This window comes from Mauremys mutica, chromosome 18 (assembly GCF_020497125.1).
Source record: "Mauremys mutica isolate MM-2020 ecotype Southern chromosome 18, ASM2049712v1, whole genome shotgun sequence".
Taxonomy (NCBI): Eukaryota; Metazoa; Chordata; order Testudines; family Geoemydidae; genus Mauremys; species Mauremys mutica.
The window spans coordinates 12,646,971-12,719,059 of NC_059089.1; the positions used below are offsets into that span (position 1 = coordinate 12,646,971).

Sequence of the window (72,089 nt, forward strand, 5' to 3'; positions counted from 1 at the left end):
GCCCATGCTCCCCCCAAATTCCAAACCTTCTCCCAGGTCTCCGTGTTCTTGACTGACCTGTAGGCTTTGGTCACCTGCCCCCTTCGAACCTATTTAAAGCCCTAGTTTAAACGATCAGAGAGAACACTATCTGCATGCTGAACTCCTTCATCCATACTCCCAGAGCCCTGTTGTCACTTCTGATCTGCTGAGGGTCAGACCTTGCCCACATGGGTATCATTAGTTCCCACGTGGATGAGTAGCAGGGGGTAGGTGTCAGAGGCCTGGATGATCCTCGACAATCCCACCGTAACGTCTCAGATACGGGCCCCTGGCAGGCAACATACCTCCCAGGATGCCATGTCAGGGCAACAGATGGGTGCCTCCATCTCCCTCAGAAGAGAGTCAGCAACCACCACTACCCTACGTTTCCTCCTGGGAGTCATCATGAGACTGCCTTCATCCAGGCCCCAGCTCCTGCTACCTGTGAGACATTTATGCAAATTGCAGTTCCTTCCTGTTGCCCAATCCCTCTTCTCCTTGCTGCCATCCCACCAATCCAGAACCCAGCTGAGGAGCCATTTAACTGTGCTGGGCTCTTTGGAGAGTTGGGCTACAGAGGCAATGCAGCCTAGTGGCTCGGTCAAGATAGGCAGTTGGGAGGCCTGGTTTTTATTCCTGGCCCTACCACTGACCCACTTGTGATCTGTACAGCACCCAGCACAAGTGGGCAATGATTTATGGCTGCTGCTTCTTGGCACAGCTAGAATACCAATAATGAATCATAAATGTCAGGCTGGGACTCTCTGACTATAAACAATAAAACTTATTATAAATCTTAGTATAAATCTCAACCACAAAATGAAGAACAGGACAGTCTTCCTCAGCTCTTGCGTAAGTAATAACGAGGATGAGCTGTTAGAATTTTGTACACTGAAAATCTGGATTGTAATAATTTATTGCTAAACCACTAAACAGACACACAATCCTATTGCACTTGCTTTTTCGGGTCCTCGGTTGGTTTCAATTGCTGGCACCTGTCGGAGCACAATTTTCCAAATTCCAGACTGTTGCAAGAATAAAAAACAGCAGGGAAAAAAACTTAATGGCTTTGAAAAAATGTACTGCAAATAGCAGTATTGGCAACCCAGGGTGCTCAAAAAATGATGATTTTGACTTAAAAAATAATAGAAACGTGGGTGCTTTTTAGTAACCTTTCAGTCACTGAGCCTTTAAGGTGCATTCAGATACCATATTCCGTTTTGCCCCACAGCCAGGAGAGTGTCATGAAGTCCACTGACAGCACCTCCTGCTTGCCATCCTGAGAATTAGCTCTGCCAGCTTGCGCTCTACCTCCGGTGGCATCTCCCGCCCCGATCCAGCCTCGGTCTGCAGCCCTGCTCATTTCCAGATCTGCAGCCTTCTCTTCATGGCTTGGCCTGCCACCCAGGTAACTAAAGTCGTCCCCTTCCAGGGAATTCACAGTCTTTCCAGACCTGCCGGCTGGTTCCTCCAGCACCCTTGCCACTCCCAAGTGGTTGGTAGGGGAACCCAGGCTTGCTCTCTACAGTGGTTTCCAGCCCAGGAACTCTATAGCAAGCAGCCACCGTCCCTGCACAGGCCTACCTCTTGCTGCTGTTTCCTTGGGCTTCTCCTCCTCTGGATTTGCCAGCCTCCAACTTCCTCCACTCAAGGAGTGGCTGCAGTCCTCATGCCTGTATCCTTTCTCAGCATCCCCCCCTTTGCTCTCAGCTCCTGGGCTTTATAGGCCTTGCCTATTCCTGCTCATCTGAGCCTCATTTAAAGCCACTTACTGTTTGTCCCGCAAAAGGCTTTTCTACCTGTCTTTCTCCCTAGGTCTCCTGCCACACCTGCACTCATTGATGATATGAGTATGGACAGGCAGACCGCTAGGGTCAGAGACTGGGTCTACTACCACTCACTGTCAAACCATAAAAACAGACATGCATCCCTCTTGCTCTTATTTTTTGGGTCCACCTTTACTTATTGTGAGTAGTATGTTATGCCTTGAGTCATTCATTTCAATACATGGGTGCATACTTAAAAGAAGCACTGAGACAGGACTTGCAAGAACTACGCCATTGCTCACATTCAATCAGCTAAATAGAGGACTGGGGACCTGTTTTCCCTCAGATCTACAGGACTGGCCCTGGGAAGAAAGAGGCTATCACATTCTAGGGAAGATGCCCCTTATAGATTTATTTCAAACTCTCTATGCTATCTTGTCCCCAGCACATTGTAGAGCTCAAAGCCTAAGAGTCTGGTACTGAACATATAATGGGAGGAGGTAGAAGATATAGCCAGAATGTGGTAGGGTCCACATTAAGCTTAAAGCCAAATTAGAATACATTGAAAAATGACCATTTCTGAGAACACCATAGGTGTTCAACTCCTCTCTAGAAATTCCAGTTCCCTGACTTAGAGGCAAAACTCAGTGGAAGTTTCATCAGTTCACCCCAGAACTCAGCTTGGTCCTTAGTGAAATTTTCTACTGCATATACTTTTAGCATGCAATTTCCAGACTTTGTTTTTCCCGTCCTCCTTTGGTTCCAACTGTTGTCAACTCTCGTGATTTTATTTGTTTTTCTGAAAGCTCCAGCTCTTGGAGTCATGTGATTTTGAGAGAAGCTCTGCTTTCTTGCTTTCTTTCACTAAACTTCTATATTCCATGGTTGCAGGGGAAAGATTGAAAATGTGACCCTCCCCCCCCGAAGGCTCAAAAACCAGATGGCAAATAACCTTCCACCCAAAAAAAATATTGTTTAAAAAATATCATGATTTGTAAGCCAACCTCATTATTTTTTAATGCTTTGTGCAGGCAATACTGACCCAGCATAGCCACGTCCCACATATACAAGCACCTCAGCAAGGGCTTTTGCCATGCCAAGATTTATGTTGACACGTTGCAGCTGTTTATGAGTTATATGCATAGCGGAAAGTGTGTGGCAATCGTCTTTTTGTTTTTTTCACTTATAACTCAAAAATGGCTTAAGGGATTTTTCCACCAACTTCCCCCCAAAACAAAACATAAAATGACAAAGGAAAAAAACAAAACAAAAAAAGACAGAAACGGAGATATGAAAATTTCAGACTGAATAAAAGTTGTAAATGAAAACAGTGTTTATGACGAAAACCTTTCTGCATCTTGACCTATGGTGTTTGCTACCAAGTAAACAGTATAATTCTTTGTAAAACTGGCTGCGTATAAATTTCAAAGCTGTGTATTCACAGTTCAGCAGCATTGTGGATGGAGGATCTTGCTTAGTTTGGGTTGCACACCAACCAAACACCAAAACTCTAGGAAAAGCTCCACTGAAATGAACATGTTTTGCGTTGTTTGCACCCAAACTAATAAATCCTTGAGATTCTTCCAAAATTCAGCTCAGGTTCTTCTGAAACTCAGACTAAGGTCAGTGATAAGTTAGCTCGGTTTTGCCTCCGCCTCTCCGTTCGCTTGAAGCATTTTGTTTACAGCAGCTGAGGATCTGCCCTTAATGCTCCACTGAATGCCCGGTTTAGACTTGCCAAGGTCTAAGAGCTGATATGCAGATATTAGGCACTTAATTTTTCATGATTCAGTTTGCAATGCTGGCTTCTCCATTTAGCATGTTCAGCAATATGAGAAAGGTTGGGGAGGGTATGGTGTGAAATACAGATTTAATGTTGAATACCCTTTCCAATTTTCTGAAAAAGATTAGAGAGGATTTATCCACTTCAGAAAGAACTACAACAAAAGTGGCTACTGTCTACAAGTCCCCTGTCAGCAGGGAGAATCATCTGGTAATACTATGCCCCACAGATCCCTCTTTGCAGAGACTGCGGTGTGTTCATCATTTGAGTGTATCTGGTGTGTTTTTTTTCTTAAAGGGTGAGTCCCATCAGAGGTTTGGAATTATCCAGCACTTAAATAAAGCAGCTTAGCTTTGGAGACTAACAGGCAGAAAGCCCACAAAGTGTTTATAGGAAAAGGTTTTGGCCATGTGTTTATCCGAAGGGTCCCACTTCAGATCTAATCAATCATATTCTGTATAAATCATAACTTGGGCTGTATTTAAAGACTGGAGATTGCTCTTAAGTAGCACTGGCCAAAAAATAAAAATTCCATTTTGCAAAAAACTTTTGAGGTTTTGAACCTCACATCGGAACAAAATGAAGACAATTTCAAATTTTTCATGAAAAAAATACATATCTATGAGAGCAGACACTAGCTCCCTGCCCTGAATAGAACCTAGTGGTTAGGGCACTCACTTAGGATACGGGAAAAACAGGTTCACATCCTCGCTGTGCCTGATTTGGAGCAGTAGGGTCTTGCAGCCTTAGTCTTGTCAGTCTCTTGATCACTATATATTGTGAAATACTATGGTCACCTCAGTATTCAATTGGGCACCCACTCCTTTGTCTCCTCTACATCTAGCATGGCCAGGGCTCTTCTTCTGATGACCCAGTGTCTGAAGGAATTAAAGACCTGGATAAGAAGCATCTGGTTCCAACACAATTCTGGAATAATGGGAAATGAACCTGATAGGCAGAGAGAGGCAAGCAGTCTGAGGAGGTGGCAGGGGGAATGCCCTCACTCTCAGTAGAAAGAATCTGCCTTCTGATGGTCAAAGATGTGCACAGTCTTGGGGTTCTTCTAGACTCACTGCAGCTCATGGATGCCAAGACAGCAGCAGTAGCTAGAAAGGCTGCTTTATCTCCAGCCAGCCAAGTAATTGTGCCCTGACCTCCCAATATGCAGACCTTGACAGAGTGATGATCACTTCAAGGCTCAGTGGCTGCTCTGCTTTGGACTCTTCCTACAAATGTGAGTTGATCCCTCAAAGTGAAACTGGCTATTGAGATCACATCACATCAAAATTCCCAGATTCTGCACTTGGTGCATATCCAGTACCAGGTACATTTTACATCCCTGGTCCTTATTTTTAAAGCCTTAAATGGGAGCAGACCTTGCTAGCTGTACAACCTCCTCTTTTGCTTAACCCCTCCATCACATCTTCATTTGATCCTTTGGAAACTCAACCCAACCCTTCTCTGTGGTGCTAATCAAATCACTACTGGCAAACAGAATCTTGCCTAAGTTACAGCATTTGGGCTAGCAAGCAAGACTCATTTCTTTTGTCTGGGAGCCGAGGATGACAGAATGGTCCTCTCTGAGAGATTGAAGATGGTTCTGAGTTCTAGAGCTCTGCAAATCTGCGGATATCCACTTTATATCCATGGACCATGTTTGCGGATCACGGATCAGATGTGGATATAAATTTTGTATCTGCACAGGGTTCTATGGATTTCTCCTAGACATGTGGTTTAACCTGTAAATTCTCTTTTCACACAATTAACTTGCCATGGAAAGACCTGTCTCATCATTTGAGTTTACACAGTACCCAGCACAATGGAGGCCCAATCCCGATCCTTTGTGTGTTATCATAATATAAATGGCTGATGATAATAGTCAGAGGGAAGGGGAGAGAGTCTTGATTCTCTCTCTACAGAATTATTGTTACCGTCAATTTTATACAACTAGCCCCCAGATTCTGAGGTGATGATTGCACCAGTATTACACCTGAATACCATACTAGTAGCAAAGCTTACATACTACACTAAGCTCATACTTCCTCCAGTAATGTGTTTAGATATGCCTAGGATTTCATTCATAAATCTATACTCCGGACAAACAGTATTATGATACTTCTCTCTAATTAGAAGAATGAAATTAGTGTGTTATATGTATGAGCCTCAGCACAGAAGTAAAACGCTTGAGGTTTCATTCTGCATTGCTTTGAACTCAGTCATTTACTTATATGCAAAAGGGAGTGCAAAGTCTGGAACACGAATTGTGACAAAGATCCTCCTCTACCTTGGTGGATCCTGCGCTTATTGGCGGATTTGCTCGCCTCACAGATTCACCCCATGGGTCAGGAAACAGCCCAAAGACCTTCCCCTCTGGTAGAAGCCACAGTGCAGGTCAATTCCTCCTGTGTTTGATCAGGAGTTGGGAGGTTTGGGGGGAACCCGGGCCCGCCCTCTACTCTGGGTTCCAGCCCAGGGCCCTGTGGACAGCAGCTGTCTAGAGTGCCTCCTGGTACAGTTGCACGACAGCTACAACTCCCTGGGCTACTTCCCCATGGCCTCCTCCTAACACCTTCTTTGTCCTCACCACCGGACCTTCCTCCTGATGTCTGATAACGCTTGTACTTCTCAGTCCTCCAGCAGTATGCCTACTCACTCTCAGCTTCTTGCACGCCTCTTCCTCCCAGTTCCTCTCACGCACTTCCTCTCCTCTGGCTCCTTGGCTGTCTTTGGCCTGACTGGAGTGAGCCCTTTTATAGCATCAGAGGGGCCTTAATTAGAGTCAGGTGCTTAACTGGCTCACTTGACTCTTAGCAGGTTAATTGGAGTCAGGTGTTCTCATTAGCCTGGAGCAGCCCCTGTTCTGGTCACTCAGGGAACAGAAAACTGCTTATCCAGTGGCCAGTATAACTCCCTTCTACTACTCTGCTGTTCCCAACTGGCCTGGGTCTATCACAGAACACATCAAAACAGACAGTTTTAAATGTCGGGTGTCAGGCTCTAAGACTTTGTAGGACCTAATGAGATAACTCAACTACCAGGGAAACAAATTTCCCTGTGAAAAAATGGTTATAAGTGGTTGATGCAAATATAAAATAAAAGTCACTGTCACCATCCCCAGTGTTTGGAAAAGGTGATATACTAAGCCATGGCCTGCCAGGCTCAGGCACACAACAGAGCTAGTGAAACACATCTCCTGCCGTATTTGCCAGCTTGCTCAGAGAGCTCAACTGAAATGCAGCCCCTTTCTCTGAGTAACCAGAGAAGATGAAAACAAAATGGCTGTTGCTAAGCTGGGCTGACCCTCTTAATCACAAGCTTAGTCAAACAAAGGCTCAGGCAGAAAAAAAAGTGATATCTATCATGTGACTTGTCCCAAACTTGAAATGCAACATGACCGGCAACCTAGCAAAGTTGTCAGCAATGCATGCAGAGGAGAGAGACTTGCAGAAACCTTCTATGAACAGGTTGCATCTAAATGCACCTGCATCCTGGCCGGCGGTGGAGCATCCGTCGAAATGCCGCTGAATTTCAGCGGCGTTTTGGCGTCGACGCCTCTCGATGACGCCACTTGCCACCAACATGTGACGTCATCAAGAGGTGTCACTGGCGAAACGCTGCAGAAATTCGGCAGCGACGCCTCTTGACTCCACTTGCCGCCGACAAGCGACGTCATCGAGAGGCGTCGCTGCCGAAATGCCGCAGAAATTCGGCGGCATTTCGGCGGGTGCTCCACCGCCGCCACGGTCCTTCGTCTGGCACCCACCGGACAAAAAGGTTGGGGACCACTGATCTAGTGTGACCCTCCTGCATAACACAGGCCATAGAACTTCTCCAAAATAAATCCTAGAGCAGATCTTTTAGCAAAACATCTTGATTTAAAAAATGCTGGCTGGAGATGGAGTGATGGAGAATCTACCACAACCTTTGGTAAATTGTTTTGAAGACAATAGGCTGGATTCATTCAGTGGTTTGAGTTCTTTTTTGATTCAAAGCAAAACAGTGCTAGTAAATATGTCAATAATTAGGAAACTGCAAATGGAAGAGGAGAGAAACAAAGAGCAAAAGAAGAGCACAGAGTTCAGACAGACAAATGCAGACTGACAGAGATGGATGTGTACAGACAGACTGTCTAGTTATTAATGTGCGTGATTCCATTTCACCTAGGGTGACCAGACAGCAAGTGTGAAAAATCAGGATAAGGGGTGGGAGGTAATAGGAGCCTATATAAGAAAAAGACCCCAAAATCGGGACTGTCCCTATAAAATCAGGACATCTGGTCACCCTAACTTCACCTGAACTTTTCTAGTAAACAGATCCCAGCAACCCTCTGCTGCAGATAACATTCTTCCACCACTGCACTGAGCAGTTGGAGCTGTTCATAACATAAACAATGAGAATCCTCAGGCCTAGCTAAGCTGTGATTAATGTCTCAGGGAATGGCTTTAGCAGAAGGATGATGTCAAATGCATTTTCTTCCCCCATCCCCCGCCCCATTTCTTGGTGCAACCTCACTATGATTGATGTAGCACTTAAACACGCTGTAGCTGAAGAACAATAAGATCAAGGTAACGGACTTTAGCCTCCAGCATAACTGTGGCCATGTGATGAGGTCATCCTACCTGACGTAACTTTCTCCCATTTTAGGGTGGGAGTTTCTGATGTGAACTGATGTTTTCAATTTCCTGGCCACCTAATGGAGGATTATCAGATCACAAGGAAGTTTATTGTGGGAAGGGGAGTGGCTAGGACCTAACAAGGGAAAATTCATTCTGCTATTGAGTTGAGATCCTCCCTGAGCACTTCATTCTGTTTCTGACTCCTGACAACAAGTCCTGGATGAATATAGTGTTTTGGGCCCTTGTAGATTCATATATAATTTTCCCATGCGAACAAAGTGCTTCCCTAATCTTTGTTCCATGTTCATTTCACCTTGGATCTCCATTTTTCCCATTGCACACTCAATCTGGATTGGGCCATCTGTCCTGTGTTATGTCACATCCTGTCATCAAATCCCCTCTTGGTTTTATATATGTATATGTCCCCTGTGTCATAGAAATAAAAATCTGTTTTGTGCCTGTGTGCACTGCTCTTTTTTTCTGGCTGAAAACTCCCAAGAAAGAACAGTCATACCTGGAAGAGGTGAACTGGTGAGATTAAAGTAAAGTGAAGTAAAATAAATAAAGAAAAATAATCTCCCAAAACTCAAATGAAAATCTTCGAGATTGATTCAGCAAGATGCTGAGCTGCCTTATCTACTATTGACTTTGAAGTTTGCCTTCAGTTAAGTCATTGGGGTGCTTAGAAACTCACAGGATTGCGTTCCTACATTAAAGAAACTTTGGATCAGCACTATAGATGTGCACACATGTTCAGGTCAGATAAGCCCCCTTAACTTGCACTCCTTTTCCCCAACCTTTAGAGGTTATTAGTGACAGAACAAGTACTCCCAGCAACCTCCATTCCTTTATTATAAACCAGCTATGGAGGATGTGGGGATATTTCATCTAGTTGCTGCCTTTCTGCAGATCTTATGAGTAGCACTACTACTCAGCATTTTATAGGGAAGAGAAAATCATAAGAACATAAGAACGGACATACCGGGTCAGACCAAAGGTCCATCTAGCCCAGTATCTGTCTACCGACAGTGGCCAATGCCAGGTGCCCCAGGGGGAGTGAACCTAACAGGCAATGATAAAGTGATCTCTCTCCTGCCATCCATCTCCATCCTCTGACAAACAGAGGCTAGGGACACCATTCCTTACCCAACCTGGATAATAGCCATTTATGGACTTAACCACCATGAATTTATCCAGTTCTCTTTTAAATGCTGTTATAGTCCTAGCCTTCACAACCTCCTCAGGTAAGGAGTTCCACAAGTTGACTGTTCACTGCGTGAAGAAGAACTTCCTTTTATTTGTTTTAAACCTGCTGCCTATTAATTTCATCTGGTGACCCCTAGTTCTTGTATTATGGGAATAAGTAAATAACTTTTCCTTATCGACTTTCTCCACATCACTCATGATTTTATAAAATCCAACCCCTTTCACCCTAATGAATGTTGTGGGGAACCTATGCATGCAAACTTCCTCTCCAGAAGCCTCTCCTATGATGTTTTAAACAGAAGAGGATGATCTGAGGACTTCTTATCATAAAAATACCCCCAAACTAATAAAAAAGCTTGCAGAAATTGTGACATATTCCAATTTCTGCAAAGACATAAAACCGTCCTATTGGTTTGCTTAAAATTCTGGAGGAAAACTAAAGGCATTTTTTTTGTGTGCCTTAAGTAGAAAACAGCTTTTAATCCCTAGAGGAAACGTGAGTTTTTTCTTTCTAGTTCTCTTCAATCCTAGAGTAGAATCAGAAGCCAAATAGATCTGTACTTTTTCACATTGGTGAGTAAAATGTCAGTGTTTTGCTGCAGAGACAAAAATTAGGGGACGATCCTGCCAGGTGCTGAACACATTGATCCATCAAATAATTTACATAACTTTGACTCACATGAACAGTCTAATTGGCTGAGGCTTTGATCCTTCAAACACTAATACACACGTATAACTTAACGCATGAGTTGTCCCTCTGAATTCAGTGGTAGGATGCAAAGGCAAAATAGGGTGAGTTTTAATGAGGAATTTGAAGGAGATAAATGAAGATGGTGGGTGTGAAGAAGGGTCAGTTTGTTTGAGCCATAGGCCACCATTAAGGACAGAATGTAAGCATGTCCTTAAAATTATGCACATGCTCACAGTTAATCCTGTGTTTAAGTGCTGTCCGGAATGAGGATGTTTTCCTAAGTGTGCACCATAGGAAGACCCTGAAAAGAGATATGGAAGGAGAGGACAAAAGGGAAAAGGTGCGAAATAGCTCAGGAGTAAGGTGGGGAGGGACAGGAGAGGAGAGATGAGACGCAGGTAGGAGCAGAGCTGGGCAGAGCATTAAAATGAAGGGGAAGAAGTCTGAACTTCCTGCAGATAGATAATGCTCCAAGCAGCACATGAGCTGGGCCTGGTGGTTGGCTCAGATATGAAATTAACAATCTCCCTGTATTCTCTTTGTTATTCCAAAGAGGGCAATACTACCTAATCACTGTCTTCCTGATAGTATTTTGGGGTACAATTCACCCCTATGTTCACACAACATTTATGGCCACGAAAGGGGGACTTAAGTAGTGCATCGGCCTGGCACTTGTCCTCTGCACAGGGGTGAATTTCAGTTTCACGCTGGGAGAATAAAATTTATGGGCAGCTGAACTGGATGCTTTTACATATTCTCTCCTCTTTAGCCACCATTTCTCTTTGAAAACACAGACACAGCTTGCTATATTGTATATTCCCTGAATCTTGCCCAGCTTTCTGGGACCCAACTACTGTCTCAGCCACAATGTGACTAAAGAGACATTCACTCAGACAGTAAAGCCGTCATGATACCTTGACTACAAAGCACCACCAGGAGCTGAAATCTGGTGCACGTCATGAACTCTTTGACGGGAGTGGATTGATACCACAACAAACCAACCAAATATTTACAGTCTATCCAAATAAGAGACAAGGAAAGAGGTCAGCTGGTCCCTGTTGAGTCTTGTAGAAGATCCACAATGGTGAGAGAGCTTCAGAAACAATGTAGCCCTTAGGCAGATAGAGCTTTAGGTACACAGGGGTTTAATGCTGTTGTCACTTTTGGTTTTCAGTAGAAAATACCCACACTCCATTCTGGGGATACCATAATCGGAAACTGGGTTTGAATTTTGCAAATGGTCCCTGTTTCTGTAACAGGCTGAAGCAAAACCTTGATCTAAACCACCCTGAACTTTGTGGGAGCAGAGGGATGAGGATGTAGTTTAACATCTGAAGACCATCTTCACTGTTCAGTGAAAATGTTGGGGAGTGCCAAATATACCACCTGTCCCGTTTCCTCAGTTCCTGCTCCAACCCCCTGCCAGAACAAACCCTTCCAGCACGTTTGTAGCCTTTTCTGGGTGCATCTTTTGGAGTCCTCTGGACCAAGCCGCACCCTTCCACAGAAACAGATTGTGCTGCTCTGTAAAGGTTACTCCAAGTGGAAACAATGCTAAAGGGAACACATTCCTTTGGAAAAAAACAAGTAGATTTTTCCAAGCTGCATATAGCATTAACTGGAATATTCTTTTTATTTTTGGCACCAAAGCCAGAATTTTGTGACTCTCTCAGCCAACTCTTCAGCGTGCTTGGGAAATTCAAGGTTTTCAGTGCCATGGATTCACTTCTAGAGCTCCTTTGATCTCATCCACATCATGATGGGAAAGGCTGTTTCCCTAAGCCCCAGTAAAGCAGCCCCCATCATTCTTGAGTTCAACTCTTCTTTATGATCCCCAGAAATCCCTGTGAGCCCTGTCTCTCTGATTAGCTCTTTGGAAGGGCATCTGCACCTCCTTGGGCATCTTTCCAGAGCAGTCCCTCCCATGTTGGAGAAGATACTATGCCACATTTCAAGACACAAGCACAATGATTTAGTTTTCCCAGTTGGTTATTATTAATAAGGAGATGCTGGGAGTAAATGTAAATGATCCAACATATCAGAGAGACCACGCTGTTAGTTTTCCATCCCCCTCTGTAGAAGAAGAAGAAAACAGGCTCTTTGTTTCTCATGTGCTCTACAAATATCTTCCCATTTTCAGAGAGGGAGAGGGAGCAAAAGCAGCACTGAAAAGAAAACTGAAGGCAAAATATAGTCCTTGTTGGGTCATTTGTATCTTCAAATCTATGAAGTCTTCAGCTGTATATGGCATTTGAAGGATGCCACGTGAAAGGTGCCCAGCAATGGCTTTCATCATGGTCATGTCAAATCCCAAAGAGATGTTGCCTCCTTGCAGATCATGCATCACAATGACTTTGTCAAAGGGTAAATAAAGACACACGTTGATTTAACCAGAATCATGCAGCCCATTTAATCAGAATACAGAAATATCATGTCTTTGGAACCAGACACTTGAGCATTCTGTTTTATTAGCATTGTCTTTGTTAAATTGGTGCATCACAGGCCTTGGGGTGCATTTAACCATCTGTTGTAGGGTTGTCAACTCTCTAGGACTGTCCTGTAGTCTCCAGGAATTAAAGATGATTTCATGTGATGAAACCTCCAGGAATACATCCAACCAAACTTGGTAACCCTAATCTGTTGATAGTTATTATGGGTGTCAGACAATTCATCCCTCAGCTCAGTATTATCTTGTTACCATCATTCCCATGTTATATTTATCTATATTCTTATTTTGACACCTATCACTAGCATCAGTAGGACATTCCCATGCCCCAGAATTGTGTAGGCTGGTATTCAAAATATCCATTATATCCGCAGGCTACAAATCACGTTTGGATGCATCTCAGCTGTTGCCTGAATGTGGTCCACTCATTGCTGATCTCAGCTGTGAGAATAGAGAGCAAATTATATGTTGTGTTCTTCCTCTTCCGTTTCTGCACTGGGCTGTACTGTGCAAATATTAACATTGGCTTTCCCATCTTCCAGCCTGCCAAGCTTGAAGAGGCGGATGCTCATCTGGGAAGAGAATGCAGGTATGAATAATGCAGCAGCATTTCAGTGGGCATGGATGGAAACACAACTTTTCTAGAGTTATTTCCAGCACTGGCAGCAGTTCCTGCTGCCATTCGACTTCTGGACTCAGCTTAAGCAGCACCAACTCTTTATCACTACCAGGCATTCAGGGACTGACACTGAGTCAATGGAAAGACTTCTGTTGACCACAGTGGACTTTGAATCAGGCACTTGCTTCTGCTAAGTCTGGAGGTCAGAGCAAAAGCATGGAAAATCAGAATATCACAGTTCTATTCTGCCACTGGCTTGCTGTATGACCTTGGGCAGGTCGTGTAACCCCTGTGATTCTCCAGAATTGGTATAGTAAAACTTACCTACATCATTGGGGTGTTGTAAGGCTTATTTATAGTGTGTTAAGCATTTGGAGATCCAAGGGAAAGGTCTTTTTTTCTGATGGCTACAAAATTTGGCAAGGAATCTTGAAGGAAACCTTCTCTCAAGAATATTACAATTTCTAGTCATGCTAATGTAGACAACAATTCCAGCCAGCAATGACACAAACCAACACATATGACCAGGGGCTGGATGGATTACCTTGCTCATGAACTCCCTTCCTCTTCCAACCTGGCTGCATGACTCACTCCAGTAATCCAAAACCTTTGGCTCATCAGGTTCCTGAGTAATGACTTCATCCTTCAATGTTGTAGAAAGCAGGGAGAAGAAGTTCATACAGCTCTGAGGAACTTCCATTCTGTTTCCATCCATTGGCAAATGCCTCTGTTTGTTAGGGGACATGTCATGAAGAGTGGTTACTCCTTGGTTCCATCATCACCTCTTACTCCAGTGGAGCCCTGACACCGTGGAGTAGAGAGATGTCTGTGGTCTCCCTTAGGGCAGGGGTGAATCCTTCATCATTACTGGTTCCTTGTTTCCCATTTTACTTTGCTCTCCTCTAGGTTGCTGAGTAGAGCAACACACCCGGCCTAATTTTTGGACTGTTCAACAAAATATTTTAGCTCTTGTCTACATCTGAAAGTTAATTCAGATTCATAGGTTAAGGTAAGGGGTTATTTTAAAGTGCAATAGCTATTCATGAATAAATCCATGTGTAGATACTCTTAGATCTGGTCTACACTGTGGGGGGGATCGATCTAAGGTAATTTGCATCCTCACAGCATAGGATCGATGGCTGCTGCTCCTCTGTCGCCTTTGCTTCTGCCTCTTGCCATTGTGGAGTTCTGGAGTCAATGGCAGAGCGATCAGGGATCGATTTATCGTGTCTACACTAGGCGCGATAAATCAATCCCCAATAGATCGATCACTACCCGCCAATCCACTTGCTACTCCAATAGCTATTTTGTAAAAATTCTCTGTGTAGGCAAGCCCTTATTTCAGACTAAAGCTTTGTAAACAGGATCTCAGCAAGGTGTGGGTGACCAAGGTCAGCAAAAACAAAAATTGTCCAGAGTAGAGCTGCTTAAATAATGGAGAGTGTGCATCAGTTATTATTCAATGGAAAAAAACATCAAAATTGGCTACAAAAATTAGTCTCAGTGGAATATTCAACCAGGTCTGGTCTTGAAACTTCATCCCAACCCAAGCCTAACTATTAACCTTTATTTAAAAAAAAATGATTAAATTAAAATGTATAAACTTATCAAGCATCTCTGATTGTGGCCAAACAGGAGATAGAAATATAAAAATAGCACAAAAAGACATCTTTCTTGTAATAATTCTGATCACATGAAAACCAGGCAGTACTGAAAATCTTTCAAGGAAGCCTGGCTATATGACATTTCCAGTGTCATTTCCTGATCAAACAGATTTGGCTTAGCGTCCAAACTTCTGCATTCTCATCTGCACTAAACAAATGTTCTGAAATTGCTGTTAGTCTGGGATCAAATCTGATCCACCTCTCAAATGATGAAATAAAATCCATTGTGAAGGATATTAAATAGAGCTGTGAAATCTGTTTTTGATGTTACCTGAGTCTCACTGAGAAAAGACTGGGCCCACCTTTCAGTACCAAGCCAAAATGCTGCCCTGCAGTTCTCACAAACATTTGGGCAAACTTGGATTAGGGATGAACCTAGGTGGTTTTGTGGTTTTTACTGCAGCTTTGGTGGTGAATTTAGAAATGAAGGGTAGTCCAGACATTAGGGCACTTGCCTGGGACTTAGAAGACCCTGGTTTAATTCCCTGCTCTGACAGAGATTGTGTGTGACCTTGGGCAAGTTACTTAAGCATCTTTGAGGGTCTGCACTAGGTGCCTAACTCTCATGGGAATTAAGTGCCTAAATACCTTGGAAGATCTGGGCCTTAGTCTCTCTGTGCCTTGGTTCCCTAACTGCAAAATCATTACAATAGCTCTTCCCTATCTCACAGGGGTGCTGTGAGGCTAAATATATTAAAAATGATGAGGTGCTCAGATACTACATTAATAGAAACCATATAAGTATTTAAAGTAGATTTTTGGCTCAGAATCAGACCAAAAAAAATCAGTTTCATGCCAGTTTGGCTTAGAAATTTGGACTTGCTAGAATCTCAAATCTCAGTGAAACATGGATGTGAGAAGCATGATGTGAAACCAAGATGTCTTTTCCTTTCTGTCCACTGCACCTTAACATTTCTGAGCACGCTCTTTTGGCCAAATCCACTGACTCCACTGAAGCCAGTCGAATTATATATAGGATTCATTTGCCCCTCTGTTTGCATGGAAGCCACTTTTGCTCTTTCTGTGTTATTGATCTTTTTCTCATTGCTGTTTTTTTTTTCTCCACATTCACGTCCGCCCAGATTGACAGTCCACGTTTTGCTTGTTGGGTACAGAAATACATGTAATAAAAGCAAGCCCATGGAAATCTACAGTAATGAAACCTTGCAAGCCAAAACTGCCGAGCCTCACAAAGACCTCATTGTATCACTAATCCCATCAATCTGAAAATAATAATAAAATTTACCAGATTAATATGTTTTTTTGGCTCCTGCCTAGCTTTAAAAACAAAACACAGTTTATAAAAAGGAGATTTGGCAAACATGTTGCCCGTAACAAAATTGAATCACTTTGGGTAATTTTGAGAAGTATATTGAGAAGTATATTAAGAGCCATGTTGTTTCCTTTTTAATCTTCATGCTCCTAATGGTAATGAGGATGTTTATAGCCCTGGAAATTAATGTCTCTTAACTTGTTCCTTTGCAGGCAGCTCCTTCTTCTTCCTCTGTCCTGCCCTGAACAGCAATTGCACAATTGTCACTATTAAAGAAAAAGCCACATGTGATTTGAGTTTTGTTTAAACTCTGCCAGTTCTGATTTCCTAAGTTTCATTAGGTGTTGCCATTCTCTTATTCAAACCCTGCAGGGGAATGAATTTGGTAATTTGAAACAGATTCTTCTCTCAGGCTTCTTCATGCTTTTTAACTTTGTTCTTGCTTTCAAATTCAACTAGTACAAACCCTCCAAGGAGATGGCTTCCAGTGTTATTTATCTGGAATAATTACACATTTCTAAACAGCTCCAGGCTGGCATTAAGTGCAAAGCAAGATGTTTTCTTCTCAACATATGTTTGTCTATAAACGGTGTGAACTGCTTCCCACAGATCTGTTTGCAGACTTAAAATTTCTAATGGATCACAGAGTCAAAATACTTGGCTTATGGATCTCAACAACCTAGAATGCTATCAATAAGATAGTGATGGACCTCTAGAATACTGGATATGCAGGATTATCAGCCTCAAGAAAACAGATATGATTTTTTTTAAAGCTTCCTGATGAGCAAGAAATCTAGATACTCACCTTAGGAATTGGAAATGTAGCACGAATTGATGAACACACGGAAATAAAGAATTCAAACAATGGAAAGGGCTAAGCATTCAAGCTCTGCAGAAGTCTAAACAAACCCTTTTAAAATTTTATTTAGTTTGTATTTGGGGATGATTTTCATGGGCTCCCCCCCCCCCCCGATTGAGCCATTTTTGTAGCAGAATAACATGAAATCTGGTCCTTCTCCCTTATCTCCACCATTCAAGAACTGAAATACAATGTAAAGACCAGATCTCGGGCAATTTTGTCTCAGTCAACAGCTCCTTGAAGCATTAGAAAGCCTTGTGCAGGAAGGGGTGGAGAAGAATAAATATGATTGAATACAAAGAGTTGAAACACACTGTGATGTTTCACTCCATATTATTTATGAAAATACACTTATGATATGAATATGACAACTGAGATATACCTTATGCAAAATGGGTCTTGTAAGGTATCATTGGAAAAGTTATGATTGACTGAATGTGATTATCCAATTTGTATGCATGCATCATTTCTGTATCTAAAGTTAGAAATCTGGACTATGTAACAATTACAAGTGGGTGTGTATTGGGAAGACACCCACCAGAGGATAGGTCATCAAATTTGATGAGCCATCAGAAAGGAACGAAACCATGAAGATACTAATCTCTCTCCCTCCTGGGAGGCATCCAGGGATGTAACTCTGACACTTCTAGGTCTGGTGGTCTTGTCATCCGATACTAAACATCACCTGGGACGTCGTGCGTCTCACGAAGTGGGTATTCACCCACGAAAGCTTATGCTCCATTACATTTGTTAGTCTATAAAGTGCCACAGGACTCTTTGTTCCTGGGAATTCTTTCAACTTTCCACTGGAAGGGAAGTGGGGCCAAGTTTGGGAAACAAAGGATTCCTACCTTATGTATATCCTACTTAAGGGTGGCGAGGAAGGCAAACGGGACTCCTCCTCTCCATGGCCTGTCTGCCCAAGAAAAAAGACTGCTAAAGCCACCTGAAGGGAAGGCGAGGGGAAGGGGGAGTCCAGACTGAGACGGGGTCCAGTCTGAAAAGAAATATAACTGGAACTCTGAACCACAGAAACTTTTCAACCTGCCTAAAATAATATTTAGGGTAAGAAATTATATTTTGTAACCTGTTTCTTAAGTATATTGAGTTTAGCTTGTGTACTTTGTTTTCTTTGCTCGATAATCTGCTTTGTTCTGTCTATTATCTCTTATAGTCACTTAAAATTCTCCTTTCATAGTTAATAACATCTGTTTTGCTTATTATTAAACCCAGTTTCTGTAATTTCTAATGTGTGTGGAGGAGAAGTTGTGCACATCTCCCTCCACATTGAGGGAGGGGGCAAATTTTATAAAACCTTTGGGTTTGTACCACTAAAGGGACTGGACACCAGGATGTTGGGGTAAGCCCCTAAGGATAAATTTTTCCAGAGCAGATCTCTCTCTCACTGTGCAGCTGGCTATGGCCCTGCCTGTGTGCTTGTCTGGAAAAGGCTTGTGAACGTGACCTAGCCCAGAAAGGCCAGGTAAAGGGGACTCAAGCTGGAAGAATAGGTGGACTCAGTGGCTCTCCAGTACATCAGATGACACCCCAAAGAGCCCAAGCCTGTCACACACATGCCAATAGGAACAATGGAGCCCATTCACATTCCTAGGAGGGGAAAATCCCCAAAGGCTCAGAGATTTGCCATTCATGAGCCTTTCACTATTTCAGTGTTTATCTTCTTTTGCCCTTCCTCCAATAGCATCCTTCTCCCAGCACAACCAGGACTTCTTTTCCTTCCTCCATTCCTCATCCTTCTCTTCTTCATTCTTACATCTTATTCTGCTGGACCCCAGAGAGCTCCCAGGAACCTCCCCACTGCACCATCCAATTCCTCTGCTGTGATGTCAACAGGTGCTCTGGTCCTATAAAATGGCACCTACCTTTAGTGATACTCATTCGTGGTGCAAGTAATGGAAGATACTAAGCCTTTGCAGTCTCTCCCATGTTTCCAGGCACTATCTTGCATGAAAAGAAGCTAACAATGCATTTATGCTTTCCGAATGTTACCATATGAACAATTGCCACGGTTGCCAGGGGGTTGTTACATGATAGCGAAAGGGGGAGGGGGTTGGGACCCTTGTGCATAGGCTCTTTCCAAGGACGCAGTTAGCCTTGGAAGTCCAAGTGAAGTGGCACCTCATCCTGGGATATGCATCCCATTCCACAACCAGATCCTGACTTCTTTTTATTGACAGCACATGACTCCTTCATGCTGCTTGTGGCTGTTCCTTCACAATGACGGATAATGATGATGATGATCATGTCTAACACATAGCAATCATCTTCAGCCTCTAAGTAGAGCTGGGTTTGATTTTCTAAATATAGGGCAGGCAGCTGATAGATCCTAGAACTTAATCAAATGAGTTACAGCTCTTAGTGCAGTGCCATCACTGTGGTTACTTTGCCATCACAACCCATGAAAACTGAACCAGCCAGAAGATGGAGAGCCACCGCTAACATTGGAGTCCAGTTCTCGGTGATGGGGAAAGCATTTTCTCCGTGCCCCAACTCTTTTCCTGTAGCAGAGCATTCACAGGGATGCCTTCTGGCAGCAGTATCAGTAACTGAGATTCAATGAAAAGAAGTGTTCTCCTGCAATTCTGTCCCAATCAATGCCCTATTTGTCTCGTGCTTTCACGCGTCTCCATGGATCACCATTGACAGAGCAGGTAAAGGTTCTACCAGCTGAGGTGTGCAGAGCAACATGGCCACTGCTCTGGGAGCATGGACCAGCAGATGTAATTTCAGGCACACTAATGAACAGAAAAAGAGAGAATTACCAAGTGAATAGTTAATACTGTAAGAAGTGGAGCCACCACCAAAATTAGGAAGAATGGCTGTAAGCCAACCTGCAAATGAAAAGTGTTATATAAACTTAATAATTTATAGTCTCTGTTGACCGGAAGCGGGGGATGAGGGAGTGAGCTCAGCACTCAGCTCAATTCCCTGCCTCTAGAAACAGGAATGATGCGCCTACACCTCCCCGAACAAAGGGCAAAGGACCATGCCAAGACTTGAACCTTGATTCCTTACCTCCATTAGGCGGAAGGATAATCTCCTTCCCTTTCTGAACCCAGGAAAAAAGAACAATGATGGGACTAGATCTTAATTCTCTAGCTACAGAAAAAGGTAGGAGGATATTCCCCCACGTGCTGACAAGGGAGTTTGGTACTAAGTCTGGGATTCCCTATGTGGCAGCTGATAATTTTATACCTAGACCATATTCTTCTTCTTAACGCTTGATTGACATCACAACATCCTCCTCCTCCGAGGTCACAGTCCTGTTGAGGGGGCAAAAACGTTGAAACGGCAGATGTTCTATGGATTTGCTAAGACGCAAGTTTGAGCCATCTCATGATTTCTTAGAAGAACAGGCAGCTTTCCACACACAGCCCGAATGCAACATTTCACTCCGGACAAGGTCCAGATGCTTTCCACGAGCTTATCAGCTGATTCAGGATCTTGATATTTTCAAAACATTGTAAAGGAGGCCAGAAAGTCTCTCCCGCCTCCTCCTCATATACACACAAGCATCAGTATTTCTTGTTTAAAATAAGAGAGTATGGTTTCCATGTGAAGTAGTGGAAATCCTGACATCATGTATGAAACTGCTTTCTAAAAAATCCTTTCCTGTTCTAATTGCATTTAGATTTCCAAAGTTTAGGAGTAAAATATCCTTTCTGGAGAGCAAGGGCGATCTCCAGGGGCTACTGTTTGTCTGGGCTGATGATGACTCACTGTGTTCCCTTTCCAGTTCATTGACAGATTACAAGAACCAGGAGCTGGGAACTTAGAAGGCAAATGGGGAAAGCGGGGAAAGTAAGTCAATTGGCGGCTGAGGGAGAGGGAGAGAGGCTATTTATGGAAAGTTCAAGGAATGGTTCCTTATTTTTATATTGTATATTTTCCTTAATATTTTAAAGGAAATGGTTTCTATAGCACAAATGACTCATCCTTTGGACATTGCCAATTGTGTGTTTGCCAGTTCCATATTATGTTAACCTCCTTTTATCTCAGTTCAGCGCAATCGGGGGTTTTCCAGATTAGTCCAAGGGGTCTGCAGGACAACGGAGGGGAATAATGGAGTGGAGGAAAATACAAGACCCAGGGGATCAACCTCAACCTCACATGCTCTTGTAGATGCAAGTTGTTCCTTGGAAGTTACTCAAATTATCCTGAGCTGAATGTCTAATGGCTTGATGCTGAAAGATGCTAAGCACCCTCTGTGACACGGGCAGAGCAGGTGCCAGCTCATGCCAAGGCCCTTAGGCCTTAAATGAGTACCGAGAAACACATAGCTGAATTAGTCTGGCTCACGTGTGGTAGCATTGTTAAAATAGATGTTAAGTTTATAAAAAGGTGTTTAGACTTTATGAAATGCTTGTAGGATGTTGCACGTATTTATCTGTACTTACAACCTGGTATAAGGTGATATTAAATGTTTTTACTGTAATCTTCTGTAATTGTGTAAGTCATGAAACAGGAAAGAAGAATTAATGAATGTATAATGCTGGCTTCCTACAGAAGGTTTTTATTTCCTGCCCCCCAAGACGACCTTGTGAACGAGCCCTTGTGAAACATCAGATAACAAAGACTTGGTTTAATGCATTCATCCCCCACCCCCAGAAGAGGAGACGTATACGTGAAGTCATCCCCATCAGCTTGAACTCAGGAGGGAAAGGAATAACAGTTTCTCCTTGACTTTATTTCTGATGCTGCTTGAATTCTGAGGGGCAAGGATTACAGACTCATAGACTTTAAGGTCAGAAGGGACCATTATGATCATCTAGTCTGACCTCCTGCACACTGCAGGCCACAGAATCTCACCCACCCACTCCTGTAACAAACCCCTAACCTATGTCTGAGTTATTGAAGTCCTCAAATTGTGGTTTGAAGACCTCAAGCTGCAGAGAATCCTCCAGCAAGTGACCCATGCCCCATGCTGCAGGGGAAGGCAAAAAACCTCCAGGGCCTCTGTCAATTTGCCCTGGAGGAAAATTCCTTCCTGACCCCAAATATGGCGATCAGTAAAACCCTGAGCATGTGGGCAAGACTCACCAGCCAGCATCCAGGAAAGAATTCTCTGTAGTAACTCAGATCCCACCCCAGCTAACATCCCATCACAGACCACTAGGCATACTTACCTATGAGGCATAAACAAAAGATCTGCAGTGCTTGGCCTGAGTTAGCCCTAAAGGGACATACAAACTTTGCTTATTATAGAAGCATCTATTATTCTTTGAAATTTAAGATTGAAACTCATTTGTGTGCATATATGCTTACCTGCTTTAACCTTGTCAATAATTCTCTTATTTCCTTTACCTACTTAATAAATCTTCAGATAGTTTATTATAGGATTGGCTACAAGCGTTGTCTTCGGTGTGAGATCTAAGGTGCAACTGACCTGGGATAAGTGACTGGTCCTTTGGGACTGTCTGTAACCTGAATATTTCTGTGATCTTTGGTGTAAGGGACCATCGAACACACGTCAGCTTACTTGGTTGGCAGGAAAGATTAGAATAACCAAGGGAGTTCTCTCTCATCTCATGTTAAGGCTGTTATAGCAATTGAAGACATCACACTTGATTGGTAAAACTGAAGCATAGAACTCTCAACCCATTTTGGGCTTGTGCCTTGCTTCTGAACAGGTCACCCTGAGGTCAGTACTCATGCTCTTGAGCCGTTGCAGGACAGCTTAATACCCTCAACCCCTGCTGACTTCAGTGGGGGTTGAGCATGTTCAACACCATACGAGATCAAGATCTCATGCAACTAGCTGCAGTAGCGTGTCATGTATACAGGGCGTGGCAGCTGTCTCTGTGCCCAAACTTCTTTAATCCTGTGCCACTCAATCCAGCCTTGAGGGCACATGCTGCCCAGCTGCATGGAGCTCTCAAAGGAAGCCCAAGCATCCCAGAGCAGAATTGAGCCCTCTGCTTACTGGGGGAATGGGGAGAGGAGTCACTAGCAGAGGGGGAGAGAGTGAGGAAGGAAAAAAAACCTAGAGAACAAAGACAGCAAAGGACATGAAGAATAAAATGGACAGGAAAGAGGAGGGGAGGTGACAAAAACAGCAGGGCTTGATGTGAGGAGCTACAACAGAGAAGAGAGGCACCACACCATCTTGAAGAAGGGCAAGGGGGGGTTGAGATCCAGCAAAGAAAAGAATTGAGAACCCCTTCTCTGGTGAACACGTCACACCAGGCTGGTTTTCGGTCTGATGCGCTGGAGAGAGCTCCATTCTGAAAGGTTTACCCACTCCACTTCCCAAACTCAGCAACAGCAGTGGTGCTGGATAATTCAAGGTTGTGAGCTATGGAGCTTTTCACTGCTAGGTTACTAGATCAAATCCAGCCTATGTTACCACTGACCCGAAGCTGCCTGTTTGGTAAAATGAGCTTGTGTTCCAAGTCACTTTTGAAAATGCAACTCAGGCTCCTAAGGGCTAGATCCACAAAGGGACTTAGGAACCTAACTGCCACTTTAGGCACCACTGAGATCCTCAACATTCCTGCTCAGCTGCGATCTAACCCTGGATGTACTTACATTTTCTAGGTGCCTAAGTTTCCAGTAGTAACGTCACCTAGGTTTGTAAATTTATCCCAGTGTGCATGTGCACAGACATCCAAGTCCTGACGGCACCTCATTTACATCTAAGACCTAGCAGGGTTCACAGAGCTGGTATTCCCCAACCTCTCCCCTTCAGGACCAAGCATGCCAAATCCACACCAAGGACAGCCAAGAAGAAGTACCATCCATTACCCTATAGGCCAGTGGTTAGAGCATTCAACTGGGATGTGAAAACTCAGGTTCCTATCCCCCCTCTGCTGTATTTGGTCAAAGGACTGGAACCCAGTTCTCCATCCTCCCAAGTGTGTGCCCTAACAACTGGCCTACAGGGTATTCTATAGTGACTCTCTCCTGTTGAAGCTGTTCCACTTTGTATAGTGCACTTAAATATTCATTGGAGCATGAAGAACTTGGGGTCTCACACATCCCAGCTGAGTGCTCTAGCCCTCAGGCTATAGGGTTATAGGAGGGGAGAGTGGGATACCAACTCTTCTCTTTTGTTCTTGAAAAAGGAGCAAGCAGGCATAGGCAACTAATTCTAAGGCCTGGTCTACACTGGGGGTGGGGGTTCGAACTAAGGTACGCAAGTTCAGCTACACGAATAGCGTAGCTGAACTCGAAGTACCTTAGTTCGAAGTACTTACCCGTCCTGATGGCGCGGGATCGAAGTGCATGGCTCCCCTGTCGACTCCGCCACCGCCGTTCGCGGTGATGGAGTTCCGGAGTCGACGGGAGCGCGTTCGGAGTTCGATATATCGCGTCTAGATGAGACGCGATATATCGAACTCCGAGAAGTCGATCGCTACCCGCCGACCCGGGCGGGTAGTATGGACATACCCTAAGAGAAGGTTCACAACTGTGAATCCCCATTTGAGACAGGCACTTATCTTTGAAGAGTAGGGCCTAAGCTCTAACCCCCTATTCAGCATTCCCTATTGGCTAGCTTGCTGGCTTCTGAGAATCCCATACTTTGGTGCCTAACTCTCTCCATTGCATAGGGAGTCTGGGCGCTGAACACAGGGCTGAGGATTCCAGCGGATGGCACAGCTGCTAAAAGTTAGGCAGTGCAACGGTGAGTGTTGCAACACTTGTTACGGCTCTAATCCTAATTCATTTCAGCTCTTTAGAAAGGTTTACCCTGAATTAACTTTAATAGATGCAATTCTCCATTGCTCTGCACCTTGTGTAGTCAGTCACACCAGTACAAAGCGGGTGTAAAACCCTACCCATCCTGCTTTGCCCCCACCTGTACTGCTGTAAAATCACTACATATAGGGCACTGGCGAATCAGCCCCAAGCTCTTTTTAAAATACCCTCTGAAATATGAGACTGGATAAAATCCATTGATTAGGTTATAGTCCCAGGGGCTCCACTATTACTGTGCTAAGACATCACCCATCTAGGATCGCGTACAAATAAACACTGAATTGTTTTATCTAAACCATAAAAAGAACTAAATGGAAGCAGTGCGTGGCTGTAATTCAGTTATATTCCTGGAGCCAATGCATCGGGGTTTTTGTTGTTTTTATTCGATGGAATGGAAAGTCAACTGCTCCTTTAACAATGGCTAGGGAAAGACTAAAATGAGGGATTATAAATAACATTCGAGCTGACAGTTCAGCTCGGAGGTTACAGGAGATAATGAAGGGAAGCTGCCAGAATGAATGCTCACTGGAATCTTAAGGGAAACAATTAAAAGACTTTTTTAAAAAACTGATATTGTTATTTTAAAAGCCACATCTGAAGACCATTTGTTTTTATAGTTGATCTACAAATTCAAAACATTTTAAATTTTATTTTAAAAAGAGATTTCCCAACATCCTTTCCCCCTTCCCCCGAGGGGCTTTGGAACAATTTGTATAGTGGGGATGCTGAGAGCCATTGAACCCAACTGTAACCCCTGTATATGATGGAACCCGCTTCAAACCAGGAGGTGCAGCAGCACCCCTACTTCCAGCACCTATGCCCCCACCTCTTCGTTCCATCTCCTCCTCCTTCCTTCTTCAAATTCTCTACAGCAGGGGTAGGCAACCTATGGCATGTGTGCTGAAGGCGGCACGCAAGCTGATTTTCAGTGGCACTCACAATGCCCGGCTCCTGGCCACCGGTCCGGGGGGCTCTGCATTTTAATTTAATTTTAAATGAAGCTTCTTAAACATTTTAAAAACCTTATTTACTTTACATACAACAGTAGTTTAGTTATATATTATAGACTTATAGAAAGAGGCCTTCTAAAAACATTAAAATGTATTACTGGCACGTGAAACCTTAAATTAGAGGGAATAAATGAAGACTCGGCACACCACTTCTGAAAGGTTGCCGACCCTTGCTCTACAGTGATCCCTGAATGCAGGTTGCAAGTGAGACTGTTTACTGCAGATTCCATCCTGGCCTTGGCAGATGAAAAGATTTCTAATGAATCCCGATGTGCCAAATTCAGCCACTGTAGTTGGGAGCGCTCCCGTCCGTTGGTTCTGCGTGCCAGTCCTGGAGTTTCTTTAATTAAAGAAGCTGGAATAGAAGCGCTGTTGTCATGTGATATACCGCCTCACTTGTCCAGGGGCAATATTGGCACTTGCTCTACTTCTTGAGGGCAATCTCCCTAACAGCCTGTCGGAGGAGATTTATAACAGTTTACAGGGTTGGGAGCACTGAGGCAGAATCAGGCATGGGAAACATGCCAACTTCTCTGGAACAGTAGGACAGTCACCTACAGATTTCTCTCAATCTGGCCCCCATCCCTGTAGTATCTAAGCATCAGAAAACTAGATGTGGCTGGGAATTGTTCCACAAAACATTTGTCAGAAAAATACTGAATTCCTTGACAGACTTTTCACAGGAAAGGGTTGGGTTTGACAACACATTCATCAGGGAATGGTTTCCCAGGTCCAGGATGGAAGTTCTTGTCAAAAATCCACTTCTTACACATAGGGCCCTAGATTATCCACATGTCTATAGAGGGTCCTTTTTTGTTCTGGGAGAAGAGCTGCCTATGGCAAGGCATGGTGAGTTGGTGCGTGGCAAGCCAGGGTGTGAATCTACAGTGCAACAGATTGCTGTGCACTACCTCACCTTGTGGAACCTGCCACCGTGCACTGAACGTCCCGTAGTGCTCTTTGATGTACTCTCGTATCAAGCCAGTGTTCTATAGATTCACACCCTGGCTTGCTGCACACTAACTCACCCTGTAGAGAAGTTTTAAATTACTTCCACTGTTCTGCCATCCAAAAACTAGCCAGTGTGCTGCACATTCCAGTCCCAGTGTGACATGACTAGCCCAACCCTCAGCATATCCCTTCAAAGAGCAGACTACAGGATTCTCCTATTGTGGGGGGGAATCCTAACCTGCCCTCTTAAGGCAGCTTTCCAGCCACTTTGTGTTCCTGAGCAAAGGATATGGCCCTTTAAATTGTGACTATAAATTGTGAAATCCTGACTCCCCAGAATGCAGTGAGGGAGGGATATCTTAGTGGTTTGAGCATTGGCCTGCTAAACCCAGGCTTGTGAATTCAATCCTTGAGGGGGCCATTTAGGGATCTGGGGCAAAAATCTGTCTGTGGATTGGCCCTGCTTTGAGCAGGGGGTTAGACTACAATAACCTCCTGAGGTCCCTTCCAACCCTATGATTCTATGAACTCTTGTTGACTTCAAAGGGGCAAGAATTTTGAATACGTTCTCTGACTTATATTCAGTTAGAGGCAGGGAGAGTGTTTCAGACATGTTCCATTGAAGCCCATGGAGTTGTACTGATTTACAGCAGCTGAGGATCTGACCCACAAACTTTCAGTTGGGTAAAGCCTATTATAAAACAAATGCATAGTTAGCTTGACAGAAAGTCTGGATGGGTCTGTCTCCTCTTCATGGGCTCCAGGCAATTTTTCACCCAGCTCTTCATCATTCAATTTACAAGTTCCAAGCGGATTTTCATTCCTGAGACACATATGTTTCTCCATTTACTAGGAACGCTCAGCTTTCATATGCATTAGACCAGTGGCTCTCAAACTTTTTTATTGGTGACCCCTTTCATATAGCAAGACTCTGAGTGCACCCCCCCACCCTTATAAATTAAAAACACTTTTTTATATATTTAACACCATTATCAATTCGGGAGGCAAAGCAGAGGTTGGGGTGGAGGTTGACAGCTCACAACCCACCATGTAATAACCTCACAACCCCCTGAGAGGTCCCAACCCCCAGTTTGAGAACCCCTGCATTAGACTAAGGCCTGGTCTACACTAGGACTTTAAATCGAATTTAGCAGCGTTAATTCGAACTAACCGCTCAACCGTCCACACCAGGAAGCCATTTAATTCGAACTAGAGGGCTCTTTAGTTCGAATTTGGTACTCCACCCCGACAGGTGGAGTAACGCTAAATTCGACATGGCTAGCTCGAATTAGGCTAGGTGTGGATGCAAATCGAACTTAGTAGCTCCGGGAGCTATCCCACAGTGCACCACTCTGTTGACGCTCTGGACAGCAGTCCGAGCTTCGATGCTCTGAGCAGCCACACAGGAAACGACCCGGGAAAATTTGAATTCCTTTTCCTGTCTGGACAGTTAGAATCTCATTTCGTGGTTGGACATCGGGGCGAGCTCAGCAGCACCGGCAGCAATGCAGAGCTCTCCAGCAGAGGAGTTCATGTAATCTCTGAATAGAAAGAGGGACCCGGCATAGACTGACCGGGAACTCTTGGATCTGATCGGTGTGTGGGGCGAGGAGTCTGTGCTTTCGGAGCTGCGCTCCAACAAACGGAATGCAAAGACCTACGAGAAGGTCTCCAAAGCCATGATCCAGACAGAGGATACAGCCGTCATGCAACGCAGTGCCACGTGAAAATCAAGGACCCCAGACAAGGCTACCAAAAAATCAAAGCGGCAAACGGACGCTACGGAGCCTGCCACCATTGCCGCACCAGTGACCATGGACTCTGATGATGGGACAGTGTCGATGGACAGTTCCTCGACGATGTTCACGGACGGGGAAGATGAGGAAGTGTTTGCGGAGGACGAGGCAGGCGAGAGCGCTTACAACGCTGGTTTCCCCGACAGCCAGGATCTATTCATCACCGTCATGGAGATCCCCTACCAACCCTCCCCGGCCATGAACCCGGATCCTGAATCAGGGGAAGGAGCAGTCGGTAAGTACTTTAACCATGTTAACTTTTATTCTTAATATAACAGGAATCTGAAGTGTGTGAGAAGGAGGTCTCTCTATATATGGTGATAGAAGAGAAATCCTCCTGGGAGATCTCCACGAAGCTCTCCTTCCGTTAATCAATAAGCATCAGCAGGAGGTTCCTGGGGAGAGCTGCCTTATTGGGTGCTCCGTGATAGCACCCTTTTCCGCGCGAGGCTTTCATGCGGTATTCAGGGAGCATTGCCTCCCCGAGCACGGCTGCATCGGTCCGTGGTTCGTGATAGAGAGCGCATGCTGCGTGAAATCTATCTCCTTCAGTGCCCGTCCTCACGGTGATCTCGCTAGGAGACTCATGCATCTAAGTAGTGGAATTACTGTTATGGTGCGCCTGGTCCAAAGTATTTTTAATAAATCCACGGACAGACAGCATAGCACAGACTCAGCACGCAGCTGAGTGACGAGCGTAACGGAAAGCCAAAGAATATAATGGACGCTCATGGAGGGAGGGGGGAATGAGGATGCAAGGTATCCCACAGTTCCTGCTGTCTCCGAAAAGTATTTGCATTCTTGGATGAGCTCCAAATGCTTCTAGGGTCAAATACAGTGTCTGCGGTGGGTCAGGGCATAGTTCGGCAATTTGCGCACACAACCCACCCACCACCAGAAGTGAAAGGGAAAACAATCCTCTCTTGACTCTTTTACATGTCACCCTATCTTTACTGAATGCTGCAGATAGACGCGATGGTGCAGCACTCAACACCAACATCCTTGCTCCCCCCATGCTATGGATGGCTGATGGTGCAATATGGCTGGTATCCGTCCTCATCATCAGCCTATTGGCACATGGGGCAGTGCAAAAGGACTGGTAACCATGCGTACTGGCATCTGTGAGGTCGATCAAGGGCGCCTGGCCCTAATTTTTCATGGTAGATGGTGCAGTATGGCTGGTAACCGTCCTCATCATTGCAACAGGGGGCTGAGCTCCATCAGCCCCCACCCTTCCTGTGTAAAGAAAAGATTGAATTGCCCCTGGACTAGCAGAGGGATGATGGGCTCCTTCATCCACAGTAATTAATGTCCTGCCTGGACTATCATTGCAGCTGGAGGCTTCCTTCCACTCATTTCTCACAAACAAGTCACTGTGTCTTATTCCTGCATTCTTTATTACTTCATCAAACAAGTGGTGGGACAATGGTATGGTAGCCCAGGAAGGCTGTGGGAAGGCCGGAATGAACAGGTGGTGTTGTTGCAGGAGCACCCCCTGTGAATAGCATACAGCTCCAAATTTATGCAGGATCGGATTTATGTGCTATCTGGTTCTATGATACAGTGGTTCTCTAGTACACTTGCCCATAATCTAGGCAGGACTGATTCTATTTTTAGATACCAAAAAGGAGGGATTGACTCAGGGAGTCATTCCCAATTTTTGCTTTTGCGCCCCTGGCTGCTCGGCCAGGGGCACTTATGACAGCACCAAATGGTGCAGTGCAAAAGGACAGGTAACCATGCCCATCTTATTACCATCTTATTACCAATTTATGGTATGGTAGATGGTACAATATGGCTGGTAACCATCTCTGCTGTCATGCAAAAGCAAAAGCATGCTGCTGTGTAGCGCTGCTGGACCGCCTCTGTCAGCGGCATCTAGTACACATACGGTGACATACACAAAAGGCAAAACAGTGTCCATGGTTGCCACGCTATGGTGTATGCCAGGGCAATTCTGGGAAAATGGGCTTGAAATGATTGTCTGCCGTTGCTTTCCCGGAGGAAGGAATGACTGGCGACATTTACCCAGAATCCACCGCGAAAATTATTTGTGCCCCAGCAGGCACAGGGGTCTCAACCCAGAATTCACAGAGACAGCCTAGACTCAGTTAATTGTTCGCAAAAATGTATCTTTGCAAGGAATTCACTCCCTGTTTCCCATCTCACAGCTTCCACTGTCTCCAGACCTGCCACAGCATCCCCCTCGCAGAGGCTGGCAAAGATTAGGCGGAAAAAGAAAAAGACAAGGGACAAGATGTTCGATGAACGTATGGGCTGCTACCTAGCCGAGACGGACCAGCAGAGCCAGTGGAGGGAGACCGTCTCTCTGTACCAGCGCTCACACAGCGAACGGGAGGAGAGGTGGCGTGAGTAAGACAAGCAGGCGACTCAAACAATGTTTGGACTAGTGAGGGAGCAAACGGACACGCTCAGGCGCCTTGTGGATGTTCTGCAGGACCGCAGGAGGACAGAGCCCCCCTGCAGTGTATCTGCAACCGCCCTCCCCCGCCACAAAGTCCCATACCCCCCTCACCCAAAATAACCAGAAGGAGGGGCGCCAGAGGCCGTGTAAACTGTCACTGCACCCCAGCAGAGTGCTCAAGTACCCAAAAGCTCTCATACCCTACATTTGCAGAAGTCGTTCCCTTCCGGACTCACACAAGTCCCAATCCCAGTTCCATCCCCTAAGTGTCTACTTAAGTAATAAAAATACTTTGCTGTTAATTACTGTTTCCGTCATGTTTTTTCAAAGAAGACTGTTTGAATGGGGGGCGTGGGGAAGGGGGTTGTTAATTGCATAGGACAGTCACCTTTCCCAGGGTACAGACACGGGGGCAGGATCAGCAGCGGGTCACACACACAGTGCAGTCAGTAGGCACCATGGTCGGTATGGGAGGTGGTTTCCAGGTTCTGTGTGGGTGGGGAGGATGTGACTTTGTAGCGGGGGAGGGCGGTTACAGATCTTATACAGCGGTCCTTGTCCTGGACCGCTGAGTCACGCAGCAGAGGAATCTGTATCCGTACTCCTCCGCCACAAGGTCACATATCCCCCCGCACACAGAATTCGAAAAAGAGGGATGGCAGGCTCCGTTGAAAGAAGCATTCCGGCACTGCGGACCGCTCTAGGAGCAGGAGCCTGTCATTTGTTGAGTTTAGAGGCGGTCTTTACATCACCGCACACCCTACCCAGCACAGTCTGCCTCCCAGTTTCAACCCTTTAACGCAAAGTCATGAATAAAGAAACCTTTCTTCAGTAACAATGGGACATGTATTTTATTTTTACACGTGTGTTGGAAGTGGGGGAAACGGGGTGAACGGGGTATGTAACCGAAGAGGAGAGTCACCAGTCAGTGGGTAAAGAAACAGGGGCAGGTTCAGCTTCTCTGTAAAGAAAATGAACAGTCACAGGTCACGCTGCTCGCTGGTATTTGAAGAGTTCCTTGTCGCTGTCCCAGGCGCCAGTATAGGGCTTCATGAGCAAGTGCATTAGCGGGCAGGCTGGGTCCCCGAGAATGACTTTAGGAATCTGCTCATCCACAACAGTTATTTCGTGGTCCGGGAAGAAACTACCTTCCTGCAGGCGTCTGAGCAGCCCACAGTTCCTGAAAACACACGCATCATGAACCTTGCCCGGCCACCCGACGTTGATGTTTGCAAAACGTCCCCTATGGTCCCCCAGTGCTTGCAGCACCATTGAAAAGTAGCCCAATTTCTCATCAGCTGACTGTGGAAGAGGTGGACGATAAAGTGCGAGGAGGAGAAAACGGCGATGATCGCAGCGGGCTCCATGCTTGCAGTGCTGTGGCGTCCGCGCTGTCACTGACCAGAAAAGTGCATGAACAGATTGCCCGCAGGCGCTTTCAAGGAGGGAGGGAGGGAGGTTGTGATTGACGGTTCAATGACGACACTTACCCAAAACCACCCTCGACACATTTCTCCCCCCAGCAGGCATTGGGGGCTCTACCCAGCATTCCAATGGGCAGCGGGGAGTGCGGGAACTGTGGGATAGCTTCCCACAGTGCACCGCTTCCAAAGTCGACGCTGGCCCCGTGAATGTGGACTCAGAAATTCGAATTAGTGTATTTAGTATGGATACACAAATTTGACTTCATAAGGTCGAATCCACAAATTCGAACTAAGTTGATTCGAAATAGTCTTGTAGTGTAGACAAGGCCTGAGACCTTTTATTAAAACAGGAACAGGCCCCCTTCTTTTCACCTGTAGGACCCATATCTCAGGAGCTTCTAAAAACCCTGTAATAGAATTTCCCTTAGTCCAAGCAGGCGCTCCTCATCCCAGTGCCGGGTGGCCATATGTCTTTGTTTCAGGTGATTCTAGACAGTAAGAAGGTGTTTCCTTTCATGATGCTGTTGCACAGTTCATTGACATGCTCCACACTGTCTTCCTGCTAAACCCTAATGGTGCAATCTGTTTTTGTGTCTCACTTCCAGATGGTTCAATGCTCTTCCTAGCAGCTGATCTAGCTTTCAATCGGAGGCATTCAATAAGGACCTGAACCTGCTTGCCTGTTTCAGGAAAAAAAATGTTCGGTGAAGTAGAAATATGCCCAGGTCACTCATTCACAATGGATGTCAATCTCTCTTAAGCGCCAAAGATCTGACTCTCAGTTTTTCACTTGTTCTGGTTTATTTTTGTTTCATGCAATGTTTGTGTCCTCTGGAGGATAAGTAGTTCCCCTGACCTACTGAAGGCCAGTGAGTCTGTCTTGGCTAAGGTTCTTAGGCTATTAGGAAGGGTATTATTGTCTTGGTAAGGGTAGGAAACAAAGCAAAGAAGATATTTCCAGGTATCAATAATGTAAGGTGTCCTTAGGGAAGTAAATTGGGTTTATTTCCACTGGGAAAGAGGAAGATTTTTAGGTGACCAGATAAGCACTGTAAGATATTTAGTAGTGAAGGACTGATACATTTATCTAGGTAAAGTCACAAGTGTTCATTTTGGTAAGGCACTTGGGAATGATGGGCCTGCTTTCTCAGAATCATAACACCTCAACCTTTGTACATTTACTTAAATCCCTGAGGTCAAAACCTCAGGCTTTTCCCCACTGATAACTTCTATAAAGTGGTTATGCATCAGCAATACAAAAAATCTGCATAATATTGCAAACAGTTTCTCTCTCTAGCTGCAGATATATTCATCACTGAAGCACCCGAGCACCTGACAAACGTTAAGAAATTGATCTTCACAACACTTTCACCTCAGGTGAAATGTTATTCCCATTGTACAGATTGAGAACTGAGGCCCAGAGAGGTTCAATGACTAGCTTAAGGTCACACAGGAAATCTGTGTCAGAGCTAAGAACAGAACTCCGACTTCCTGAATCCCAGCCCAGAAAACCAGCCTTCCTTCTACTGACAGCATGGAGACAAGAGTAAAACAAATTTATGTGCTATGAAGCCCTGGAGACCTGGTCCTGAGGCGCAGGGAGGCTGTTTCAAATGGCATTGTTTTGTTCTAAACCTCTGTTAACAAAGACAGTCCTATGAAGAGAATTGCAACTGGGCCACATCAAGCATGATTTCACTTTTCCTGTTTGGTGGATCAGCCCAACAGATTACTGTATTTGAGACCTACCATAGCAAAGGGTGATTGGTTTCTACCTAACAGAGGGATCAGATTTTCGGGAGAGCTCAATATCCAACAGCACCCAGTTATAGGCACCTACGTGAAGAAGCCACATTTTCAATTACATGAGTTGCAGCTGCTGCCACCTGAACTCTACTGAATGAACTAGCTGGATTTTCAGTTGACTACTCAGTGTAAGACTCACTTGAGTCCTCTTGAATGAGAGGGAAATGAATATATAATGTGAAGTCATGAAATACCTACCCTCTCTGACCTGATTTGCTCTCCCCTGTATCACTGTACATCTTGAACTGTAATAAATACAGACTGTACAGTACAAAGAATTCCTGTCACTAGACTGGTACAAATCCTGGATGCTGATTAATCCGAAGGTGATAGCTTCCTGGCACATGCCTGTTGTACTTATATGGATCCAATTATTGTTTTATTTATTAAACTCGACTGGGAAGCTTTGGGGGATCTTTACAATGTTTTTTTAATTAACATTATTTTTTTGGAACTCTCCACTTTGCACATCTTGTCACAACTAAACTTATAACACTATAATATATATTTCTCTCTCTCAAAAAAAAGAAAATAAAACAGTTCCAGAGCCCAAAGACTTACATAACCCGACAGGATTTATTTTACATCAATTAGGAGTCTGATTCCCTTGCTTCCCTGGGGATACAACAGAAGTAAATGTATTTATGTCTTTGGAATAGAACTGTAGGCGCACTCAACCCAGCAAAGGAATAGAGGTACAAAGGTGGCTTTACACAATCTTTTCACTTTCCTAAACTCAAGGCCATCCAACATCAAGCTAGTCCCCTAGGACAACTCAGAGAAACCTGAAGGCTGCTCCAACTTACATGAGCTGTCTACAAGCTTTTTATGGAAGTGTTCTATAGTAGATATGTAAATGTGGCATATGTAAATTCAGGTGGTGAGATACATATATGTAGCACCATCTGCTGGCATATAAGCATATGTAGCATTATTCATAAGCAGTAGGTTTAATAAAGGTGGTGATGTTATGCATTACAAACAGTTTCTCTGAGTGCAGCTCTTAACAGCTCCTTGGGCCTCGTCTACACAAGAACATTGCATTAATGTAACTAAATTGGTTTAGACATTAATTCAGTGCAACTCCACTATTATTTTAGCTTGAAGATGCCTTCTATTGAGTTAGGTTAACTCGATCCCAGTGGCCGGGATGCAGGGACCTTACGTCCTTGGATACGGATTGCATGGATATGTTTCCTGTGTCAGTCTCCAAGAATCAGGGCATCCCTAGCTCTGCATGCAGGGGTTATCCTTTAAGGGTTGGATAAGCCAGTTTAAAGCACCATTTTGTATCTGCAGAGCCCCAAAGGTGCCACTGCACAGGGGAACTTCTGGTATAAAACTGTTCACACCCATGTAACAACACCACAAGAGCTAAGTGAAGTCCTCTGCACCTTTTACATTTCGCTAATGACGCCCTTTCACATTAAAACTCAGATTATAGGTTTCTAGTTGCACCTAAGAGCAAGCTTCGCTGTTCTGTGCCTCCTGCACATGGTTAAGAGAACAACTGCGGAGGTGACCATTAAGGATGCACAAAGGTGACTGAGGCTAGAAATGGCCAAATATCTCAAAACATGTCCCAGGAATATTCTCTCAAATAAAATATTTAATTAACATCAACTTTGTTCACTGACCTTCTGTGTTCACTTCCCAGGAATAGCGAGTTACAACATACTATACGGAACAGTTTCTTCCTGACCCCCTGCAAGTGGTCCGTGCGTGTCTTGCAGCAGGGGGATCGGTTTCAACAGGTCACTAGCTGAATTTACATCAGTGGAAACTAAGCTTTCATATAAATTAGGGTTCCAGCAGAACTTTAGGGAGCCCCAGTAACATAGCTGTGACCCCCATTGACTTTAATAAGAGTTATACCCATGCAACTGAAGGCAGGAGTTGACCTGTTAGGTCTTTTGTAGACCATGGGACAAATTCATCCATGGGGTAACTTGACTGAACCCAATGGAGTTACATTGGGAATGAAAGTAAGGCGCATTCTGCTGTCACGCCAGTGTATATAAGGAATTAGTCCCACTGACATCAGCTGAGTTAGATTGGTGTAAACCCAGCATAAAATGAGACCTTAATAGGAATATTGGGACATACTGCCTGACTCAATCAGAGCCGGAGTCTATCTACACCAATATCCTGTTTCCAACAGACCAGAGCCATCTCACGCAGGAATGGTGGGAAGGAGGGCACCCTTAATGATGACTCCATCAGGCGGTCCCCTTTGTTTCGTCCAACATTCTTTACACTTTTGGGGAAGCTAGTGCCCTGAGAGCGAGCTAGAAAGGAGAAATCCCTGCACTCAAGGTAGCTCAGGCATGGGAGTGTTCCTGGGCTTTGTGCAAGGGAGAAAAGTTGAGAGAAGACTTCTTGATCCCCAACCCATGCATGGATCTGGCCTTAACATCACTCAGCTGTTCACATCAATGGGTTTCATGATTTGACCACATGGCTCCTCTGCTCCATTTTCTCCCCATGTTTTTGTCAACATTTTCAACACTTCAAGAGGTCTATCAGTGCCAGTGCACTGTGGCTTGCTGAACAGAGAAGCCTTCTCTGGAATTTGCTCACAAACAGCAAGTCAATCTGCTCTCCTGGATGATGGTAGACAGGGAATCCCTGAAGTGCACTCAGCTATCCTCTAGGGAAGATCTTGTTTAAGTCTAAAATAAACTGATGATTCTGTGGTTTATGATATCATGCAAGTCTTCTTTCCTATGAATTAAAACAGTTACCACTGGATGATGTGGTCATCTTTTAATCAACTCATGAGTTGGTTTTTTTCCACCCAGGTTTTCTAACATCCATGTACATGTCACCTTCTGGACCCTCTCAGGTTCTTGCTGACCCATTTAACGACTTCTACTGTGATTTTAGGGATACTGTGAGAGATTGTGGGCTCTCTTCTTCTAGACACTCTACAGTAATATGCATACAACTGGGAAAACACCCCTGACAACCATTGGCTGTCAGATGCTCCAAGCAGAATTAGCCAGAAGGCCTTGGTCACCCAATCTTAGAGGAGGTCTAGCTACACAGATGCCACTTGATGTGGGCCAGATTCTGGCTTGCCCCAGCACCAGGATCCCTCCCTCCCTTGTTCTCCTTGTTGGGGAACATCAACCCCACTTTTGACTAACTGCTGGAATGAAGGGGAAGGGCAAGTCTATGACCCAACCCCTGATCCGAGCCCCACTTTCTCATAGGGCGATAGAGCTATTGTTCTAGCATGCCCTTCCTAGGAACTGCCCCCAAGCCTCAACATACTGCCATCCGGCAGGTAGAGGGCTCTTAAGCAGAATCTTGTCCATAGCCTTGATGTGACCCATGGATCCTGGTGGTCAGCAGGTAGCACTGCAGTAACTGGTGCCAGAACTGCCCTGCCAGGGTGCAGAGAGATTCTCCTGCAGCAGAACCAGCTGGATGGCAGAAAGAGCTCAGAAGCTCTGCAGTGGGCCTCTGGCAGAGGCCTAGAGAGAGATGACTATACGTAGTGAGCCCAGGAAGAAGCTGGGAAAGACCTTACATCATCCTGTCTTGGAAGTGGTCTGGGGAGGCAGCAAGAGGTTGGCATAGTCAGGCCTTGGATGCTCTTAAAAGGGACTGTGGACCAGAACCCAGAGAGGGAGGGATGGGGCTCCCCTAGTGGCCCTCTGAGGAAGGCGATGTGGACATTCTCTGAGATGAGGGGCAAGGGCTACTGAAATCCCCCATACAAAAGGCAAAGACTAGTGAGTCTGGAGTCAGGCTGAAGGCTGAACTTGAGGCTGGCAGATGGTTGGACTCTTGGTTTACCCCAGAAGGGGTGGGACTGTGACACCCAGCTAGAAGAAGAGATGAACCATCAGCAGGCCTAAGTGGTCATTTGACAGAGACAACTGAGGGAGACAGCCCAGCAACGCCATGCCTGGCCATAAAGGGGAGCTCTGTGAGTGAGTCAAACTCTCACAGCCCCCTTTAGGGTTTCTGGTACCATCTCTGGAAGCATCTGGTACTTGCCTCTCTTAGAGGCTTAACTGTGGCAGGGCTGAGCCCCAGCACCTCTAGGTGTGGCAATTCATAACCCCAGCATCTCTGGGCTTGCCGCATCAGTTATGAAAGTTAAAAAGTTGCTCAAGCCTCAGCACCTAATTAACGGCTTGATCCCCAGCACATCTTTAACTACAAATTAAGCACAGGGGACAATGCAGGCCTATATAGAGCACTGGTCTCACTTGGTTTGTTAATTCTTGTGTTTTCAGGGCAATGAGCTGGTTGGGAGTTATCCAGCCACTCTCCCACTAGCAGTACAGTTATTCCATTCTACCCCTCCAGATTCCCACTGTTGCTTCAGGACATTTGTCCACATATTTTTAACATTAGCATTATAATCTAATAGTCTTTCTACCTTTTGGTATCGTTTCAGCAAAGACTTAGAAGAATAGCTTGATTTATTCTTTTTTTCCTAGGGTTATCACTCTGGCACTTCATTGTTCAGAGATAATTAGAAAAAGGCAGAATCAGTTAGCAAAAGCGTAAGCAGTTTTCCATACTGCTGCATTATTTACCTACTCTGCCTTTTCTCATCTGCCATTAATATTTAGCAATTCAAAAGCTATATTGGTTGGAGGAACCGAAGAATGTATTCAGTCTCTTACTGTCTTAAATGGGTTACGGGCCTATTTATTTTGTCACTAGTTAGCATAGTTATTGTGCCTAATTGTCCACTCTTACCCCAGTTTTATGCCAGAATAACTAATGACATCCACATAAGACCTTGCCATCACCCAACTACTCAAACACTCACATCTAGGGACAGTTAGCAACATTTCCCCAGATCTCAAACTGTCATGTTAATGCCCAAGACGAATGGGAGAAATCCTGGCTCTGTTCCAGTCAATAAAGTTTTGTCAGGAACTTCAGTGGGGTCAGGACTTGACCTGTGATCTCGTACTTTCCTGAAGTGGAACCTATCTGTATTCGGGAAGGGCTCTTAAGCATGAGGTTAAGCATATACTTTCATGTTTTCCTGAATCAGGGCCTTTGGTAGTCGGGCAACAAACCAAGCAGTGTTCAGTGGACTATTCCTGGCGGACAGAGCACTTCCACATCTACAGCACAGTTATCTGCTGCAATACTGCAACATCCGTCATTCTTCATTCAGCAGCACTTCCTGTGTAGCTGAATACAGGACTCTTATAGTTTACAGAGGCCCGGGGTTCTTTTTAGACAACCTACACTGAAAATTAAACACCTTTTTACACCTTGTGCAGTTCATTCATTGTCCATTCAACTGTGATCAAATGTGCAGGTGATAATACTTAACTGTTATATAGTACTTTTCAATAGGTAGATCTCCACCATTTCGCAGCTGAGGCAATGGAGGAACAGAGCAGTAAGTGATTTGCTTAAGATCACCCAGTAGAATAGCTGGGAATAAAACCCAGATCTCTTGAGCCCCTGGCCACTGCTCTATCCATTAGGCCACAGTGCCTCAAATCTGCCTTTCAAATTCCTCCTGCTAGAAGAGTAGTACCCTAGGGCTTAGTCGTGATTCCACTCATTTCCTTGGGTGAAAGGAAAACAATGGATGTGGGTTTCCTCTAAACAGGAATTAAGAGTGTGAATGCAAGTGGATCTTGGGCCTACCACATAGTGGGATTGCGACTTTCCTTTTAAATCCCCATCTTCTGAGGACCCTGCAAGGTAATTTAAGGTTGCATGTGATAATACAAGCACAATATGAAGTCCAGGGCATCTGTACAACAGTTTCCACCTTTAGTGTGGGCAATCATGCCTAGTGGTTAGACCCAGGGTCAGACTCAGGATCGCTCCGAGGTTCGTGGTCAGGACTGGAGTCAGACATCCATGCCAAGGATTGAGCCGCAGTTGGGGAACAGTGCCAGGGTTAAGCCAGAGTCCAGGTCCAGTACACCAGCAGGACAAAAGTAAACTCAGACAACTTTCTGTGCCTCCTTCTGACTTAAGTAGTGTATCCAGGCCAATTGGTGGGGCTGGACACCTGTTCTGATCGGGAGCTTCATGGGTGGAGCCTCTGGTGGGCCACAGTTCTGCTAGTCTCTTTCCCTGCTGGTTCCAGAGAGCAGACAGCTGGTGGTCGCCTGGTCACAGTTTGCGCACCCCTTCGGGACCTGTGGGCCAGGGTTCGAGACCTGCAATCCTTCATGCTAGTTTCCTAAAGGGGGACTGATAAGAATGTGCCTCTCCCTGTCTTTGAGATAGCTGCAGATATTCCCATCTCAGTGTGTTCAAGAGGGGAAAAAAATCTGCTTCAATTTAAACACCAGCCGGGCAGCTCAAATTCCACCAGATAAGAATGTCTGGGGGGGTGTCTCTCTAACATTACTGTATAAACTGAAGTAAACAGTATCTTCTTGGAGAACCATTTGGAACACATTTTAAGTGGAGAGGCTCCCAAATGGCTTGGCTTTAAAAAGCCTGCTTAGGCAGTAGCTGAAAGGGCAGCTTGGGAAAGAGAGAGTTTGTTAGCTTCCTTTGGTAGCAAAACTTCACAAATAATGGTTTTGAATGATATATAAGGTATGACAGGTCTCAGGAACCTCCATCAGCTGAGATTAGAGACTCTCCATGTGTGAGGTCAGGTAAATACTGAGCCATGATGAAGCCATAAAAATGCTACACACGCCTGGGATAAAGAGTGTGAAGCTGGCAGATCAGGTGCCAGCTCATGCCAAGGCTCCAAGGCAGAGGTGGGCAAACTAGGCCCACGGGACACATCCGGCCCATGGGACCATCCTTCCCGGCCCTTGAGCTGCCAGCCAGGGAGGCTATTCCCCGGCCCCTTCCCTGCTGTCCCCTCTCCCCCGCAGCCTCAGCTCGCCGTACCGCCAGCACTCTGGGCAGCGGGGCTGCAAGCTCCTGCTAGGCAGCATGGTGGTGTGGCTGGCTCCAGCCGGGTGGCGTGGCTGCCAGACATGCTGCTCTGAGCAGCATGGTAAGGGGGCAGGGGGTTGGATAAGGGGCAGAGGGTCCGAGGTTGGATGAGGTGGAGTTTCGGGGCGGGGGGCATCAGGGGCTGGGGTTGGATAAGCATAGGAGTCCCAAAGGACTTGTTAGGGGGCAGGAGTGTGGACAGAGGTCAGGGCAGTCAGGGGAGTGGGAGCGAGGGATAGGGTGGGGAGTCCCAGGAGAGAGTGGTCAGGGGACAAGGAGCAGGGAGGGTTGGATGGGTCGGGAGTTCTGAGGGGGGCAGTCAGAGGGCAGGAAGTGGGAGGGGGCAGACAGGCAGCGGGGGCCAGGCTGTTTGGGGAGGCACAGCCTTCCCTATCCGCCCCTCCATACAGTTTTGGAACCCCAATGTGGCCCTCAGGACAAAAAGTTTTCCTACACCTGCTCCAAGGTCTCTACTGAACACTGGCAAGTACATAGCTGGAAGCAGCCGGGCTCACCTGTGTGTTACTATTGCTAAGATAGGTATTAGAGTTATAAAAAGATGTTGAGTCTTTAATGCATGCAACAACTTGCAAGCATCTCTCACTTATAATAGCCACAGCCCATGCTATTTAAGTGTTGCGCTAACTGTAAATCACCAGCCTGGAGAGAGGCATTAATGTCTGAAATACACTTTCCACTGGGAGGTCTTATCTCCTGCCCAACAACGTAAGGCCCATCAAAACCAGACAAACCATTGTGGAACATCAGAAGACAAAAGACTGTTGATTGCTCCCCCCATGCCGTGAAGAGAAGACGTGTGACTGAATTCCTCACAACAGCTGAATTAGCAACTCTAAGCAGAAGCGGGAAGGACTAAAAAGATCTAACAGGGGAAAACTGTATCTCTTCTACTGCTTGGACTCTGAGGAAATGTCTACACAGCAGCTAGACACCCGTGGCTAATTCTGGTTTGCAAGAATGGGCAGCAGGTATCATAGGCAAAGCCTCCCCCTAACCCACGCCATGGCCCTTGCCCACAGCCCAGCCCATGGCCCATCCTGGCTTCATCTCTACCCTCTCCCCCTGAAGCTGGCAGGGGCTCAACTCGGGCTGGTGGCCTGGAGCTGGCGCTCAGTTGCCAGTCCACTTCAGCCAGTGGCCCAGGGTCAGCCCAGCACTCAGATCAGCCCGGCACCCCGGGGAAGTATGGCCAGGGCTCCTCCGGCTGCAGTGGGGGTGGGTGCTTGAGGCTCTGGTGGGTGAGGGGGGGCAGAAGGGGCAGGGCCAGGGGGGCTAGCCTCCCCAAAGGGGGCATTCACATGCCACCCATGCTTGCGGAGATATTTCACTGCTTTGTAGATGTCTGGGCTTGGGCTGGAGCCCAGATCCAAGGACCCTGTGAGGTGGGAGGGTCCCAAAGCTCAGGTTTCAGCCCGAGTCCGGAAGTCTACACAACAATGAAAGAGCCCTGCAGCCCAAGCCAGAGCCGGCTGGCATGGGCCAGCCACAAGTTTTTCTTTGCTGTGTAGACATACCCTGAGTGGCAAGGATTACTTAACATAAGCAAAAGTTCCCAGTGCTTGGCCTGGGTTAGCCTTAAAGGCCATATAGAGTTTGCTTATTATAGAAGCTTTTATTATCTTTTGAGATTTAAGACTGGAACTCATTTGTGTGCATATATGTTTACCTGCTTTCACTTTTAAATAATTCTCTTTCTTTTTCTTAAGTAATATGTCTGTATTATTGTATTGGCTACAAGCTTCTTTGGTGTGAGATTTAAGGTGCAATCAACCTGGGGTAAATGACTGGTCCCCTGGGACTGGGAGTAACCTGAATATTGCTGGGATTTTTGGAATAAGGAACCATCTATCACAAAGGCAAGCTTGCCTAGGTGACAAGACAGATCAGAATAGCCAAGGTGACTGTCTGTGACTCCATGGTTAGGCTGTTATGGTGCTTGGAGGTGCTCACACTTGATACTTGGTTGGTGAAACCTAATACAGAATTTACAACCAATCTGGGGTTTATGCCCTGCTTCTGAGGCTGGTACTCATGCTCTTAAGCCACTGCAGGACAGCTTGATACAGGGTGTCCCTAAGAAGGATCTGTGTGGAAACTGAGCCTCTGAAGAGCTCATCTGATTATTACGGGACAGCAAAGTCTGGATAGGACTGGTTCTGGTTATGAGAATTGGTGTAAACTAGAAGTACATGGGAACTAGTCTGAGAATGTTTGGGCAACTCTGAACACAGGGTTAGTAAGAGGCTTTTCTGTGACTATGTCAAGGTACCTTTGAACTTTGCAAAGTTGCCATCTTGATTTACCCAATTCTGGGAAGTTTTACCTTTGAAAAGGGACATCATATGCTTAGAAGGTGATGACTGGCTCATATTCCAGTGTCAGATCTTCTAGGGCCAGTTTCTGCTTCCCCTTATTCAGGCTCAATAGTACCTCCACAAACAGCCCCAATAAAGCCAAGGAGGTTACTTATGGAGGAAGGTGTTGCACAACATGAATAAGGGGATCAAAACGTACCCCATAAGTGAACAATATGGCTGAAGTGCAAATAGCTGGAATCCACCAATCTGACACTGTAATGCCTGATTACAGGAATAATAATAATAAAAAAAACATAGGCAGGAATTTTTAAAACTAATACAAGATCTCCAAATGTTCATGTCAAGGTCTTTTAAAAAGTGGACGTTAAAGATTTATTGTTTTCCTTTGAAAGTGAGCTCAACCAAGCAGTAAGTTACAGGAAGGGAGATATTGGATTTGCTGAAAATTATTTGGGGAGAATGAAACAGGCAAGTAAGACGACTCACCAGTTAGGAATGCTGTGGCTGTCATTGCAGCCAATTCATTAATGTTAACTGGGGTCTCTGAAGGAGGGAGTTAGATGCTCAATTTTCTTGGGCTGTTTTCTAAGTGACACCCATTATAACCACCTCATCTCTTCAGCACCAACATATTAAGGGGCCATTTGTTACCACCAGAGGTTATACAATCTACATCTGTGAGTTCTTGACCTCAGGGCTGGTCAAAGGTAAAGTTTTACTATGTTTGGATTAAGCCAGATCATCTACATAAGGCTTTGTTGTCGTATCAGTGCAGTAAGAAAACTGCAAACACTCAAGCTTATTTCTCACACAAAGAAATAAGTCAATATTTGTCTCACACAAATTGAAAGCGGTTACAGTAAAGCATTTCCTCGGATGCTACAAAGTTTGAATTGCTTCTGTATGCCAGGTAATGTTTGGTACCCATCGCTTCTGCACTATGTGATGTGAATTTAAGTAAGGTTCTGTGCACAAGATAGATAATGCAACGCCTGCATCCAGGCCAAAGAGAATCAGGACCAGATAAGTTCTCATATAAGCATGAAACAGAGCAAAAATTGCTTTCTTCCATTGCCTTACAATGAAGGGTGATTCATAAAGCATCAAACTAACCAGAGCAGTCACGTGCTCAGTGAATATCACTCTTTGCTGGGATGAAAGTGACTGTCACCAGGAAACAAAGTCATGCAGCACACGGCAGCCTGCCTACTAACCAGCAGTGCAACACATAAGCACATCATGTCAGTACTCCACTGGTTACATATTCCTAACAGGCTGGATTGGAGCTACCTCCAAAACAGCTATGCAGCAGTCCTTCAACAAAACTAACCCATGAGTATGACTGTTGAGTGCAAGAGACAGAGCATTTTTAGAGGCAGAACCCCAGCAGTGGACGTATTCCCAAAGGAGATGAGTTGGAGTTTAACCCTGACCACATTCTGGTTTAAATGCAAGACCTACCATCTTGGAACAGCCTTTACATAATAATGGCATCTTCTCAGGACTCAGCCACTATTGTGGCAAAGAAACTGAAGGCAGGAAAGGAAGAAATAAAGAGAAAGAGGAAAGACACCCTAGTATGTACATTGAGAACAAATGAGGCTGTGAGAGCATTGCTGAGAGTGCTGTCTTTGGGACCAGGTACAGCAAAACACAGAAGCCTGTGTTTTTAAGCCCATTTCAATTCAGCAAACCAGTTCAACTTGTGCTTACTGTTAGTCATGTTAAGTCCCATTTAAGCAAAGGGCATTAAAACATCTGTTTAAAGTTATTTTTGAATGATATACGAGGTTTGACAGGGATACTTTCTTGAATTGGGACTTAATTGTTCCACACTTACTAAAAAAACAAAACAAACCCTCACACACACCCCGACACACCCAACCTTAGACTGACAGAACCTCCTCATTTGCGCAGGCATCAGGCACACACTTCCTGGTTTGCCTAGGATAGAAAGTCCATGCAGTTGGAGATGTTATTACTTGTAGCCATATCTGGGATCCTGAGCTGATTTAACAAGACTTTGGCTAATGAGCATCATGTCTCAAAACTCTGAAGACAGAGTGTTTCATGTGATCCAGGAGTCAAGGCAGTCCACTGATTTATCATAACTACAGTTGGATTTTAAAGGCTTCTTACTACCTCTCTGTGTCTCATTACTTGTGTCTCTCAGCTGTGCCCCGTTAAGTGATTTCTGATAGGTACGGGGTACATTTTAACCTGCACCTCAACCTCCACCTAACAGACAGGCTGGCGTTTGATCCCCTCTGTGCATGGGCCATCTCTACATCAGCACAGAGACATGAGACACACATTCAAGTGCTTTTGTTATTCAGAACTGAACAATGAAGAACCTGCTATTCCTATCCCATTGAAGTCAGAGGGAGAATCGCCCTTCAGTAGGAGTACTATTGAGGGCAAAAAGAGGAAGATTTCTCCTTTCAAAACAAAATAGGTCAAGTCTTCTTAAGAAAGCCAGGATGTGGGGAAGCAAAGAGATACACCAATACAGATGCCAATCACCCACACTAACCTTACGAGATTAATATTTGATCTTAATATTTAACTGGGGGAGATGGGGTGGAATTACACCTGCCCAGTAAATCACACTTTCAGATGAAGGAACTTCACTTGTTTTCCATTTCCAAAATCCCCACAGTCTCTATTTTACATTATGGACTAATGAGCTGAGACATTTCCAATTTAGAAGACTGGAAGAGTGATACTACAGTGCAAAGATAGCTGCCTGACACACTAATTTCCAGAGGTTCTTTCACTAACTCCTGAAGATCCCAGCTTCCATCCTTTACCAACTGATTTCTGAGCTGAGATTTGGAGGAGAATTTAATGGCCCCTACGGAGCATAAGGACTGGGCTGCCCCTTCTGTTTGATCCTGCCTTTATCTCACACTGCACGCAATATTAAAATAAGGAGACATGAATGAACATGAACACCTCCTTGGAAATAAGTGAGCCATAGTGTCTGTGACAGATGCTATGGATATATGGACTATGCAAAGACTATTGTATCAACCTCATGTGTGTTATATGGGTCCTTATGGTCTAAAGGATGTATTCTAGCTCAATGGGGAAGTTACAGGATTTCCTACAGGAACCAAAATCATTAGGGGCTGGGAAGGGAAAAGAGTGATTAATACAAATCTCTAAGCAGGTAACAAATCTGAATAAGCCCCATCTCCTGAAGGAAGCTGCATAATCTGGTTTGACTTGATTAAAGAGGCCTCGCAAACAAAGAACTGGAAAGTATATAAACTGACCATCCTGAGGGAGGGACACACACACCTGACATGAGGGCCAGATAGACTTTGAAACCTGAGAGGGTCTCCATGTGGAAGATGGAGAACACCTGGTAAGTCAGACAGGCATATAAACTGTTTATTGTTTGTAAGACACATTTTCTCTGTAATGCTTTTGTTCTGAGGAACTACTCTCCTTTATCAATAGACTTGGAAGGATTAGATTTTTAATCAGTAAATGTCAATAAACATCAATTGCACAGTACACACACAAACAGATGATAAAATATTTGTCGATAATCAAAACTTACAGATAGCATTTTCCTTTCTTTGCCTGCTTGAGAACTTTAAAGTTTGAATTAAGATGATTTAATTTGTATATTTTGACATGTGATGTTGACAATTTGCATGGTAACACTTATAAAGCTTTAACTTTTTGAATTTTAATCTCCACTGTCACTAAATAAATTATTGTCAGAGTTCCTCATTGCCTCATGCCCCAGAAGTTCCCACAACCATAAAAATTCAAAGTCAATAAAAATTGGAAACTCATACATTTAAAGCCCATGATTTTGCACAACTTGAAATTTTAATTGATAAAAATTTTAAAAAAGGGCTTAAAAAGCACACAGATATTTTCCATCAAAGTTATATATAAAAAAAAATCACATTCTGCCAAGCCTATTTATGAAGGCTGGCTGATCACTAGTTAGTCCTGTCATTGCCCTGAGTGAACAAAATGGCAGCTGTTGAACTAAAGTGAGACTGGCTGAGGCAATCACACTGAATTACAGGAGTCTGCACGTCTCAAGTCTTGAGAGTGTGAATACCAACAGCCTGCTCCTAAGAAGCTTAGTGGGCTTCCCTCAAGCAGGCCAGGAAAGGTTCATAAGGGAAGTTATCTCAAGAACTGTGACAGCTTCAACCAAGGCTAAAAAACAGCGTTAAGGAACATTTGCACAGAAGAAGAGATACAGTAACTAGGTGTCATTCTGTGACACAGTGCAGCCCATGGTACCTAGTACCATATGTCCTGGTGTTCAACATATCTGCATAGATGCTCTGAGGGGGAAGAAAAATGTTCTGGCCTCTTAGCAGAAATTACCAATAAAGGAAGTCAGTGAATTGAAGTTATAGTGGTTTTGTGATGTGGGGCAGCAGTGTGTGACTGTCATAAATTGTTTATACCCCCCCCCACTTCTTTCCCTCTGTAAAAGGAGCCAATTTCTCCTCAAAAGATATTCTGTACTAAGAGTAATTTTTTTTTGCCAAAATGGCACCAATTCACAACAAAAATGTGACAAAGCCTGAATTATGAGCAATTTCCTATTTCATTAGGAATACTTTGCACATCCCTAATGTGGATATATTTCTACTTAAAAACAACAACAAAAGCAAGATCATGTGATAGGGCACTCACCGACTGAGTGCCTTCTAGCAGCTGGGTGCGTACTGCAGCCCTTTTCTTGTCTCTGGTGCCCCCTGTAGGCGGTCAGCTGACCGTGGTGGGTTTTCCATGGCTTGGCCGGAGGGCCACACCGAAGTCCAAATGAACCCCTGCCAGGGTGATACAGAATCCAATAAGCGAACAGTCCCATTGCCTTCACTAGGGTCTTCAGCCTGGCTCTGGGCCCTTTAAATACACTCCTTTGCTCAGGCTCTCAGATAAGCCTGGTCGCATTCTTGGGGTTTATCCAGTGTGGCCATGGGCCTGCCCACTACTTAAGGCTCTAAACCGACACCCTACACACAGCTGCCACATGCTGCTCAATTTCAGTTCCTTGCTGCTTCTTTCCACCTAGCCCCTTTTAGCATCACCTTTAGCTCAGGGTTAAGGTTCTTAGGTCCTCTCTCTCTCCCAGCAGCTCCTTTTATCTGAGCCTGCTGGGCTGTGATTGGAGGCTTCCACAAAGCCTCCCTAGGCAGGCCTAGAGGACCCACCTTTGCTGCTCCTTTCCTGTCACTTCACTGTTTCCTGGGAGTGGGTGTAGGAGGACTGCAGAGCCTCCTGTAGAGAGCCACAACAGCCAGCGACACCCCCTCACAGACCAGCAGCTCATCTTAGACAGGCTGCAAAACAGCTATCAGCTGATTACAGCTTTTAGTGCCTCTCCACCCAGGGTGAATTCAGTGAGAACAGAGATGAAAGCCCCTATATTTTATTAACATTTCCATGCACTGCATGGTGCTCCCTTTACACATCTGATATGAAGTTTCTTCTTGCGAGGACGAGGGAAGACCTTCTGTTCTTCTCCCTAAAGCCCTCAGGGCCTGATTCCATAGCTCTGTATCTTGTGTGGTTTTACACCAATGCAACATGAAGGCTTTATAACCCTTCTGTTTTGGTAGTTTTTCATACACCCTTTGCACTCCCTTTGGAAAGGGCTCCAGCTGGTGCAGGGTTGAGGATCAGAGACTCACTAATTTCTTTGAGGGCCCCCTTCTCCTTCCACTAGCTTTACTGTGGTGTAACTTATCTTCAGTGGAGTTACCACTGATTTTAAAGCCCTGTAATTTAGAAGAGAATCAGGCTCTCTCTTAGATAGCTATGCCTACTTAACGTGTGGAGGCATCACCCTTCCATATATCTTATTGTATACATACATCATATCCACATAATCCATCTGCCACTGTCTGGAAGTGCACAGGGACTCTTATCTGCCAGAACAAGTAATCCTGTCATGGGATTATAGTGCTTCACTCCCCCAATCCCCAAATCTTTTATCCAAGAGATGCAGAGCCCCGAGAAATTATTTTCTGGGAGACACCTAATCCCTAGAGTAGTTTGCATTGCTTATACTCCCCAAAAATCATTTTCATATGGGTATTGGATGCTGTGGTAAACCTTCCATCTGCCCTTGTGGATATTCCTATATTCATCCAGATACAAGGCCTAAAATTTGGGGGATTATCAGTGCTTCAAGTTTGTTCCTCATTTGTACTTCAGACAAGAGAGAAACAGAAGGAGCATGCCATACAGGAAGCCTGGTTTATGTATAAGCTTTATGTTTACATTGTAAACTTGGCAGTAGAGGACTCTGTCTTCCTCTGTCCTTAAAATCCCACACCACATAGTACAACAGCATAGCACATACCGCACTCTAGTATCTTCTGCCATCCCCTAGGCTCTGTATTGGTCCTCTACTGTCCTTCTGCCAGGTCAGCCACCCGAGCCCTTCCAACTGGAGTGCCCCCTGCTCTTCCACATGGGAACCTACCAGACACTCTGCTGGAAGTCCATCCCCACCAGAGGAGCATCCCTCATTCCCTCTGGCCCTCTTCCTGTTCCCCTGGCTCCAGCTCTCCAGCATGGAGAAATCGGGGGTAAGCTCCTGCCTCCAGCCCTCACTGGCCATGGCTCTTTGGCTCAGGGAGTTAAGCAGGCTAGCTCTTCCCCTGGCTTCCTAACTATTCCCCCATAGAGAGCTTTCTGCAGCTCTCCACAGACACTTCCTCCAGCCTTTTGACTCCCAGGCAGTTCTCTCCAGCCCCTTTTCCTGTCTGAGGCTCCCTGCCCTCAGGCACTCGCCCATTCACACAGCCCAGGTGCCCTCTCTGAAAACCCACCTAGGAATAAGGTTGCCACCTGTCTAGGTTTTCCCAGGATCATCCCTTTTTTGAGGTAGCTGTCCTGGGAAATCTATAAGTCACTTTTTTGGTACCTCAATGGTGGCAACTCTAGTTAGGAAGGAACCAATGAGTTAAAGGTGCAGTGACCTCTTTCCTCTTACAGTGTCACCTTGTGACAAGATCCTCCTGCCCCTCTTGGGCCAGTCCTCAGACCTACCTCAAACTCAATAGTTGTTGTGCCAGGGCTTTTACACCAGTTCCTTGGGGGTAGATAGGGGAACCCAGACCCACCCTCTGCTCTGGATTTCAGCCCAGGGGCCCTGCATTAAGCAGCTATGTTCTGCTCCTTTAGATATACTGCTGTTTCCCTGGGCCACTTCCTACCTCCAAGCCACTCCTTGTACTATTTCCCCATAGCCTATAGTTAATGCAGCCTCTGCTCTGGTTCTCAGGCCTCTTCCTAGGTCCTCTCTGCTCCTTGTTCTTCTCCTGAAAGGGCAACCCAGGTTCTGCCTCTTGCCCATTTTCCAGGAACTAATTCCATCCATCTAGCCTAGCCCTTCCTACAGAGGAAGAGAAAGCAAGCACTACTAACCTCTTCTCACATGGGTCTCCTACGTTTTCATCTCTCTGTGTGCAGTTCTCCCTGACTTTCCACAGCTGGGATCACTAATTGTAACTAGTCCACAGCTGGGTCAGCTGGGAAAGTTAATGGCTAGAATAAAAGACAAGTCTCAGCTCTACTTCCCTTAAAGGGCCAGCCGGTGTGTGACACACACCTGATCTACTCACCCCCCAAAAAACAAATAAAATAAATAAATAGGTACCTGAAATGAACAAACCAACGCAAACAAACCAAACATAGCAAAAGCCACATATTTACTCCTCAAAGGGTGAAATGCCAGGCTCTCCATGAGGAGTACAAGGGGCTTCCCTGTTGCTCTAGATTTCACAATGAAGGCACTCAGATGCTGAGGTGATGGGCAGCTCTATAGCACCCTGAGAGAGAGAGAGAGAGATCTAAATATGATAGAAGGAGACAGCCACAAGCAGTGGGACTCAAAAGGCTTTATTAGTATCTATCCAAGTGGCAATCAGGCTGTTAGCCCAAAAACATATAGGAATCTTTTAAAAAAAATGTTCTAAGCCCAAGAATAGCTATTCTCCGTGACAACGAGAAAGGAAAATGTATAAGCTAAAATAAGCTCTCGGCCTTTTCTCCTTAACAATTAGCACTGGACTAAAGTTTCACTCAACATTTGGCAGCCGGCACCATTTATCCTGAAATCTCAAAAGAGGCTTTCCAGACCTAATTATTTCTGTCTGATCTCTTAATAGCAGGGGGAAAGGCAGCATTCTATCCCTCCCACCTATTATTTTTTCTTCATTTTCTAATAGGATCCCCGTGGGCTGTATTACCCTTGCATTCTGCTTTTTATGCCTATCATACATTTAGTAAGAGGGACAATCTTTGAGAGACATTGAAAAGGTATTTATTGCAATTTCAGATTAATTTAGGAATTTGCACATATGCCGTATTTACTTGGTGTGTCCAGCACTCATGTTTGGCATTTAATAACTGAGTAAATGAGATATATCTATGTTGTATCAGCCAGGCAAGGTACTAACAAACTTCAACAGGACTTTATTTTTAAAGTGGAAACCTCTTTACCGAGCTGCTGCTGCACCCTCTGTAACTCTCACTCTGCCTCCTCAACTCCTCCCCCTCCTTCCTGTTTCCTGTGCTTTCAGACTCCCAACAGCCAGTGCTCCCACTTCTAATAATTACAAGCAACAGCTATTTCCCTCCTTATTGCTTACCAAGCTAGTAAGAACTAACAGGTGTATATTGGATTGTTTCTGGGGCTGTATTCCATTGCTCTGTTATATGGGGTTCTATACACAATAGGTAAGGACCTTTATTCTTTAGGGGTTTATGTTGTATTAATTATCCAGAAAAAAACTGATGACACTAAAGGTTAAGGCTTGGCTTGCATTTTCAACAACAAAAAAACCCAGATTGCCCATATCTAGTAACAACGTTGCCCTACAGTCCAATGTAATAACATATGCTGCCAGCTCAGATAAACATAAGGGACTATGAAGATCCCAGCTAAGATGCTGGCGTTTTCGACCCTGCCAGCCAAAGGAGTGAGTGGGAGGATGTATATACCTACAGCTGCCGCATCCAAAGTAAATCCAACCTCCTTCATAGCCCCTCTGCTTCCAGGCTGCATCTGCGCTGATGTTATTTCACACAGCAATCGGTAGCCACAAAATCACCTTGTGAATATCAAAGGAGACGGTGCTGTCCATTTTTCTCAAGGAATGCAAAGTATAGCAGAACATCCTGAAAGGAAAAACCAAGATAGGACTGTGTGGTTGTGGCTTGGAAACTTGGAATCATACTTGTGGTTAATGTCCATTGCCAATGTTTCCACACTTGTGAGGATGACCATTTTTGTCTGAATTCTTTTCAAGTCCCTAGATGTAGCAGGCAATACACCAAGGCTCAGAAATAAACAAAGGGCTAGTGGAACATTTAGGGCCATATAGTGCTCTTCATAAGCAGTGGAACTCCCAGTAATATTAATGGTAGCTGCATGTGTAACCTACTGGAGAGGGAGTTATAGGTCCCCCGTGTGCCAATACACGGAGAACATGAGTTGGTACAGCACTTTGACCCTTTAGCTCAAGTTGTAGCAGCTCATGTGTTAAGGTCTAGAAGTTCCTGGGTCATAGAGTCATAGACATTAACGTGAGAAGGGAAAAGCAGCAAAGAGTCCTGTGGCACCTTATAGACTAACAGACGTATTGAAGCATGAGCATGAGCTTGCATCCGACGAAGTGGGTATTCACCCACGAAAGCTCATGCTCCAATACGTCTGTTAGGCTATAAGGTGCCACAGGACTCTTTGCTGCTTTTACAGATCCAGACTAACATGGCTACCCCTCTGATACAAGGTCAGAAGGGATCATTATGATCGTCTAGTCCAGAGGTGGACAAACTACAGCCTGTGGGTCACATCCTGGCCGCGGGACCGTTCTGCCGCCGGCACAATGCTCTGGGCTGTGGGGCTGCGAGCTCCTGGGGTAGCGCAGCGGCAGAGCCCGGCCTGACCCAGAGCTCTGTGCTGCGTGGTGTGTGGCTGGCTCCAGCCAGGTAGCACGACTGCCTGTCCTGGTGCAGGCATGCCACCAGCGCTCCAGGCAGCACGGTAAGGGGGCAGAGAACGGTGGAGGGGGGTTGGATAGAGGGCAGGGGAGTTTGGGGGGTGGTCAGGGGCCAGGGTGTGGATAGGGGTGGGGGCGGACAGAGGGTAGGGGGATTGAATGGGGGTGGGGATTCCGGGGACAGTCAAGGAGAAGGGGTGGCTGGATGGGGCAGCGGGGGGCAGTTAGGGCTGGAGAGTCCAGGGGCGGTCAGGGGACAGACAGCAGCGGGGATGGATGAGGCAGGAGTCCCAGGGGGGCTGTCAGGAGGCAAGAAGCAGGGGGAAATCAGATAGGGGCGGGGGCCAGGCCACACCTGGCTGATTGGGGAGGGACAGCCTCCATACAATTTCTGACACCTGATGCGGCCCTCGGGCCAAAAAGTTTGCCAGCCCTTGGTCTAGTCTGACCTCTTGCACAATGCAGGCCACAGAATCTCACCCACTCCCGCAACAAACCCCTAACCTATGTCTGAGCCACTGAAGTCCTGAAATCGTGGTTTAAAGACCTCAAGGTGCAGAGAATCCTCCAGCAAGTGACCCGTGCCCCATGCTGCAGAGGAAGGCGAACCCCTCTCCCCCCCCCGGGCTTCTGCCAATCGGCATGCCCTGGAGGAAAATTCCTTCATGACCCCAAATATGCAATCAGCTAAACCCTGAGCATGAGGGCAAGACTCACCAGCCAGACACGCAGGAAAGAATTCTCTGTAGTAACTCAGATCCCACCCCATCTAACATCCCATCACAGACCTTTGGGCATATTTACCACTAATAGTCAAAGATCAATTAATTGCCAAAATTAGGCTATCCCATCATACCATCCCCTCCATAAACTTTTCAAGCTTAGTCTTGAAGCCAGATATGTCTTTTGCCCCCACGGCTCCCCTTGGAAGGCTAGTCCAGAACTTCACTCCTCTGTTGGTTAGAAACCTTCGTCTAATTTCAAGTCTAAACTTCCTGATGGCCAGTTTATATCCATTTGTTCTTGTGTCCACACTGGCACTGAGCTTAAATAATTAATCTCCCTCCCTGGTATTTATCCCTCTGATATATTTATAGAGGGCAATCATATCGCCCCTCAGCCTTCTTTTGGTTAGGCTAAACAAGCCGAGCTCTTTGAGTCTCCTTTCTTAAGACAGGTTTTCCATTCCTCGGATCATCCTAGTAGCCCGTCTCTGTACCTGTTCCAGTTTGAATTTATTCTTCTTAAACATGGGAGCCCAGAACTGCACACAGTATTCCAGATGAGGTCTCACCAGTGCCTTGTATAATGGTACTAACACCTCCTTATCTCTACTGGAAATACCTCGCCTGATGCATCCCAAGACCACATTAGCTTTTTTCACATCCATATCACATTGGTAGCTCATAGTCATCTTGTGATCAACCAATACTCTCCCCCTCTGTTACTTCCAACTGATAACTCCCCAGCTTGTAACAAAAATTCTTGTTATTAATCCCTAAATGCATGACCTTGTACTTTTCACTATTAAATTTCATCCTATTACTATTACTCCAGTTTACAAGGTCATCCAGATCTTCCTGTATGATATCCCGGTCCTTCTCTGTATTGGCAATACCTCCCAGCTTTGTGTCATCTGCAAACTTTATTAGCACACTCCCACTTTTTGTGTCAGTAATAAAAAGATTAAATAAGACTGGTCCCAAAACCGAAAGTGTAAGAGATTATCAGATCAAGGTGTGACTATTAAAATTGTTCTAACCTGACAGAACTGTACTACTTTGATGCCTCACAAGCCCACTTCCAGACTTTGACCTCATCACCTTGAATACCTTAGAGCATCATGCCTCTCCAAATCCACCTGTCTGCTTTTCATTTCTTACCAGCTAGCTTTTGCCTTCTCGCTCTGGGGAGCTGACAACTATTTTTTTTGTGTGTATGTGTGTCCATTTTGCAGCTATGGGTTGTGGTCTTTGATGTTCAGGATTTGGCGCTATTTAAGATGTGTGTAAGGCTTGCTGGAATTCTGCAAACATGGCCAAAGGAAGAAGTGAGGCAACTAACACAGACAGGCTTTTTAAAAATGTTTCCAAATCAGCACTGGATCCAGCTGAAACACCGTATTCCCCAACTCTGGTGCCATTGGAGACCAAAAGGTGCAGCCTTGGAGGAACAGAAACTAGTAAGCTGGAAACCTCTTCTCCCGCCTCTCCCTATCTTTAAATGCTACAGTGAAGCTGCAGCTACTCAGGCTATTTTTCAAGGTCATTTCATGGTGATTGACAATAGCAGGAAAGCAAGGAGGAAGCTTTGAATGGAAATTAAGTCCTTTAGGATGATGCTTCTCCTGAAGAAAATAGCAGAGATGAAATGAGCTGAAGAGTCTGTCAGACTAGCACCCTCACCCACTGCAGTTCATCTTCACCATCTGCCTGTGGTCTTTCCACGGCTGTCTACGATCACGATTAACTAAAAGACCCATTGTCCTCAGCGTCGTAATTGTGCACAGCTGCAGTTATATCCCCAGCCTACTTCACACATTGATGCAACCAGCCTCTTACACCTGGCCTTACTCTTCCCTTGGTGCCTCACACCACTGAGGGTTAACCAGGGGAGAAACGTCTATTGGAATGTTAATACAAGCATGAGAAAACAATTCTTCCAGCATAGCAACAAGAGTGTGATCACCATTGTCTTTTTTAAAAAGAATTGATTATGTTTTTGTATACTAAGAAAGGGATTAAAATGTAATTAGCGAGTAATTTGGTTGGCAAACTGGTTCTGAACTGCATTAAGCATTTCAATGACATTTCTCATTTGAGAGAGAGAGAGAGAGAGATGATTTCCCTAGAAGCTGGAAAACGGCACAGCAGTTCCAATGGAAAGTAGCAATTGACGAATGATTCCCTGAAGAAACCCTCAAAACATTTGCTTATGTTGACATTATGGCAGTTGTCTGGAGCGGCAGTGATATGAGGTCATATGGACTGAGTTTGGTGTCGAAGTGTTTAGAATCATCTTTCTTTGGAAATCTGCTAATTACAGCACATTAAACATTTTAAGCAATGTTATCAAGAATAAATCCTATTATTGTGGGTTCATGGCATTGTATTAATCATTATTCACAAGGATTCCGACATCCACTAGGCATTTGTGAACATGTTCATGCATCTGGAGAGGGTCACAATGTTTAATACAAATGTTATTCATCCAAAATTTGTTATCCTGGAGATTCTTTTCATGCCAGGTAGCAATGAATCCACGTAACATACCGAAACCACAGCCATCAGTGAGGCTCCAACCCAAAACCCTCACCACCAGACTTTCCCTCTGGGGCTGAAAGAGGAACTGTGAGATGGAAATAAGTCACAGGCTCTTGTCTCGTATCCAGGATGCAGTCACTGCAGAGAGAGATCTTGTGTAACGCTCTTGTCTGCACTAAAAAGTTAGGACAATACAAACCACCTTGTGTTGACTGGCCCTTCAAATTCGGCAGACAGCCATTCCACCCCAGCGGCAACTTTTCTCCTTTTGCTTCACAGATATTATGAAGGACAGAGCAGGCAGGTATAACCATCAGGATATTTTTCTCACCGAGAGCTAATTTTGTGAGTAAACAGTGCCAGTGTCCCTTCAATCTACCAAAAAGCGCATTGAACTATTATTCTGCACCCGCTGAGCCAGCAGCTGACTCTTTCCTTGGTACTGTCAAGGTGGCCAGTGGACAGCTTCATGAGCCGTGGAAGAAGGGGTAGGCTGGGTCCCCCAGGATCACTACTGGCTTTCTACGTCGTCAATGGTAATCTACCAGTTGGGAAAGTTTTCTGCTTGTAACTTTCTGAACAGTTGCCTGTTCTTAAAGATGTGAGGGCCATGCACCTTCCCTGACCAGCCAACACCGATGGCAGCAATGCATCCCCGGTGATCCACCAGTGCTTTCATAACCACAGAAAAATAGCCCTTTCTGTTGATGGATTCTCCCTTCCCCAAAATCAGTCCTCCTGCCCAGGCAGGAGCTCCTAGGACAGGCTGCTCTCAGAGCTTCCCCTCACCGTCCTGGTCCTGTGACACCACAGGGGAGTCTCATCCTTTTAGAGTAGTGGGGCCAGTCTAAAAGATCTTCAGTTTTGTCAAACAGCTCCCTCTCAGGCCACAGTCTCCACCTCCCGCCACCCCCACTCCAGGAGAGAGCGGGAATAGAAGCCAGGAATCCAGGCTTTCTCTGGGAAAATACTGCCCAGCTTAGATTCAGAAGGTCCCATTCATATGAAGCACAGGGCACCTCTGTTCTCATTCATTTCAGTGGGGGTTATGGGTGCTCAGCAGCTCGCAGTCTGCCCCCGTCCCCCAGGGATTCTTCGCTGGAGAATAGTCTCCTACAAGGGCAGAGATGGGAGCCCCATTACTGGGATGTTTCCAAGCACACTGGAGATGACTGGAGAAGACCCTGCAGGGAACCAGGCCCAGGGAGCTGTGTCTGGAATCAAGTCTGAGTTGTGGGAGATTCTGCCTCTATTTTTTTCCTCCCTAGACAGAAAGGGGAAGTTACTAAGGAAACGCTAAATGCCACTCACATCCTCCAGATGATGGAGTGCTGGGGGCGGATGTTCAGCGTGCCTGTCCCTCATACTCCTCCTCGCTCTCCAATACCAGCGTGGCCTGGAGAGGGTACTGCACTGGCGTGTTACACCCTCGGCCCGCAAGGTGAGGTATAGACAATGGCTGTGAAAACAAGAGCCAGTCTTATTGCCAAGGGACAGTTACACTTAGGCAGCAGCACGGTGTCCAGATCACCGATCTCCCAGCACTTTACACACATTCAGGAACCACCCAACTGGGAAGTTGGGATTGGGACTCCAACCCTGCTGCAGCCTGGACAGGGGATGCCATAGGTCACGCTAACATGAGTGACAGAGACAGGATGGAGCCCTGGAGTTATTATTTCTAGGTCCCTCCACTAACCACTGGTCCACACTCCCACTCAGAGCTGGGAATTGCAACTAGGACCTAATTTCCAATGGCTTTGAGAAAGAATGTGATCTGGTGTAACAACTGGGGCACAGGACTGAGTCAGGACTCTGTGGTTCTATTGTTTGATTTCTTACTTGTGGGAACTTGGACTAGTGACTCATCCTCTCTGTGACTCAGTTCCCATGAGCACGATAGGGATCTAATACTTACCCACTATTATAAAATGCTGTGAGATTTACCCAGGAAGAAGCTACTCTGTAAGTGCTAAGCCATATGTGACCATTGAAGGTCAGCTACAAATTCCCAGAGTGTGGAGTGTTTGGATCTGAGGTATCAGTTCAGTCCAGTTCAGAGAGAGGGGCCCCACCATGGAGTTTGGATCCAGGAGGATCAACTCTTCTTAAGTAGGAAGATGAATTAACAGGACTGTCCATCTCTAGTATCTATGTAACTAAGAAGATATCCATAGCTACTAGAAGGAATGGGATCCAGGAGTCCTGCCTTTCCACAGAAGAAAAATCCCAACCTCTAGGAGGAATAGGACCCTGGCATTCTTTTTTCAAATTACCCAACTCAGCTCAGATTTCATACATCCAAGGCTCACAGTAAAGTGCTCCCAAATGAACTACTAAGAATTGTGCCTATAAATTATTCCACAAGCATTTTGGAAGAAATAGTAGATTCGAGAGAATGATGAACTGCTCTCAGCCAGCTAATGGAGAGAAGACAGTAAAATTAATCAGATAAATGATTTGTATGAATGACTTGCTTGGTGTAAAAAGAGGAAAACAAGGACTGGAGTCTCCTCCCTGTTAATTAATTAATTAAAAATAATAACAACCACCCCATGCTCGGCCAATCAGCATTGAGACTCAGGGGCTGAAGGCCGTGAATTCACACCAGAGGGCTCAAAGGACGGTGTTCTACACCAGAGGGAGGATCACAGTAAGAGCACTTGTCTGGAGCCACCTCTGGGTGAGGGCCCCCCCCATATTGAGAGCTGAAGAGCAGCTTTGTCCACCATATGGAGGGAGGGAAACAGGGAGAAGAGAAAAAGAAGCAAGAAGATAAGAAGGAGCGATGGAGGGAGGGAAGGGAATAAGAAAGGACATCCTCCAACACCTTCTGTGATTCTAAGGGGCAGGATCCTAGGTGGGACATGTTTCCTCCATCTTAACCTAGTGTTTTCCTTGCCAAGAGCTCGGCTGGCAAGAGATGGATCAGAGTGAACAGGTTCCAAATCCTCAGTGAAGCTCTTACCTTCAAAATAGGAGAGGTTTTTTTCTATCAAAATCAGTAGCAAGGAAGAAGAAAACTCTTAAGACTCTCCTTTGTAACATGCAGGTGCGTGAATCTGGACTCTCTAAGTCCTCCAAGAGACTTGCTGGGACAAGGCCATGGGGCTCTCAGAAGCTGTCCCCTGCCCTCTACACCTGTCCTGCATGTCTGCTGTTGGGGTCTCTCTGAGGTCACTGCGACCTCAGCATCTTTACTCAACAGGCTGAGGACCTGCCAAAGGCCACTGTGATGTCACTGCAACACTCGACCCTCCCCTGCAGGGCTTATATCCCGCCCTGATCTACCCCTCTGGATATTTGAGCTACTCCCCCTGTAACCTCCTGATCACCCCACTCATTCACTGTTGATTCCAGGGAACACAGTAAAATAGCAGAGGCTGCTCCCCATGCTACCCTGAGTTTTTCATAGTTTCATAGTGTTTAAGGCCAGAAGGAACCCCTATGCATCTAATCTGTCCTCCTGTATAGAAGTGACCCTTAGCTTTCTCCCAATTACCTCTGGATTAAGTTTGGTAGCTTACTTTTGACAAAGACTATCTTCTACAAAGGCATCCACTCTTGATTTGAAAATATCCAGAGATGGAGAATCTGCCAGTTCCCTTGGTAGTTTGTTCCAATGGTTAATCACTCTCACCATTAATTATGTGTGGCTTATTTCTAATTTGAATTTATCTAGCTTCAGCTTTCAGCCATTGCTTTTTCTTATGCCTTTCTCCCCTGGATGAAAGAGTACCCCCTTAGTACCCTCCATTTTCTCTTTCTGAAAGTTCTTCCACACGATAAGCAACTCACCTCTCAATCTTTTAGATAAGCTAAAGAGCCGTGCTCTTTCCAGTATTTTCTCTAACCCTCAAATGACTTTTATGGCTCTTTTCTGGACCCTCTCCAATATTTCAGCATTCTTTTTTAAAATGTGGACATTAGGTCCTCTCTGCTAAAACTCATAACAAGGATGCCCATCAGGATATGGAGACTTCTCCACTAAGGACCAAACTTCGACCATCTACTCATTTAATAAGCAACTGAACAATCATCATCAAGTAGTTGGGATTTTCAGTCAACACCAATGTGGGCAAGATTTTGCAGATGCCTAAAGGTGAAGGACTCTGTGTCCCATTATGAGTCTCTTCTGCAATCCGATCCTCCTAAGGGCAATATTTCTGTGTGGGAGGTAATGTTGTAATGGAGAACTTCAGTCTCTCGAGAACATGCTCATACATTTTCCAATTTGCAAGTATGATGTTTAGACAGCTGCTTTGCTATCCAGGTATTCCAACCATATTTGCATGCAAACAACATTGAAAGATTTCCCCCCACTTTCTAGCTATCATATATCTTATGATTTCATTTTGATCAAAATTCACTAAAGCCCAGGTCTGCTGATGAACCCTGGAAGGGTGAAATTTGTGGCTGCTGATTCAGCTTGTAAGATGATGTGGTCTGGTAGGAAGGTGACTAGAGTGGGAGTCTATAACGGCTGATTTGACCACTGACTAAGGCTTTGTCTACACTATAGAATTAAGTTGACCTAAGTTAGGTCAATGTTCAGCCACCGCAGTAATTAGTGCAGTGGTTCATGTCCACACTATGCCCCCTCTGTTGGTGGTGTGCAACCTCACCAGGAGCTTCCCCTGACTTAACTATGTGGGTCACTGTAGGGCACTGACAGCTAGAGTCCTGCCCTGGGGCTGACAGCCCAAGCTCAGCCCCATGGGGGGCTCACAGCTGGAACTGCTTCTCCCCCCACCCCCCACCCCCCGGACTGACAGCCAGAGCTCTGATCCCCACACAGGGCTGACAGCGAACAGGCAATGTAATTAATGCAGTGTCTGACACTGCGCCACCCTAACAACACCAACCTAAGTGCTACGTCTCTTGTGGGGGTGGAGTTGTTATGTCAGTGTAGTGGGCAACTTATATCAGCGGGAGCAACACTGGAGTGTAGACACTTACAGAGTTAGGTCGATGTAAGCTGCCTTACATCGACCTACCTCTGTTGTGTAAACCAAGGCTTACTGTAGGTCACTGTTCTTCACGGTTGTGTGCCTCAGGTTTTTTTCTTCCTTATCTATACAATGGGGATAATGATATTAGCCTTCCTTATTAACAGAGTTGGAGGAATGTGAATGAATAGCTTATGTAAGAGCAAAGCAGTCCTATTCCTTTAGTAGTAGTAGTATTATACCAGTGGCTACTTTTGAAAATGTTGGCATATATCCACTTAATGCAACTCAGCATCAGGCTGTCTGAAATAAGTAGGTCTACATCTTTATCTTCAATTTTGTGTGAAATCAGAGTTTCTGAGAGCGGAATAAGGATGATGGCCTATTTTTAAGTTGCCTGGCTCTGACACAAGAAAACCAGTCCTTGTGTGACCTTGGGGAAGTTACCTCCTCTCTCTGTGACTCTTTTTCACTTGCCACCTCCCTTTGTCTTTCCTGTTTGTTTGTCTCTCTGATGCTCTTCAGGGCAGGGGTTGTGACTTAATTTGTGTTTGTACAGCCCCTAGCACAATGGTGTCCCCAACTAGAGGTGAATTTTTTTCGGTGAATAGTAAACTCACTGAAAAAAGTGCATTTTGGGGCACCAAACAGAAAAAAAATTCAATTATTTCCTCAGCTTTAGCCCTGATCTCAATTGAGTCCCCTGGGTGCTACTGTAATATAATAAACACAGTAACTTCTTAGCTGTGCCATGTATACAGAACCCCTTCTAAGCTAATTGATTAGGCAAACATGTCCCTCATTCCCCAGGGATCTTGGAGACGTACTTCACTTCTATTACAAGGAAAGAATGGGCAAGCATGTGATCTCTAACCCACCCTGCTTTCATCTGCACCCAAGGGCCTGAACAGATGGAGTAATCAGAACAAAGCCTATCACCCTCCAGAACAAAGTCCCAGGGAATTATCACACAACACAGTCTTCTGTGTATGAGTTGGAGTGCATTCTGTTCTTTTGTCAGCCAATATTTATGGCCTTCCAGCATCTTCCCCTGAACTGTTGGCTGGAGTTTTACAGCATTCACAAGCCTCGACTGATGTTTGTCAGCATGTAACAATTAAGCGACAACTTTCTAAGCCAATTCATTTTCCGTCCTTGAAAGCCTTTGGGGAAAAAAGACACCATAGCTGGATTAGCTTGTTCAGACAGAATAAGAGTCAGAACTGGTTGAAACTCAGGGTGCGACCAGGGGCAGCAAGGGGCAATCACTGAGTTTTCTTTTGGTTTCGTCTAAAATCTTTCAAATGTCTCTAATAAAAATCTTCGTCACAAAGCTCTCTCCGCTTTTAGAATCAAACTGCAACCCAACCTTTTCCGACAGAAGAGCCCACTAACCTCATTGCATTCAGAACCAAAGGCCAAGGCCACTTCTTTGCCTAGGAGATTTCCCTCCATGGAACCCTCAATCTCACAGATTCACTGGAAAAAACAACGACACCAAAACCTCCGAGGCTGCATCTTGGTCTCTGGGAATCAAAAAAGAGAGTAGTACATAGTTGCCTTTTAAATAATGGGAGGCACTCAGATTCTCTGGCGTTGAGGGCTGTATCAATGGATGGATGGAGGGATATGACAGATATGACTGAAAGGGGTGCAGTAGAGAAATGGAATTGCTCCCTCTTTTATTTAACCATCTCCACTTCTTGTTTACTCTTCTTCCCCCCCTCACAGTCCTCTCCATAAGCACCCCTCATGCAGAACTGCAGTTCCGGAGCCACATCAGTGTTGGAGGCAACGCTGTGGGCGTTGACAGAAGGGAGCTGCTCTAGACTGAGTGGAACATGGTCCAGCCAGTGCTTGAGGGAAGGGGTTGTTGTGATGACAGACCTGGTGGATGAAGTTCTCTTTATCCAAAATACAGGCACAGCATAATTTCTGCTAACAGAATTTTCCTCCAACCTGTCCTCAGGCCCCAGCATCCTGCAACCCTGGAATCAGAGCTGGATTGAAACACCAGCAATCTAACAGTGAAAGACTCTCTCTCTCATTACAATCCAGTCCATTTTGTCTCTTCAAGACTGGGTGTATCCTATTTTTGGAGACATGAAGGAGCTGGCTGGCTGTGGCAATGGAGATTTACATTCAAGACTTGAACGTGGTCCTGTTTGTGCCTTGATGTCTCTCTCTCTCTCTGCATTAAAGAGTTTCACTGAAGTGACATTCACAGTTCCAGGGACAATGGGCGGGTTTGTTCTACTGTCTGATTCTGTATTAGGGAATCAGAATTTGCTCCACTCTCTGACCTTACTGCAGCAGGGCCATGGAGGATAAAGTGGACAGCTTTGCAGGCTATTGAAAGAGTGCCCCATCAGGGGAGACAGAAGCATTTCTCAGAGGGAGTCAAGGGAGAGAAGTATTAAGAAGAGAAAAATGTTCCCTATCATGATGGCTTTGGGGTTAAATCCACCATGGAAGGCCTAGGACTGGCTGTCATGGGTGGCAGGTCATTAGGAAGGCGCAAGCACACAGGAAAGCTGACATGCAGAGGAACCTCAAGCTGGCTGAAGGTCGCCAGCCAACCAAACAAATAGCAACACTGATGGAAACTGGCCTAGAAATATAGCTATAAAAATAGCCTGTGATTTCAGTAAGCAAGTTGCTTCTTCAAGTTATGTCTCATGCTAGCTGCATTCTTTAACTGCCTGCTCATTCTCTCCCATATGGATACAATGTTCTGTGTTCCACATACAGTACGTAACTTACTGTAAAGCCTGGAACAGTCAAACGAGGCCATGGTTTACAAGAAGCGGTACAGATGCAGCATTTCAGTCTATAGCTGATGGCTCAGCACCAAACCCGAGGCCAGGGCGCCATGCCTGCCAGAGGAGTAAGCAATTTGTCGAGCCTCACCTCGCCATGTGCTAATGCTTCTCTTCTCTCCCATTATGTCATCCCCGGGTCTCTCCACAGCTGGACCCCAGAACATTCCTGCATTCTTGTTTGCATACCACAAGGAAATGTATTTTGGCGGCTTTCTTGAGAACTACTGCAGAAGACAAAACAGAACATATGTGCTTTAATCTGGGGCTAACAATAACTTCACACCTTTCCAGCCCAGCCAACTTCTGTTAGTGACTGGCAAACAGCGCTGCTGAGCTCTGCCTTTGAGATAAAGAGTCAATGCCCTGCAGCCGCAATTAAAAGTCACAACCTTCCACCAGGAAGGGAATCACTCAGGTTGTGAGCTTGATGCCTTCCATATCATCCCAGCATATCCCCACCTAATACACGGGCACACACAAGCTATTCCCCGGACCAGCCAGCATGCATTCCAGGTTGGGAAGAGTGCAGACGAGATGATGTCATATTTTTCAGCTCTTTGCTGAGCCTTTAAATTGCTGGATGACATCCTGAATGAGTAATAGATTGTTAAAAAGGGGTTGTGTCAACAGGTCAGTCTTGCTGCAGCAGGATATGCCAATGACTCAAAGAAAGGCAAATGGATTATTTTTTTGAGTGAGTGGTGACTCACTGACATCTGCTTCTTTCTGTTTATAGAAGTGAATTCCCTCATTGACTTGCATATTTTTTTAAGTTTAATTTCATCCCTCCCCCCGCCCTTGCTATTCTGTTTTAGAGTAAGATTTTTTTCCCCACTCCTTTAGTCCATTCTGGGCTTTTTACAGGCATCTCTTCTTCTGCTGTTCTCTTCAGAGGATCCTGCCAGGAGAAGCAGAAGTGTAAACTTCCCTTTAGCTAGTCCCCCTATACCATTCTCTGCAGCCAGTCCTGTTGGGAATACCGTAGCTTTGAGCTCCTTTGGTGCCAAAGTGCTAGGTGCTGTATATCTTTATTTAGAGCAGTGATTCTCAAACTTATTTGATCGTGGCCCCCTTCTTTGTGTCTGTAGTAGTTTACATCCCCCCCAACTCTGTGTGTGTGTGTGTGTGTGTGTGTGGTGGCCATGCTTCACTTGAATCAGTTTTGGCTTCGTTTTTCACTGGAATTGTTTTTTTTTTCTGTTACATGAATGAGCCAACGGTCCATTGTAATAAGAGCAAAAGCAAAACTGTGATTGTGGTCAATGATTGCAATTAAATGTGCAGACTGCGTTGTAGCAAAATGGATTAACGTACGGATGGCAATGACTTTGTATAATGCTATGCAAGCGTAGCTGAAATGCACAGCTCGCCCCAGGGACCTGATATGTCTGGAGGAATCAGCTTTGCTAGTTATTCATTGCTGTGGATAAAATATTTTTTCCCCCTAAAGCTTCTCACACCCACCCAGAATACATTCTGCATCCCCCAGCCCCCTAGTTTGAGAACCTCGGATTAGAGAAATTCCTGTTGGGACAAATTGAGACAGTGACAGCTGTGAGCCAGAGCTCCTGAACCTTTCCCTACACTGACTTCTACTGGCAGGGGATGGGAGAGGAGTAACTGAGAGCTTCCACAGCCCGGGCTCCTGTAGTGTTCCTACAGCAACTCCTGATGGGAAAATTGAGACTCTAGGACAGGGGTCAGCAACCTTTCAGAAATGCTGTGCCGAGTCTTCATTTATTCACTCTAGTTTAAGGTTTCACACGCCAGTAATACATTTTAACGTTTTTAGAAGGTCTCTTTCTATAAGTCTATAATATATAACTAAATTCTTGTTGTATGTAAAGTAAATAAAGTTTTTAAAATGTTTAAGAAGCTTCATTTAAAATTAAATTAAAATGCAGAGCCCCCCCAGACCTGTGGCCAGGACCAGGGCAGTGTGAGTGCCACTGAAAATCGGCTTGCGTGTCGCCTTAGGCACATGTGCCATAGGTTGCCTACCCCTGCTCTAGGAACTGAGAGTTTCCCCACAATGACTTCTCCTGGGCCGAGCTGTGATCTCCTCCACAGTCAGAGCTACAGTACCTTTCCCTACAGCATGTTTTCCCCAACAAACAGCCAGCAGTCACATTTCCTTACCACCACTAGACATCTCAGTGTGGACAACTGGCCAGCCAAGAGCACGACGGTAGTTGTCAATGTAACCAGAGAGCATCTTTCCCTATCCCCTGCCTCCCCCAAGAACATGTGAATAGATCAAAATGCCCCCACCTGATTCTAATTAAGCAGTGGATTTTTGGGTTGTTTTCCTAGTTACCGGCTGAGTGCTGGTGATTTTCTTTAATTACAGGCTCAGTGATTTTAACGTGTCAGAGGACATTTGTTGCTTTGCACTGTACTCTGCTTCCATGAAATGCTGTTGTATGTTAGGGCTGGCCTAGCCTCAGAGAGGAGGGTGCTTGGATATGGGGAGAATACGTCCTCCTTTCCTGTGCCAGTGTAACTCAGACTGCTCAGTCATCCCTAGGTGGATCTCACCTGGAAACTGAGCAGTCTGAATGCTGGGAGAAGGTTTGGACTGGCAACCACTCACCAGGGATTTGTGTTGTCCTGACATCTGGGAGGTACATCAAGCTGAGCTGCATATTCAGCAGGAGGAGCGGGTGTCCTACAGTTTCCCTTGCATTTGGCAATGGAGCCTGGAATTGGGGTGAAGGAGGGAACCAGTAGTTTGGACAGGGTCTGGTAGAAACAGGAATAGAAGAGGGAGTTGGATGGAGGGTGTATGTTGGGAGGGTGGAGAAGAAGAGGGAAATGGCATCTGAAGGGGAGGAGGAATGGAGGAAACATTTAACTGACGCATTTGGCAACTAGGAGAGAGGTCATGATGGAATGGGACTTCCTGACTGGGACTGTGGGGAATTTGAACAACGAGGAGGCATTTGGGAAGGGAAGCAGAATGCTCGTTATTTTGGGGGAACTAGCCTGGCCACGGGGTTTCACGCCGCGGCAATGGTAGAGGCCAACCAACAGCTCTATTCTGCAGACCCAGGCCCTAGTTCAGGGCGGGGGCAGTCGAGAGTCTCTGGCTTAGGCCCTCAGGCAGGGGCTGAGCAAACAAATGAGTTCAGGAGGCCCAGGCCCTGGCTTCGAAGGGCCTGGGGAGAGGGGGAGACTGTCACCCACACATTGGGTGGCAGGGGGGAGGCAGGCCCACCCACTCCAATGTGTCCCAGCCTGTGGCCCTAGCAGCGGTAGACGACCCACTGCTGCGTCAGTGGGGATCCTGGCCGCAACACACTGACATCGGCTCTGGGTGTGCTGCAGCCAGACTAGGGTCGACTGCTCCCTGGCTACTTCCTACCTCCCCCTTTAGAGGTACCTGCATCTGGACGGTGTCCTCCAGGGAATCAAGCACCGTGGGCTCCTCAGGGTACCCGGTGAGTGGTAGGCTTGGCAGCTCCTCTGGGTAACTTGCCACAGGCAGGCTTAGCAGCTTCTCCGGGGTCTGGCTAGTTTTCGGGTCAATCACAGACTGCAGGAGTCTCTCCACCAGAAGCTAGGCCACAGGAGTCTGGCTTCTCCAGCGGCCGGGCCTCTAGTGAGCTCTGGAGTTGGGCTTTTGTACTTTCTGTCCTGCGCCCTGACCTCTGGGGAGTGGGCGCAAGCTCCCCTGGATCCGCCCATTTTGGCGTCCAAGGGGGGCTCGTCCCCCTCTGGGGCGGCGGTGAACCAGACCGCCTCGCTACATCCCCCTTTCTAATGTTTATAATGCTAGAGACATCACGATATGATTCTCTATACCAAAGAGGTTTATTTGCTCATTGTATCCCTGTTCCTCTCCACAGCGAGCACTTCGTGTGTAGATGCGGGGTGTTGTATTAGCTAAATGTTGGCCTTCATTTTCTTTAAGCCTCCAAGGACTGCCCTGTCAGCGGGGAAAGGCAGCCATTTTGGGTCCAGTCCAGGGCAGACTGTCACAACAGAGAATCATGCCCATTCTGTAACCTCTGTCTCATGGAGATTTGACTTTTGCTCTCTCTTGTTTTGTCGTCTTTTTGGGGCCTGTCTACACTGGGGGGTTCAGCCACTGGGGTAGCTATGCCAGTGCATGACCCTAAAGCCAGATCCTTAGCTGGTGTAAATCATTGTGGAGCCACTGTAGTCAATGGCACAACACCTGGCAGCTAGCATAGGCATGGTACATATCTGTAAACTGTAACTTGCACTGAGAGGTAAGCTGAACCACTGCAAGTCAGTTTAAACTGGTGCAGCATGTCTTCACTAGAGGTTAACACCACTGCAGCCACAGCCATAACTAAACCCCCAGAGAGGACAAGTCTGCAATTTAAAATGAAGAGGCTTCTGACTGAAAGTGTCTGCTTACTTGTATATAGGAAATACATCATAGTCTGCACTGGGGGTGAAGCGGCAGTTGAGAAAGGAATTACTGAACTCTTAAAAGCAACTGCAGAGAAAAGAGTCTTTGAACCTTGGCAGTATCCCTTCAGGGTTGTTGTTTGCCTTATTCTTCTCCCAATAAGAATAGTTTTTGCTGACAAAATTTATTGAGGTTGTAAGAAACCATTTTACAAGCTCTAAGGGAGGAATGCTCAGATGGAATCAAAGCTAGTATGAAAGGCTCCTAGTGATGGTAAATAGTTCCTTGATTTTAAATGCAGCCTTGATACTGTAAATCATGGCTAGTTTGCATTCCTATGGGCAGAAGATCAGTGGTTTGAGCATTGGCCTGCTAAACTCAGGGTTGTGAGTTCAGTTCTTGAGGGGGCCATTTAGGGATCTGGGGCAAAAATCTGTCTGGGGATTGGTCCTGTTTTGAGCAGGTGGTTGGACTAGATGACCTCCTGAGGTCCCTTCCAACCCTAATTTTCTATGATTCTATGAAATTCATATTTTTGCCTGCTACGGTTTGAAAACTGATCATCTGAAAAAAATTCCATATCTGCGATTTTGTTGCTAACAAAAAAAAAGTATTTAAAATCCTGAAGGGATTCGAGTACAGGGGGAGGAACCCAACATTTTGCCGTTTCACAGCATAAGAGAGTTTGCAATGAAAAGCAAAAGCCTCTGATTCCTAGGTTGCCTGGGTCCATTGCAAATGTTTCACGAAGCCCTAAGTGAGGAACCAAAATGAAGGAAGTAAGTAAGTGGGGGTGGAGGGGGCAAAGCTTGCCCTGCTCTTGTGTTGTACCTGTTGTATGCCTAAATAGGCAACTTCACATTCAAAGGTTGTCAGTCAAGCAGCAACTCACCCCCCCACCCAACAGGGAATCAAATCTTCCAGGATACCTTGGAAATAGTAGCAGGGCTAAAGGGCAGTAGTGCTGCATTATTATAGACACTAAGGACCAGGGCCTCAGCTAGAGTAGATTGAGATCAATGAATAGACCTTGATTTACACCAGCTGGGGCTCTGACCCTTCAGGCCAGGGATGGAATGGAGATGTGGCCAGAGAGGCCCTGTGCCCCAGCACTTCTGCACCAATACAAAACTCCATAGGGGCAACTGAAGCAGGGACACAACTCAAGGCACCACTTAGGGTTGCTATGACCTGTGCTGGGAGCTTCACTGGCTCCTGAAGCCCCTCAGTAGGGGAGGCACAAAGCTACTTCTCTGCTGTTTTTGCACTGGCACTTGTGCAGGGATAAATCTGCCCCTCTGAATAGCAATGTTTTTCTACCACTTTGCACAGCTGTAAAGGGCTCCATGAGCTGTAGGGCAAAGGTGAAGCAGGTCCTTAGGATTTGATCCTCTCATGCCCCTGATTTCAAGAGAATCCGGCTTACCCTTTAGCCGCCAATCTCAAAAGCTGAAGCACTCTCCATGGCTGCTGACTTGAAGTGGAATGGGGGTTCCCATCCCCTTTCCAGGATAAAGCCCCAATTTCTTACATGGCAAAAGGGAAATCAAATGAAAGGAAAAGCCCCAAGGAATGCACATTCCTCATCCGACTCTTGCTACAAAAGCACTGCACACTAAGCCAGCCTGGAGTCCAAGTTTAGTAGAAATGGATGTGATTTCCCCTGCCACTGTTTATATCATCGTTATGCAGCAGTGTCGACAGATAATGTAAACCACATCCCATATCTCATGACTCCGCCACTACGTCCCTCAGAAAGCAAGCAAACCACAAAAGAATACAGAGCTTGCCTTTTCCTCTGCCTCATTCCTATATGGATTTCCTCAGGGGGCCCCCACCCGCTCCAGCAGGAAAGAGAAGGGGCTTTGTTTAACTTCATTATCTGTGGATCTGAGGTCTGCTCTGATCTCACAGCAGATGCCTTCATGGAGAAGCTACAGGCATTCCTCTAACCTCAGGTTTTTTCCCTGAACTAAAGACGGTGCTCCCACCATCCACAGCTAGGCAGAAAAAGAAATTGTTTCCAATCTTATCACACTGAATTAAGGAGCTCTTGGAATGAGTGGTTTTGCAGGAGATAAATCAACCCCTGCTCCTAATGCAGAAGCATTTCCTACACATTGGGAGTAATGACTCCATCATGCCACCTGGCTTTGTGCATCAACTAAAACCTTGGCTTGCCTCTTCTTTGGGAACATCATTAGATAGAAGGCCACCTCCTCAGCTGGTAGAAATCACTGTAACTCCATTAAAGGCAACGGGGCCAGATCCTCAGCTGGTGTAAGTCATTGTATGTCCAGTACAGTCAATGCATTTATGTTAATTTACACCAGCTGAGGATCTGGCATCAGAGTTCCCATTTGGGTAGCAGATTGGTTTTCAAAGGTGGTTTCTGCCACAGAAGAAAGAGGGGGGGTGGGGCAGGATTTTCACCTAGGTAAGAACACAAACACAACTCAGGCACCTTGAAAAGTAGGTTGAAATCATCTCTGACATAAGCAAGTTGTGTGAGGATTTAGGAAAAGCCCTTTAGGGGAGATAACTCATTCCGCTCATAAATCCTGGGGTATCTTTCATGAAAGATGTGATAGGTCTGACTGGAGCCAGGTCACTGCAACTAGTTCACCACCACCCAACCACCTCCTTGCAGCCTGTGGTGGCTCGGTAGCACCCTGCCTCAGTTTCCACTTCTGCTCAGGGCCCCTTAAAAACTTTGTCTAAGACAAAATTCCCTTTCTGGGTTTCTACTTCATTAAGTCCAAATAGAGCTTCCTCCACACAGACTGCAGTACCCCACCATTACTCCTCACCAAATGGAGACACAATCCTACCCCCTGGCTGTGCAGATTCACATACGTTCCTGCTCCTGGAGGGAGCCTTCTTCACTGCAGTCTCAGGTAGGGCCCAGCCCCTCTGCCCTATGGGACTATCTGTTCCTGGTGTCTGAGCAGCTGGACAAATTGCTGCCACCCACACTGTCTTCTCCCAACTCCAGGTTGTAGCTGTCCACCAGCCTGTGTGTTTTTACCCTCCCCAGACCTGGCTTAGTCACATGACCATCTGTCACTGGACTTAATTCCTTCTCTTCGCTTTGGGTGGTAAAGCAGCTGAGTCACAAGTGGGTTCAGACCTATCTCTCGTAAAGGGCCAGACACCCTCTGACACAGAGCAGTCTAATTGCCTCAGAACCCACCATCGCTATTGGAATTGCTTGACAAGATTGTTCGTCCCGGTTTGAACTAGCCTGTGGATTGAACTCCCTCTCAGTTCCGGAAGTGGCCCCTTTAGGCCATGATTGAGGCTTGCTATCAAGGCAGTGCTGAGAAACAGTGCAATGGCACTGCCACAGGGGTATG

General features: G+C 45.6%; 1 long non-coding RNA gene across 2 annotated transcripts; it reads right to left on the reverse strand.

Annotated features, from left to right (window-relative positions):
• Positions 1-920: 920 nt before the first annotated feature.
• On the reverse strand, positions 921-59,730 carry LOC123352702. Of its 2 annotated transcripts, none has more exons than XR_006574259.1 (4): positions 59,550-59,730; positions 57,893-58,040; positions 47,995-48,131; positions 921-1,046 (listed from the first exon to the last, which is right to left on the reverse strand). It is a non-coding gene; the product is annotated as an uncharacterized LOC123352702 (long non-coding RNA). The 2 variants fall into 2 exon arrangements; XR_006574258.1 differs by lacking the exon at positions 921-1,046 and adding an exon at positions 19,090-19,700.
• Positions 59,731-72,089: the final 12,359 nt, after the last annotated feature.